General features: G+C 41.9%; 1 pseudogene; it reads left to right on the top strand.

Annotated features, from left to right (window-relative positions):
* Positions 1 to 22,803: 22,803 nt before the first annotated feature.
* Positions 22,804 to 71,788, top strand: LOC143272240 (optic atrophy 3 protein homolog pseudogene; annotated as a pseudogene).
* Positions 71,789 to 72,089: the final 301 nt, after the last annotated feature.

Here is a 72,089-nt window from a genome sequence, read left to right as displayed (position 1 = left end):
GTGTGTGTGTGTGTGTGTGTGTGTGTGTGTGCATGTATGTATGTGCATCTTGAAGGAATCTGTTATCTCTTTCTACTACATGGAGTTCAGGAATCAAATGCATGTTACTGGGCTTGGCAGCAAGCTACCTGCTAAGCCATCTTGTAGGATGCGGAAATAAAAATTTGAATTCCATTGTTTTTAAAACTTGTGATGGAGAGCTTGAGTCACTCAGGTCATCACCCTGTTGTCATTTAGATCCTATATGACCAGAAGTAATGTGTGTAATACCTTGACTTTTCTCCACTACTATTACAACAATCTTTCTTTTTCCACAGTATTGTTATGATCTCATTCTCTACTTTTTCCATTCCTAGTTCTGTCTAAAACAGCCTCTAAATTATGAGAAGTTTTGAAACATCACCCATGTTATATCATTTCTTTGTTTCACACCCTTTTATGCATTCCAATGTAACTCAATAACTCAGATAAAACCCATGTTCCCCAACATACCACTCTATGCTCCAACCTATGCCCATCTCCCCTCCATGTCTCCTCCTTCTGGTCTCAGCAGCAGTCTGAGTAAAATTCAGCTTTTAACTGCTCAATAGTCCTCTCTTCTCGAAGACAGCTCTGTTCAGGCTGAAATTTTACTGATCTGTTTATACCAACTTTATTTTTCCTCCTGTAGTAGAGAAGTGGGATTGGAGCACTGATGAAATTGTTTCTCCCTTCTGGTTTGGCAGGGGCCCACCTAATAAGGCTGATGGGTAATCATAAGTACCCAGCGACTGCTAGAGATGTGGTTGAGTGGATGAAGTCCATGCAGAGGACCTCCCTCAAACAAACCTGTATCTTTCATTCTGTTATGAAATTCCTAAAAGTTTAGTTAGCCTCACAAAGTTAGTGTGTACGGTGGGTGTCAGGTGACAAAACACAGGCAGGGTGATACATGGATATACTAATGTTACCGGTTCAATACCCAGAAGCTGGTAGGTATATTCTATCCATACAAGGACTGTTTACCAAAGGTAAGCTCAAGGCAAAAAGGGGGGGCGGGCGGTGCAGTTAGGACCTGGTCAGCTTGACTTTCTAAATAAGAGCCTCTGGAGGCAGAAGTCACCCCAGGGCTGAAGATGAGTGACACAACACAGCCGGCCTAAGGATGACCACCAGGATTAGCTGGGTCAAGACATCAGGCAGCCCAAGCAGCCATGGCAGGCCCAGCAGATGTGGAGGCCTGATCGAGTGTCACCTCTCTTCATCTCCATCTGTTTGCTCGGCTGACCCCAGAGCTGGCCCCGGCTTTCTTTCAGGGCTCTCAGGCAGCTGGGGCCTGAGGAAAATGAGTGTCATGCGAGGGTGTTTGGCAACTGTGTGTCTGATGTGTGCTCATAAGTCATGGCAGTGGGGCGGCGAGGTGTCAGCTTACAGTTTCTGCATGCCTCCTCTCCACACAGTTCACCCTGCCAAACAGAGGGAGAGGAGGCGGTGGGTAACAGGAGTCTCCACACCAGCAATTTAGGGAATGAAGTCTGTCTGCCCTGAGCCTTCACATCATCTCTTATTCACCAGACTGAGAAATGGGAGAAAAGGGAGGGAGAGAGCCTCGATGTCCTCTAGACTATAAGTGCTAGCTTCAAACTGATGCTTGGATGTCTGGCTCCTTGAATCTGAATAGCAGCTTGGCCAGTACCCAACTATGTGACCTCGGGGAAGTTGCTCAACTCCTCTGAACCTCAATGTTCTCGTCTGGAAAATTATGCTGAAGACATGCAAAGGTTTAATGAGGCAATCTTATTGAAGGCCTGAGCACAGGGTCTACAGCATGACAACTCATCAATGGGACAGATGCTGCTATTATTCAAATGTGTATTCCCAGAGATACCCATAGACAAGTCAGAATTTTAACTCAGGATAGTGGGTTTGGTTTGACATAGAGCTTTTGCCAAAGTCCTGAAGAACAAACCACAAACAACCGAAGGGAAGGTCCTGAATCTCCAAGGATCCATTCAACACAGTGCTACAAAGAAGTCTATTGAAAAAAAAAAAAAGTTCCTGTGTTAAATGATCTTACAGCCTATGGAAGGAATGAGTAATAAGAAATCAAGAAAAGGTTGAGGAGTCTTTGACAAGAATGTAGCTTGATTTTTCCGGCCTCGCCCACAGTCAGGACAAACCTCTGTCACCCGCCAGTCCCACAGCCGCTCAGACCCAACCAAGTAAACACAGACACTTATATTGCTTTCAAACCGCATGGCCGTGGCAGGCTTCCTGCTAACTGTCCTTATCTTGCTAACTGTGCTTTTATCTTAAATTGATCCATTTCCATACATCTATACCTTGCCATGTGGCTGGTGGCTTACTGGCGTCTTCACATGCTGCTGGTCATGGCAGCGGCTGCAGTGTCTCTGGTCATGGCGGCGGCTGCAGCCTCTCTGGTCATGGCGGCGGCTGCAGCCTCTCTGGTCATGGCGGCAGCTGCAGCGTCTCTGGTCATTGCGGCGGCTGCAGCGTCTCCTTCTGCCTTTCTGTCCTTTTATCCTGCCTAGCCACGGCCGATCAGGTTTTATTTATTAACCAATCAGAGCAACTTGACATACAGACCATCCCCCAGCACAGCCAAGTGCAGACCATCTCAAACACCTGCACTCAGGCCCATGGTCCTAATCATCCTCTATACGGACCTGCTGGGTAACGCCACAAAGAACCTGAGAATGGGCTCCCACAGGACCTACAGAACATCCCACAGCACAAGAATGCATATTGGATATGGAAATCATCACTGAGATTCACAACTCATTTACGTGCAAAGGACAACTGACCATGGGATACCCAGCCCTAATTGCTATGTCTACAGCACAACCCTAGACCTAAGGCTCAGGGAAGACAATGAGGGGGTGGAATGTGTGTGTGTGTGTGTGTGTGTGTGTGTGTGTGTGTGTGTGTGTGTGTGTGAATGCATGCTTGTAAACATTTCATAGAGGCCAGATGTCAATGTCAAGTATCTTCATCAATCACTTTTTTACTTTATTTTTTAAGACAAGTTCTCTCACTGGACCTAGAGCTAGCCAATTTGGCTGGACTTCCTGACTAGCAAACCCCTGGGGTCCTCTTGTCTCTGCTTGCCAGCTCTGAAATTACGAGCATGCACCACCACCCCAGCTTACTTTCCTGGAGTGCCAGGGATCAAACCTAGGTCCTCACAGTTGTGCACCAAGCCCTTTACCAACTGAGATATCTCCTTAGCCTCCACTTCTCTTTAGCTGGAATGTTAACTCTGATCAACAATTAATGGCTGCCTAGAGTTGAAAAGAGCAGTATGATTGGCAACGTCTGTCACCATCATGGGTACATGCCCATCTCTGTCTTTCTGAAGCCACCTGTGGCTTCCATTGGAGCTCCTTTCTCTCTAGTTTTCTATAACACTGCTGTGTTACCTACTCCTTTTTAATGAAGCTCCCCCACTCTTTTACAGAAAAAGGCAGCACAGCCATCTGCCACCAAAGATGTATCTCCTTCCAGCCTCCCTCTGATTCACTGTCTTGAATCTGGGTCATCTCTCCCCACCCACCCGCCACCTCAGCTGAAGTGACTGTTCTCCACAGCACTTCAGCTTTTCATATCCTTGAGACCTGCTTTCTGTCTAGATCAAAATGCCTTTGGCGTTGGGCGTGGAGAAACCAAACCTTCTCTGCTTCAGTGATTTCTTCTTCTAATGCATTTTCTCTTCTATGTCAAAGTCTATTGGAAACACAGAGACCGGAGCCCATTGGGGCTTAGCCACATATCTGAATACATCCATCACTTCTTCCAACCCTAGTTGTTATCAAGATTAACTCCTCTACCGGGGCCCAAGAAACATATTTCACCATGTAACCAGCATAATCAATGGCACTGTACCCTTTCACAGGCCGCAGTAGGCATTCTTTTTCCACACTGTAAACCCTTCAGGATGTCTGCTTTGCAGCTGATGTGTTGGCAGCGCCTTCAGGCTCCATTCCTAACTGTGGCTCGATCAAGTCCAGTTCAAGGAAAACTTACTGAGTAAAAACAAAATCTGTGCACAGCATGCCGCTGGCCATAAGTTCTGCAGCAAAGGAAATTCCATTGCAGGAGAATGTCAGCCAGCCCCAGAAGAGCCAACTTTCTAGCCCTCTGTAAGCAGTCAGAAAGCTGAGCTGACACATGGATCTGAGCAAGCTCACTGCAGCAGGATATATTGGCAGTGTTTACTTCCCCAGCTCTTGCCTCAGTCTGGGGGAAAAAAATACCAGAACCCTTCAGTCTAAGGGCAAATTGTGAAAAGTGAAGGGGAGTGGGGGTATATTTTTAAAATGTTGGTTCTCAGGCAATCACCAAACTCCCAAGAGTATCTATCATTCATGTTTCTCAAGTGCTGTCTACCTTGTTTTGTTGTTGTTTTGTTTTGTTGTTGTTTTGTTTTGTTGACAGGGTCTCTCACTGGCCTAGAGCTCACCAATAGGCTAACCTGGCTGGCCAGAGATCCCTAGGGATACACTTGTCTCTGCCTGCCCAGTTCTGAAATTACAAACATGTGCCATCATGCCTCACTTTATAACACAGGTTCTGGTGATCAAACTCAGGATCACATACTTGTAAAATAAGCACTTTACTGCTGTGGAATATCGTTCTGTATGCCGTGAATGTGTGTTGCTCTGATTGGTTAAGTAAAATGCTGATTGGCCAGTAGCCAGGCAGGAAGTATAGGCAGGATAAGCAGACAAGGAGAATTCTGGGAAGAGGAAGACAGAGTCAGCAGTCACCAGCCAGACACAAAGGAAGCAAAATGACAAGGCAGAACTGAGAAAAGGTACCAAGCCATGTGGCTAAACATAAATAAGAATTATGGGTTAATTTAAGTGTAAGAGCTAGTCAGTAATAAGCCTGAGCTAATGGCCAAGCAGTTATAATTAGTATTAAGCCTTTGTGGTGATTATTTCATAAAAGGCTATGGGACTGGGGGTGAGAAATTTGTCTGGATCACGGGCCAGGTGGGACACAGAAAAACTTTCAACTACACTTTACCAATTTAACCACCTTTCTGGTTAACTGGAAATTTGATTTTCACATACAATGTCATAGTCATGCTGGGGTTCTCATGTGTGCAGAAGTATGGAAGACCAGTGAAGAAACATACTGCTTCACACTGAGCACAGGAAACGTTAAGGGCACTGATTTCCCAGGCACCAGAAATGTTTTCAGCTCTGACCCAACCCATGGCAGCTCTTTCACAGAGTTTCTGTAGCCTACATGCAGGCTGTATACCACCAGCTTTCTGTCTCCAGTGTCATGTTCTAAGATGGGCAAGGCTGGCAGCAACATCTGCTGATAAGAGACAATGGACAAAAAGGGCTTCACGGGAATGGGGGACAGTTGTTTGCGTCTGAGGAGGTATCAGGCTGTGTCTAGCCATTGCAGTTATTGCCAGCCTTGGTTTTACCTTGTGAGTAAATGAGCTCTACAAAAATATCAGAGAGAAGGGAGGAAGGAAAAGGAGGGGAGGAGAATAAAAAAGGAGAGGGGAAGGGGAAGTGCAGGGTTATAAATCAAGATCTTGGAAAATATTTGAAGTTTTGATCATCACCAATGACTGTACAGCATCCCTTCTTCTTCCTTCCTTACAGAGCCTCAGATCACTCAGGTGTCTATTCTTGCCCCAGAGAGCCAGTTAATCTTGAAGGAAGCTCATCTTGCTGGAGCACTGAGCATTAGACCCAAGGAGTCCAACCCATCCCATTGGCTGCCATTCTAGTGGCTTCAACATATAGCATCTTCTGGTAATATGTAGAGATGGAACTCAGAGATAAAAATAATCTACATATGGCACAAAACATTCCATAATTCCATAGTTATACAAAGGATAATTTACAGTTGCATCTAATAAGATTATGTGATTTTTTTAAGCAACAAAATGTCCAGGCACAGCTTTCCTCAAGTGGGTAATATATTTATGGAATATTTTTCTGTCTATGAATAGGAGCAGTGAGCATTTTGAGATGGAGAACTATAAATAGGTGCCCGTCCTAAACACTGTTCACACTGTGCTGTGGGATGTTGGGATGTTCTGTATGCTAAATGTGCTGCTCTGATTGGTTAATAAATAAAACACCAATTGGCCAGTAGCCAGGCAGGAAGTATAGGCGGGACAAGGAGAGAGGACAATTCTGGGAAGTAGAAGGCTGAGGCAAGGAGATACTGCCAGCCGCCGCCATGAAAAGCGAGATGTAAGGTACCGATAAGCCACGTGGCAACTTATAGATTAATAGAAGTGGGTTGATTTAAGATGTAAGAACTAGACAACAAAAAGCCTGCCACAGCCTTACAGTTTATAAGTAATATTAAGTCTCTGTGTGTTTACTTGGTGGGTCTGAGCAGCTGTGGGACTGGCAGGTGAGAGAGATTTGTCCTGACCGTGGGCCAGGCAGGACCAGGAAAACTCTAGCTACAAATGGTACCCAACAGGTTGGCAAGAGTTTCCACCTAAAACCTCTCTAGCCACAACACTGGGACTAGATGTGTGTCCAGGACTCTAGCTGCTGGATGCCAGTGGTAACCTTCCCCAGACACGAAACATTGGCTTGGAAGATGTGCAGATGACCACTGAGTAACTAAATTCTCCCTGGTCAAGAATATAGATATAGTCTGACATAGGTGTGTTTTGTTCATAACTCAGATAATGACTAATAGTATGCTTTGATTGTTTTTTGTTTTTTATTTTTTCTGAAATGGCAAACAACTCCTGGTAATGTTGCAAACAAGAATACAGTCCCCCCTTTGTTTGGCTGCATCCTTGGAAAGAGCAGTGAACAGCAGTGACTTGCAAACAATGCTCTGTGTGTTTATGAAAATCACGGTCATAGAATATAAACAGCTATATTTCCATCTGCAAACCCAGGAAGAGCGACAATTGTACAACTGCTCTGGACCACAGTCTAGCAGTCCCTCCCATATTTAAAGTTACCATCTGACCAGTCAGGAGTACTCCTGGATATGTGTGTTCAAGAGAGATGTAAATACATGTTTATGTAAGATGTGCACAGCACTATCAAAAACAATAATCAGGGTAGCTAAAAAGTGGAAGCAGCCCAGATGTTCATCACCTGAGGAATTAATTAAAAAATATAATCTACCTAGGAGCTGAGAGGATGGCTCAGTATCTAAAATGCTTGGCACACGTACATGAAGACCTAAATGTGAATCCTTGGCATCCATATAAAAAGCCAAGTGAAGTGATGTACACCAGAAGATGAGAGACAGAGACAGAAAGATCCAAGAGGAACGGGGTGCCTGAAGACGGGCCATTATAGTCTAATCAGTGACCCTGAGGTTCAGAGAGTGGCCCTAAGGCAAACAAAGAAGATAGAACACTATTGAGAAATACAGTGATATGGACCTCTGACCTCTGCCTTGTTCACACACATGCATATACTCCCACAACAACATGTGCCCACATACATGAATACATGAACATGAATAATGCGCGTGCGCGCGCACACACACACACACACACACACACACCAGTGAGTTTTTAAGGATTGTTTACATAAATGGTGAAGTATCATTTGGAATGAGAGCAATGGTTCTGCTGAACTCTAGAGCACAGGGAAGTTTGTAAATACCATTCTGAGTAATGGAAGCCAGTCACCCAAGGTCACACGGTGTTTCAGTCCACTTATATCAGATATCCAGAAAGAGCAAATCTAGGAGCAGAAAACAGGTAGACAGTTAAATAATTCAATGCCTCTTTGTTTCTTTGTTTGTTTTTAGGAGGGGATCAGAGAAAGGTCCATGAAAATGTCCTAAAGTTGTGGTAGTACTGATTACACAAACTGAAGATATATAGGATTGTGTCCCTTAAATACATCAGTTCTGTAGTTAATAAATTACATCTGGGTAAAACTGTTTTTTAAAAAAAAGAAGTCCTTCAGATCAAAGGACAGTTTCTTATTGTGTGAGGTGCTATTACAGAATTGTTTATGATTTTTAAGCTACATAGGGCCTCTTCCTCTTTTCCCAAATCATTGGAACAATTATAAACTTATCGAGGGCTGATTTCACAGAGAACGAGGAACCACTGGTATAGGTTATTTACATAAATCAGTTCTTCCACACCAGTAATTGGTTCAGAAATTCAGCTGCAAGGCAATCAGCAAGTCCTTTTAGACCACGGTGGTCACGTGACTAGTGTTCGGTCTTTAGGCGGCGGTTGTCATTTGTTTTTGTTGTTGTTGTTGGTTGTTTGTTTGTTTGTTTTGAGACAGGGTTTCTCTGTGTAGCACTGGCTGTCCTGGAGCTCGCTTTGTAGAACAAGCTGACCTCAACTTTACAGAGATCCGCCTGCCTCTGCCTCCTGAGTACTGGGATTAAAGACATGCACCACCACACTGGACAGGGTTTCTCACTTGTAATGCTCAGCTAAGTATCCCTGAGGGCCAGCATAGCTTGGGGGGCTCTTATCATGTGGAATTATAAATCTGCTCATTGTTTAAGCAAATCTGAGGCCAGTTTTCTATGAATTAAGACTCAAAATGGACAGAGGACTGGGAGTGAAATCTGTTACTATCCTTAGACAAGCCAGGTCTCAGGTTTCCAACTTTGCCAAGGAAACCCAGGAAGGGGCTGCATTGCCTGTGAAGGAAGAGAAGTCATAACAAGCCTGAGTTCTGGCCTCAACTGGAAGAATTAGGGTTTCAGTCAAGACTTAAACCTACAGCAGGAAACTGGGAGATGAGCTGCTTAGAGCCAAAGTGAAGGGACAGCCGAAGTACACAGTCCAGCTGCGTCGACACAGGGGGTCCACATCTGCCATTTTCTGTTGGCCATTGCTTGAAGCCACTTATTAAGTACCTACTCTCCTTACCAAGTGGATGTGCGTGGTGTTTGTCACTATAAGCTATTGTTCTTATGTTCAAATGGAAATGAAAATAGATTCAAGTTCTGGGCGAGGGAGGGGTGATCCTGTCTCTGCTTTCCTGCACATTATATAGTTGGATTGCACGTATGTGATTAATACCAACCAAGATTTGATTTGAAGGTGCAGTGACGTATTATGTCCAAAGCAGCAGACTAGCCCAAACCCTGCAAAACAGCCCAAGAAACACAGATGCTTCTGAGTTCATGAGTAAGTGCAAGATTATTTTGCAGGAAAAGAGAAAGTCTTACAGAAGCACGACTGGTAAATTATTGAGAGAATAAAATGAGACAAACAGCACCCCAAACACAATTTACTGAAGGGAGTGAGGCCCGTTGCCCTGCTTTAGTAAGCAGATTCTTACTGGGCACGGACCACGCTCTTAGTTGCTTGGCAGCTGCCAGAGCCAGTAATTAGGCCAACAGGCTATGTGTGTCTCTGAATTGTCATCACTTTAAGTAGGGCTTTCCCTGTCTCTGACCTGTGCAGAAGTTCATTCTAGACCAGATTTTGTTGGCTCTAAGCCCCATACAACAGGGAATATTGGTCTGTGACTCCCTAATGCTCAGAACAATGATGGTACATTTATTTATCAGTTGAGGCAGCTCCTATTTCTTGAGCTTACTCTGACCATACTCCTCTCTAGTCACTGAGAATATTGTGGTGAACAAAAGTCAGCCTGGTTCTCTTTACCTTTAGGCTCTTATGAGGTACATGGTCCATAAGGGAAAGTCATCAAACAATAAAAGCCAAGTATATAGTTACAATCCCTGATAAATATAATTAAGAAATAAACTCACGACATTGAGAAGCTGGCCTGTTCTAGGGGCACAAGAGAAACTCCAAGAGGAAATGCCATTTGAGTCCAGATCTGAAGGGTATGGTTTAATTAAGCAAAGAGGAGGGTAACATCCAGGCAAAAGAGACTATAGTTGCAAGGGCAAAGGGACTCTAACATGGAATAGTCAATGAACAAAAATTATTCAATGAATAACCGAGCTAAGCATCTAACATTTCTACGGTACATATAAGATTCCTGGCACTGGGATGAGGATTGTTCTAAGTATTTAATCTTTGAAAATTTATCTATTTGTTTTCAAATGCAAAATTTTTTTAATTTCAAATTTAACTTTAATCAACATATTTTATCATACTATCAACCCTATATAGTGGATAATATAATTAATTTACAAATGTGAAAACTAAATTTTTTAAGTGAGCTAATTGAAGCAGACAACCAGGAATTTTTTGAAGACCTATGAAATTCCTGAACAGATCTTAAGCAAAGCAAAGAAGATGGATTCAAACTATGAGTTTGCAGACCCAGAAGCAGAAGCCTTTAAAAGACATCAACTGCTGACAGAAACAGAGACCTAAGAAAAAAATTCAGTAAAACTAAACTGGTATTTATATTTTTAATTCACATGTGTGCATGTGGAAATGATCAGAGGATCACCATGGGTGTCATCCTCAGGAAAGCTCTCCACCTCCTTTGAGACAAGGTCATTGGCCTGGAAATCACCCACCCATTCCAGACTAGCTGGGCTCCTCAGGGATTCTTCTAACTGGTTACCATGATTATCAAAGGTCACTACCATGCCCGGAATGTTTACTTGGGTTCTGGGGCTCGGACTTGGGTCCTTGTACTTGCAAGGTAAGCAAGTACCCTCTATGCTATCCTTCACTACATTTTCAAAATTCATCTAAAAGGGCTGTTTTGAAGAAAATAACTGTTAGACTATAAATATGTAGTAAATATAATAGAGGGCATAGAACAAAAATATCTATAGCTAACTCAATGGGAAAATTTGACGTTAAAATACTAACCAAATTAATAATATTTCTTTTAAATATCTTTCTTTTATATATGTGGATTCTAAATACCACAGACATTCCTCCTTCAGGTTTCCTTCTTTGTCACAAATCAATGGGCTCCAGTTACCATTCTGTCCCCAAATGTAAGATCCCCTGAGCACTGGGAAAGCCCTGGAAATCCTTCACCTCCTCACAGGCAGGCCAGGCTAAGCAGCCCTGCTAGGAAATGCGCTCTGGTTGTCTGTGGATGCTTTAGTTCCTGTCTCATGCTCCTAGTTGCATGAACCCACAATACAACTGAAGTTGTGAGCTCAGAAGAGTAGGCAGGCAGGCAGCCAATGGCTCTGCCTGCTTTGGTTATCATCAAACAGCCCAGGCCTCTTTGTTCCCACCGGGAACTTTACCCTGGAGAGCAGAACTTCTTAGCAGGTCGAACAGTCCAAGGTATTTCAGGCTCCTTGTTAGCTTAAAACTCCTTCCCTCCAAGACAGGGGTCCATAAGTGACAAGACTCCTCCTCCTCTCCATCCCCTTCTCCCAGCCTCTTTCCCCTTCCCCCACCTCTGCCTGCTCCTCCTCCTCTCTCTCTCCATCCCCCCCCCCACACACACTGCTCTTCCTCCTCTCTTGCTCCCCAACCCCACCCTTTCCGTCCCCAACCTCTTTGCTCCTCTCAGCCACTCTGAAGAGCAAAAACTGTCAGGCAGTGAATCAAAGGGGACTATTTTTCCTCTCACTGTGAGAATGTTTACAACATACCTAAAACTCGGCCTGTGGTTTAATGTTGTGTATATTTCCAGAAAAATTGACTGGTTTCCAAACTTAGTGGATGGCTGTGAAAGCCACCAGAGGGCCTTAGGGGACTGCTTGGACCCTCCCAGCTCCCAGGGTGGCCAGCACACACCCCACCTGAACAGAAACAGGGCTGCTGGTCAGCCTTCTTTCCTGGAGATGCTGATTGGAGGACCAGTAGCTCACTGCTATGAAAGAAGAAATTCAAAACTTGCCACGTAAGGCAGGGAATTCTGTGAACATGCTATCTTCTTCCACCCAGCCAGGCTGCCCCCAACTGTTTTGGATCAATGTACCATTCTATTAGAATACAGTTAATCTTGAATATATTTTACCATGAAATATGAACACAGCAATTACAGAATTTTCCATTCGGTCTCCCCTATCATGTTCTGAACATATTGGATTCTCTGAATAGCATTTAACTGTTTTCACATGGGCTTCTGCCTACCCTGGAAGATTTGAAATAGCCAATAATTTCCCTGCAATAAATCCTGATTGAGCTCACTGCTCTCCTCCCTTCTCCCCTCCTCTCCTTTCCTCCCCCCTCTCCCTCCCCACTTCTCCTCTTTCTCTTCCCCTTTCCTTCTCTTTCCTACCCATCTCTTCTCCCCACTTCCATCCTCTCTCCTTTTTTTCCCTTTTAAAAACTTGCAATGACTCCAAGTCCTAAAATAAGATTAAGCTCTACCTAATTTTCTAAGAGCTTCCTGTTGATTTATCCGCTGATAGCGATTCCGTGGTATTCAGGACAATTAAATTCTCACATGGCCCTGCACGGTAGATAGATAGGAGGTGGGACTGTCCAGGAGGTCTTCTCTTATCGAAGCTGAAATCAAAGACCTGGGCAGGCCAACCAGTGTTTGACCTGGCAGTAGCAAACCAGCCCCCTGCTGTTGGCTAAAATCCTGCCTGACAGCAGTTCTTGTTAGCAGGCCAAGCTGCTTACACGTGGTCAGCACAGACAGAGCGGGGCCAAAATCTGCCTGGCCTGTTCTTGGAGCAGCGTTAACTTTCCACTGAGGTTTCGGGCCGGACGCTGTATTAAATCCTTGTAGTGTGAGTGGCTTCCATTGTCTAGGCCTCTGCTGGCTTTCGCCCGGCAACACAAGGCTTGTTGTTCCCATCTGTCTTGAGACTCCGTAGTAGTTTCAACAGCAGGCAGCTCGGGCCAGCCTCCAGGGAGTTACAGCCTTGTTCAACTGGATTTAGAAAACTGGTTAAGCCAGGATCCATCCGGCTCCCTTGGCCCTGGACCTGCTGTTTTGTTTTTGTTTTCTGTTTTCCCCTTCTGTTCAGACTATAACTTCACGATGGCCAAGGAAAATGGCATGCACATTTGTAACCCCAGAACTTGAGACATGGAAGCAGGAGGATAGTGAGTTCAAGGCCGACCTCAGCTATCTAGTCTATATAGCAAGTTTCAGGCCGGCCTAGGCTACATAAAACCCCATCTGAAAACAAACAAACAAGCAAATGAGAAAACAGTCATGACTAACATCAGAACATGGAAAAGGATACATGGGTTAGAGGGGATTTCTTTGCTCAAAAGGCTTACTTTTAGCAAGAATTCCCTAGCATTTGCTGATGTCATGGAGTTTCAGGGTACTGAAACTGCTTATCTCAAGTTTGACTGTCCCACTAGAATTATGAGGCTCAGACTCCCACGTGTATCACCTGCCAATAGGGCTTGTTCCAACACAGGCTGTTGTTCCCACCCTAATGGTAACTAACTTAGGTGGGGCCTGAGAGTTTATGCTTCTAAGCTCCCAGATGATGCTGCGCTACTGGCCCTGCCTGGGCAGGGGCACATTTCAATCATGACTACACAAAAACATGAGCTCCCTGGGAGCATCAATGGTCTCTTTCATCCCTGGATGCACTCCATCTGCCTATGTCTACTACAGATCCATATTTCAGCCATTGCTTAGAGCTCCATCATGTCATGAACTGGTCTAAATGGTAGACATTCCACAGTGAATAATGCAATGAGGGTCCATGTGCTAAAGGAGGATAGAAGGATGGAAAGGGCCCAGAAAACACATTAGATCAGATATTGGAGAACCTATATCTAAGAAAGAAACAATTTAGAAAGGTGAATGAAGTGAGTGGGCAGGTCATGTGAACAAGGACTAAAGAAAGACTTTAGGTGGTAAAACAGCGAGTGCAAAGGCCCTAGAGCAAGAGTGATGTGTCATTGTCAAGATGCACCATGGACCCAAAATGGAGTTGGTTTTTAATTCTGAGTGTGATAGGAAGATAATGACAGGTTTTGACTGAGAAGGAAATACTATGGGATAATTACATTTTAAAGCCCACATGGGAGAATTATTATGAGAAGGCCACATTGCCTCAATAATCAAGACGCACAGTGATGGTATTTTAGAGCAGTAATGCTGTAACTCCTTAATACAGTTCCTCATGTTGTGGTGACCCCCAAACATAAAATTATTTTTGTTGCTTCTTCATAACTCTAATTTTGCTACTGTTATGAATCATAGTGTATGCTTTAAATGTTCTTAGGTGACCCCTAAGGGTGAAAGGGTCATTCAGCCTCCAAGGGGTTGCAACCCACAGGTTGAGAACTACTGTTTTAGACTATGGTGCAGATGGTAAGATGCTAAGTGACAAGATCCATGTTATATTTTCAAGTTAGCTCAAACTGCTCTTTCTAATGGATGTGATATTTGCAAGGAAGAATCAAGAATGTCTCAATGCTATTTTTTTTAATTGAATAGATATGAAATGTACTGTGGGTGGTAAGGACTGAGCATGATTATTTGTTTAGGTCATGAGATAGAATTAAATATCACTTTTCAGGTGGAGTTGTTGAGCAGCTGTTTAAGACTAGAGTTTACGACAGAAGTCCATGGTGGAAATCATTTGGAAATCATTGAAAAGAGACGCTCCTGTCTCACAAGGTAAGATTTCTCAATGTATGCAGAGACCTTCAAAAAAATGTATCCAGGAGCTAAGTACAGGTGAACCAAGATTTCTTAGGAAGGAGGAACAAATGCCAGATGTTTGCAAAAGGAAAGAGGGGTCAACTTTGCTTGATGCTGCTCAGTGATGGAGTAAGACAAGGACTGAGCATAGAGTTTATACAAAATAAGCCTGCTGATGACTTTGAACAATCTATGTCAATGAAGTCTAGAGAATGTGAGAGTGACACTTAGGATTGGAAAGACTTAGGGGAAAAAGGACCATGAAAAGGAGATGAGTTAGCTATTCCAATGAACATTTTGTACAAATGGGCACAGAAAATCTGGATAGTGATAGAGTGGAAAACAAGACCTCAGGACAGTTTTCAAAGAGGAGAACTGTATTTCCTGTTTAGAAGCTGTTAAAGACTGGCTGGAAGAAGAGAGTGGATGGACAAAGGAATGGATAGGTTGATGAAGGAGCAGATAGATGGATGAAGGAGAGGATGGATGGATGAAGGAGAGGATGGATGGTTTTTATGGGAGGGAACAGGGTCAATGCTGGTAGTAAAGTACTTTACTGAGTAGATGAGAAAGGAAGGGATCCATCACAGAAATGGTGAGACTGGAAGACTGAGAGTGAAAATAAGAGTCCCCACATATGAGGAATGAGCAAGAAAATGGGAGCATTCTCTTCAGCCACAGAATAAGTTTGCAATAGGATTGGGATGTTGTTGAGTATTTTTTTAAACATACACAGAGCCATGGGTTCAATCCTCAGCACAAGAAGAGAAGATGAAAGGAAAAAAGGGAGGAGGAGAGAAAAGAAACAACTTTTATAAGCACAAGACAATTGGTTGCAGGGGTATGAAAGACACTTAAGGAAATAGAAGCATCACCAAGTTGTACTACATCTCCCTGGTCTTGGTAGTTTTAAATATAAGGGAAGAATCCATCAAACATTGTTACATGTTCCATGAATATGTTTTATGAACACAATTCCTTGCTAGTAATGAAGTATGGAGCAGAAAGAAAATTGAATTGGATATATTACAAGAGGTTAGGATGTCAGGTGAGGGGAAAGAAATCTAGGGTCTGTTTAAAGGAGGAATGTTTTCATTGATCAACTTTGGAAACCTGGGGTTCAGGGAAAATAAGATATGAGAAGTTTCTCAGAGGAAAACAAAGTGGAAGAATCAATGGTCAGAAGCCCTAAAGAATAGAGGGAATGATTAGAATGGATGGAGGAATTGTTGGTAGAGTATATTGTAGCTTGAATCTTAAAGTGTCTTATTTATTAAAAAAAAAAAAAAACAACTCAGGAGCCAGATGTTGGGGTGAACGCTGAAAGATCAGAGAAACAGAACAAGCCACAGCCAATCTCACCTCACCAATTCCTCATCCTGTTTCCTCAAACTGGAAGCCTCTGTGTCCTCATCCAAATGGATCTCAGCTGAACTGCTTCTCAAAAGCCTGAAAGCTTAACATCGCTCTAGATCCTGGTCCTCACACCTTATATACCTTTCTGCTTCCTGCCATCACTTCCTGGGATTAAAGGTGTGTGTCACCATGCCTGGTTGTTTCCAGTGTGGCTTTGAACTCACAGAGATCCAGACAAATCTCTGCCTCCAGAATGCTAGGATTAAAGGTATGTGCTACCACTGCCTAAACCTATGTTTAATATAGTGGCTGTTCTGACCCCCCCATAAGTTTATTGGGGTACACAATATATTGGGGGACATACTATCACCACAGTATAAAATATCAAAGTTAACAATGAGCTCTAAGATGGGGAATGATCAAGATAGAGAAGAACAGCTCCCTAAGAGTGATGAAGTCAGTGTCCAAGATGCCAGGAGTCTGACTGGATTAAAGGACCAAGAGACACACAAACTTGGAGCAGTAAGAAGTTACCATGCAGGGTACTACCAGTCATTACCCACAATTGAGTTATTTGCAAGACGGACACACAAATGAAGTTAATTTTTCAGCCTCTAAATATTTATAAACATCCACTGTATAAAAGACTTCATCATAGACAACATAGGCTGCTTTATAAATAATACTTCATTTGCACAGAACAAAACTGATTAAAAATTAGAGTGTTGTTTGGTGTTTTGTTTTTTACAGAAAGCCAAAATAGTTTCTCCAAGTATGTGTACAATTATAATGTCAGCTGAGCATGGTGACATGTGAATGTGTGTGTGTGTGTGTGTGTACCTGGAGTTTTCTCTCTGGGTCCCACTAAGCCCTGGCAGTCCCTTAACCCACTTATAAAATAAACATACAGACACTTATATTATTTAAACTGCTTGGCCATTAGCTCAGGCCTATTATTGTCTAGCTCTTACTCTCATATTCAGCCCATTTCTATTAATCTAGACTTTGCCATGTGGCTCATGGCTTACTGGTACCTTACATCTTCCTTGTCTTGGTGGCGGCCCCAGGCAGTCTCCTCCTTCCCTTCCTGTTCCCTTAATTCTCCTCTCTGTTAGTCCCGCCCATACTTCCTATCTGGCTATTGGCCAATCAGTGTTTTATTTATTAACATATTTGCCATATAGAACATCCCACAGCATATGTGTGTGTGTGCGTGCGCATGCACGCATGCACACAAGTGTGTGTATATATATATATATATTCTCTAAATGTATAAGCAGATATACAGATATATAGAGACATACTGTATGCAAATGTATATGTAAAAATACACATATTTACAAATGTGTTTATATGCATATAAACATATATATATGTGTGTGCATATATGTGTGTTTATATAAATGTACATGTATATACATTTAAGTGTGTATATGTATATGTATATGTATATATATATATGTACATACAAATAAATGTTTATAAATACCCAAGTGTTAGAAAGAAGATTAAGAGGCTGGAAAGACAGCTCAGAGATGCTCTTCCAGAGTGAAGTGCCCACATTCAATTCCCAGTACTCCCATGGGGGGGGGGCTCACATTTTTATGTAACTCCAAGTCCAGAAGATCCTGCAGCCTCTTCTGGCCTCTGAGGGTCCCAGGTGCATTTGTGGTACATAGACATATATAATGAAGGCAAAACACTGATATACATTTAAAAATAAAATGCATTAAATTCTAAAATTTAAGAGAACGAAAGTATAGACAACTTTTTGTGGCCACAGTGGGAGTAGTTTGTTATCATCACATACTTTTTTGAATTCTTTTGTTTACTCTTTCCCGTAAACAGATAAAGTTGCAGAAATAAGTGAACAATAAGTCAGTCCATCACCTCTGCAATTTCACAATCTCAAGTCTTTTATCTTACACACACTGTCACCCTTGCAACCAACTTTATTGTACTTTTGACCTTGGCTCATGAAGATCAGAGCTCAATGTGTGGTCTGCTACTAAAATCAAACAGGACTTCCTGGCAGATGTGAACTAGCTTTTTTTTTTTTTTTTTTTTTTTTTTTCCATCTCATTTTCAACTATTTGGATCTCAGAGTTGTAGAGTTGTGGATACCATGTTATGAACCTCTTTAATCCCATGTGGAAGAAGGCTGAGAAGAGATGATTAGTGTAAGACACCATACTATTGACATCTTAAAACTTGCTTTAATAAAAATCAAAACCAAAATGAGCAATGACAGCCTTTTGGCTGAAGTTGCTGGAAAAGCCAGAGCTGAAGCCCAGGTGTGCTGTCTTGGTGCTTAGGTAGTGTTTCCATAAACCCACTGCTCTCCATGGCTGTAATATGCTTGCTTCTGTGAAGACTTTAGTTCCTGTCTGGAATTTAACAAGTAGTACATGCATGTCAACTTTCCACTGATGCATGTGTTTGAGCATGTGGACCTCAGCAGGTGCTGCTGTTGGGGAAGTCTGTTGAACCTTGAAGAGCAATAGTGTCTTTGGAAGAAGTGGGTCACTTGGGCTGGGCTTTGAGATTTAATATCCACTTTCTGGTTGTTCTCTGCCTTTTGACAGCAGATGCGACATGGCTCAAATAAACTTAGCCTGCCTTAAGTTCCTCCTTGTGGATACTTGGTCCCAACAATCAGGAAAGTAACCAGTAAGCCTGATGAGGGAATGTTTCAAGCACTGTCTTTTTCACAGGGTGAAACAAGAACTATAGAGCATTTTAAATGAGATGCTCAAGTGATTTTTCAGTAACTTCCTGAGGACCTTCTGTGCACCAGGATCTGCCCTAGGTGCTTCAGATTCATTAGTGATTAAAACAGAGAGGAACCTCTGTTCTCCTACTGATGTGTTCATCATTCTTATTGCTATAACAAAATGTCAAAAGCTGGGTAATGATTATTTAGTTCACAGTTCCGGAAGCTAAAGAGCCTGATGGGCCCTTCAGCTCAGCTCACCTGTAGGGAGTGTCCCTTGGTGGATGGCCCTGTAGTGTGTGTGAGAGGGACTGAGAAACATTACATGACAGGATAGGAGGCTACAGTGAAGGAAGGCTTCAATTTTTGAACATCACCAAGAACCAAGCTCTTAACCCTTGAATATTTGAAATTATATCCCCAACCTGTATTCAAAGCACTGATATTTCAGATAGACAATAAACACTATAAGTGTAAAAAAATAAGTGTAGGGTTTATTAAAATATGGAAGACACTTTGGAAACACAAGATAGTGTAAGACAACAGAGACTGGAAATGTCACAACATCCAAAGGGAGCTCATTGAGAAGCTGTTATTTGAGGAAGCACTGAAGGAGAATGAGAGGGAAAGGGCAATGTCTGAAGGGAGAGCACTCTAGGCAGAGAACAGCCAGGAAAAAGCCCTGTGGCACATTGTGCCTACAACATTCTATCAGCAACAGTGAGGTCAGTGTAGCTGGAGGAGAGCAATGAATGAGATCAGAAAGTGGTCCGGTCAGGTGTGGTGGTGAAGTGGGAAGTGAGAAGATGCAGTCAGACCTTTCTAGCCTTTGTATTCATGTTGATGTAGAGTAGGATGAAAAAAAGGAGCCATTTCAGCATCTGGCAGAAGGTTGGTCTCTTTAGAGGAATAGCACCCGGCCACTGTGTAGAGGATGCTACGGGCAAGAATAGGAGAGAAGTAATCTGGGAATGGAGAGATGGCAGCTTACATGTGGACTTTAGTGATAGAAGTGGGATTGAGCCCAACCCTGGAGGTTTACTAAAGATAGAGCTAATGAAATTTCTGCTTCACAAAGGACAGGCCTTGAGGAAGTGATGAGAAAGAACATTCCAAACTAAATGAAATAGAAAGCCAGGGCAGAGAGAGGAAGCACAATGAGCAGATAGGCCGTTGAAAGGAGAAATTTGATTGAAGTGAGGAACTGATAAAAGGGAGAGATGGAAGGTCAGTTTGAGATCAGGTGTCGAATTCTTTCAGAGTGAGTTAAGAGTTTCAGACCTCATCCTGTCCTCAAGGGGAACTGCCGAAGTATTTTGAGGAGAATAGCATGATAGAATATTAGAGCTTGAGGAAACTGGTTAGCCAGGGAGGGGCTACAGGGACAGATCTGCAGGGGCACAGCTCTCTAGAAGGATTTCTGATGAAATAGGTGTTTGATGAAGTGTGACTCAGCACTTTGTAGGGATTAAGACACCAGGTTTCAGAATGATACATGCTTGGGTAGGGTTTTGTCTGCATTCCACTGATCATGAGCAACAGGTTATTTGGCCTCTCCAGATCTCTCTTTGCTAATTTGTAAAATGGGAATAATTGTACCTAATTCAAAGAGTTACCTAGGCCATGAAATGACCCAGAGACCACTCAGGTTCTTAGTGTAACCCCAGCACATAGTAAATGCTCAGGAAACTACTCACAATTCCTCTCATACTTTTAAATCCCTATGTTGTGGGAACAGTCACTAAGCATTACGGGACAAAGAAAGCAGATGGCCACCCCTAAACTGCCACCCACTACTATAAGAATTATGGTGATTGATATTGGCTGATAAGTGCTGAAATTAATGAGTGATAAGTTGAAGGAAAGTGTTATATGTATATAGTCTCAAAGATTTTTTTCCCAAAAGTTATTAATTATGAAGGGAAAGTTACAGGGGTCAAGTTGTACTTCCCCTCTGTCACAAACTGGAGGAGACAAAGGAGTTATATGGTAATCAAATGCTTCACATAGTCCTATGACCGAAAAAGGGACATTATGAAGAGAATTGAAATGTGAATAAAGTCTGCACTTTAGCTAGAGGTGTCGGGCTGACATTGACCTTCACTTTTGTAATTGTGCAATGATGATAATATGTATTAGTATTAAAGAAAGCTGAATTATGTGTTATAGGAATCCTAGATGCTATTTCACTCTTCTACAAGACTAAAACTATCTTTTAAAGTGAAAAAAAAATAGATTTATTAGAAAAAAAAATTCTTGAGAGGGCTCCACCAAAAGAGATCCCATTGGTACCTTTTTTACAAATATTTTTATTTTATGATTAATTTAATTTTACTTATCAGCCACGGATTCCATTGGTATCTTAAAAGAAGTTGGCTTTAAGAAATGGAATGGATATGTCACAGTCACCTTGATGGTTGTTCTTTGGGATATTTTGGTGAAGCATCAAAAGTTAGAAAGCCATGAGGGTGGAGTTGCTTGTAAGGGTGTGGATGGAAGAAGGTGTGGGCCAACTCACTACTATAGTTTGAATATTGAATGTGCCCTTCTCTCAGATCATGGGCTGCAGATTTGGTCCCTGGAATGAACAGTGTTGGCGACTAGAAGAAGGCGCTGAGGTCAGTCGGGGCACCCCACTTGGGTAGGGGTTAAGGTGTTCTCATACAACTCGTTGATGGGGACATTAATACAAGTATGTGAGCACACCTGTATATGAGTATAAGATCATGTATATTAGTGACTTCCAACCTAACACTTATGCACAAGACTTCCAGGTGCTGTGTGTCATTGAGGTGTAAGGTGAAAACAGAAAAGATGTAGGGGGAGAAATCAAGTTAGGAGTAACCTGCAGAGAGAAAAATGGAGATAAAATACATAGATTAAATCCTAAAAGGAAAAGTATTACATAGGCATTTTCAGTAGACAAAATACATTGAAGGCTTTCTTTACCAAGATGGAAGAAAAGCCAAGGAATAGTAGAAATAAAGTCAAGGGAGGAAAGAGGCAATGTCTAACATAGCTAGAAGTAGAAGAAAAATGGCCCCAAGGTCAAATCAACCTTAACTATCAAGCCAGCCAGAAAAAGGATGACAAGAAGGTCATAGGAATTGGTGATCATTTTGTGAAGCCAATATAGAGACCAAGTATGAAAGAGTAAGAAAAATGGTGAAGTGGAAGCCACAGTCATGGTCCTAGTTAGATCCTCACATCTCAGACATAACTAGGGAATCCCCTATCTTTTTACTCACTATTATGGTTTGCATGTTGGATGTTCCCCTTTGCCCAGATCATTGCTGCAGATTTGGTGCCTAGGGTGACAGTCAGTGTTGGGAGGTGGGAAATAGGAGAAGGTGCTGAGGTTAATCAGAGACACCACTCCCAGGTAGGGGTTAAGGTGTTCTCATACAACTCCTTGGTAGTTCTGGTGGAAGGATTACTATTAAAGCCTTAGTCCAGTCCCACCTAGCTCTCTCTAGCTTCCTGTATTAAGATGTGATTGTGTGATCCTTAAGATGCTTCTGCTCTTCCTCCATGGCCATGAGAACTTGGCATGATTCAGTTCAGAACACTGTTCAGAACTGAGCTGCCACGAGTGTCATCCTTTGGATGCTACAAAACAGTGAGACACATATACCTCTTTTTCTTCTTAAGTAGCATGATTCAGACATATCATCACAGCAACAAAGAGCGAACCAATGCATTTGCTTGCATACATGACATAAGTAGTCAAGTGATCACTGGTGTAGCAGATATACAATGACTGTTGGCTAGGGAAGGTGGAATGTTCTACACTCTGCCATAGGCATGTTAACAGGACAAGATTTAGATCTCCTTTCAGGAAAAGAATGAGAAAGAGCTAGATGACTCAGCAGGAATATATCTTGTTAGCTCAGCACTAGGAATGTGGTCAGGATGACAGAGATCCAGGCTTTGAGCATTTGATCCAGAGTTAAGTCTCCTAGGTAAGACTTGCTTTATTCATGGGTTTGAGAAAACATCCCTTTTTGTCCCCATATACCTCAAAGCCTATGGCATTATGCTTAGTCTGGCTGGACTTCCAGATTTCCCATCAGTCACTATATGAGTAATACACTTTGTTTGAAAACCTCACTCATCCATTGCTGAGCTTAATTGTATCGATAAGAAAGAAGCGGGTGAGGAAGAGGTCAGAGCTTTTCACAGTATGGAATCCACAAACATTTAGTTTGTATGAAACTAATATATCAGGTTTGAGAGAACAATTATAATGTCTTGTTCTGAGATGACAAAATGGGTGTCCAAGGGAAAGGAACACAGATGCATGAGGTGACCATGATTGATGATCCAAACACAGGCTTTGACAAAAGACGTCTCACCCATGATAGGCTCTCAATGGATGTCCAGGTAAACAAGTAAGACTGGAGCAAAACTAAAGATGTTTGTAAGATGAATTTTAAAGGGTCTTACAAATAAAAAAAATCCAGAGCCAGATTTTGGGTAATTTCTGAAAGATCAGAGAAGCAGAAAGCCACAGCCAACTTCACCTCACCAACTCCTCATCTGATTCTATAGACTGAAAGCTTCTGAGTCCTCACCTGAATGGATCTCAGCTGAACTGCTGCTAAAAGCCTAAAAGCTTAAAAACTTCTAGTTCCTGGTCCTCATGCCTTATACACCTTTCTGCTTCCTGTCATCACTTCCTGGGATTAAAGGCATGTGTACTTCCCAAGCAAAGACATGATATCTCAAGTGCTAGGATTAAAGGCGTGTATGCCACCACTGTCTGGCCTCTATGTCTAATCTAGTGGCTATGCTGTTCTCTGACCCCAGAGAAGTTTTATTAGGGTACACAATATATTGGGGTACATAATATATCACCACAGATATTTAATTCCAAATGTTTTATTATGCTTCTTTACACATGTAGGAATTCCAGCAAGGCTCTACTTAAGAAAACAACTCCAAGACAAGGATTCCAGATACAATTAATATTTTTTGTTTGTTTGTTTTTCGAGACAGGCTTTCTCTGTGTAGCTTTGTGCCTTTCCTGGAACTCTTTGTTGGAACCAGGGTGGCCTCAAAGAGATCCACCTGCCTCTGCCTCCCAAGTGCCATTTAAGTACATAAGCAAGATCAGCTATATTCAACTTGAAAGATTAAAATAAAAATGTTCAGAGACAATTTATATCAACAGAATCCAAACTAGAACTTTTCACAAATTACTTAGCATACCAGAAAATTCTGAGGAAGTGCTGCTTTATTGTATCTGTAGGCCTTAGTAATGACACTGGAGTTCCCCTTAGGACTCCATGTTGGTCTGCAGGAATTCTCCCTCAGAAGAGTAATACAATAGAAACTCAAAGAGGTTACTGCACAAAGCAATCTTGTCTCCTGTAACTCCCCAAGATAAGTCAGCAGCTCCTGAAAACACTGACTCAGTTACTAATTATGTCACCTCCACCGAGTTACTGAACATCAAAGAGCCCCGGATGCTTTATCTGTAAACACTTCTTATTTCAGATGCTCCTGGGAAGGTTTAATGAAATCCTCTCCAACACAGTACCAATACACTGTAAATGGCCTGAAAGGGATCATTGCCTTTCTTATTTCCCCTGGCATAGCTTTGGCAGAGCTGCTTCTTGGGCATCCTTTGTTCCTTTGTGTCTGAACCATGACCCATGTGCTCAGCTGATAAATCAATATTTCCTTCCTTCTTTACAGGGAGGAATGGTGGTGAGACATATGAAGAAATTGGAGACAGGAGCATGTGGGAGAGCTCCTGGCCCTTCTCTTGGTCTTCTTACTGTTCATTGAGGTGAGAGCTGTAACTCCAGCATTTCACTCATGACCTAAGAGTAGAAGTTTTGCTTTGGGGATGGTAGGGTACCACGTATGGAAGCGTCATCTACAGTAATTGGCTGGAGCCTCCATACAGCCCTGAACCACAGTCACCACCATTCTTTTAAATAAGAAAGAGGGCTGGGCGGTGGTGGTGCATACCTTTAATCCCAGCACTTGGGAGGCAGAGGCAGGCGGGTCTCTGTGAGTTCGAGGCCAGCCTAGGGTACAGAGTGAGCTCCAAGAAAGGCACAGAGAACCCCTATCTCAAAAAACCAAAATAGATACATAGATAGATAGATAGATAGATAGATAGATAGATAGATAGATAGATAGATAGATAAATAGATAGATAAATAGATAGATAAATAGATAGATAAATAGATAGATAAATAGATAGATAAATAGATAGATAAGAAAGAGGAAATTGCTAATTACTTTGAGCCCCTCTAACTAATTCTTTATTATTAAGAACAACAGGAAAATTCATGACTGGGAAATAAAGTTGAAGGTCTAGTTTTCTTTCATGTTCATGCAGTCTATCTTAGGGTTTCTGTTGCTGCAATAAAATAGCATGACCACAGGCAAACTGTGGAGGAAAGGGTTTGTTTTAGCTTATAGTTCCACATTCCAGTCCATCATTGAAGGAGGTTATGTCAGGAACTGAAGGCTGAGATAGGAACTGGAGATGGTTCCTGGAGATAGGAACTGAAGCAGAAGCCATGAAGAAATGCTGCTTATCCGCTTGCTCCCCAAGGCTTGCTCAGCCTGCTTTCTTATACAATGCAGAGCCACCTACCAAGGGTTGGCACCACCCACAATGGCCTGGGCCCTCCTATATTATTAACCAAGAAAATGTCATACAGGCTTACCTACAGTCCAGTCGTGTTGTTGTTGTTGTTGTTTGTTTGTTTGTTTGTTTGTTTTTCAAGACAGGATTTCTCTGTGTCATTTTGGTGCCTGTCCTGGATCTTTCTCTGTAGACCAGGCTGGCCTTGAACTCACAGAGATCCACCTGGCTCTGCCTCCCGAGTTCTGAGATTAAAGTCATGCATCACTGCCACCTGGCTACTATAGCCCAATCTTAATGGAGGCATTTTCTTAATTGTGATTTCCTCTTCCCAAATAAATCTGGCTTCTGTCACATTAAAACAAAAACAAAAACAAAACCAGCAAGCACACTGACTTCCAACACATTCTTCTTGTACAGTCTCCATCATTCATCTACTCCTTATCTCTTGGGCATGGACTGGTACTTGTTTGAGCCTAAGCTTACTGTGCCTTTGAAGAGATGAACATCCCTCCCTTACCTACCTTCCACCCTTCAGCTGATCATGCACACATGCAAAACAGCTCTGGTTCAAACAACTTAGGGTATCATAAAGATGGATCTGGGCAGAGATTTGAGAAGTTCTAACAGTGGGACTAAAGGCTTGGCTAAGTTGATCTCTAGACTAAAACAGAATAATAGGAGTATATGTAGAAAACAAGTATATTTTTATAGGACCAGGCATTCTATAGTGGCCTCTGACTGCCATATTGAAGTAGAAAGTTTCACTGTGTGTGTGTGTGTGTGTGTGTGTGTGTGTGTGTGTGTGTGTGTGTGTGCAGTATGGATGTGTGTACATGTGTGTGTGGTGTAGATGTGCATGTGCAGGACAACCAATGATTAACATAGCTATCCTGCAGGCAGCCATACAAGCCAGCCATGCCATTAGGATAGAAGCCCCTCCATAAACCAGGCATAGTGTTGAGTGTTCAAGGCCATCCATGGCTAAATAGCTAGTTTGAGGCAACCTGGGCTATGTGAGACCTTACCTCAAAATAAAAATTCCCTCAAGCTTAGTCATCCTTCTGATGATAGCTGTTCCTGCTGATCTAAGAGATTTTGGATAATGATCACCCAGAAAAAGCACCCCCAAGACCTGAACCACAGAAACCGCTAAATGATAAATTCTTGTGGTTTGAATCCACTGAGCCTAGGGTGGGCTTCATTGCAGTAATAGGAAACTTATGTGGTAGAAAAAATAGAGGTGTTTGGCATAAACAGCCAGTCCAGAATGTAACAAAGGAAGAAAGAATGAGACAAACGGGTATGTCAAAGTGGAGGAGCAGAGGCAATAATGACAAAGGGCACAGGACTTTCAGACAAACTTCAAGTGACGCTGAAGGAGATCTGGCACCTACCAGTTCCAAAAAGCCTCTCAGCTTCAGGTTCCTCCTTTATTTATGCTCTTAAAAAAATGGAGCTAGGAATGTCAGATGAGAGAGAGAGCATGCATCGCCCATGTTAACACTATCTCTTGCTCAAGAACCTGGGCTGGATCCCTTTTGCCATGACAATTCTAATACACCGTAGAAACATGTCCGAGGAGCCCCCTATAGACACCTAAAGCTGAGGACCATAGCAAACCTTACATGCAGATTCTACATGTATTCCCACACACACGTCACTGAGAATAAAGACTAACTCTTACATTAGGAAAAATGATTAGCAACAATAAATAATGCTGAAATAAAATACAATTATATATGTAACAAAGTCTGTGTGGCTATGATCTATATCTTAGTGTATTTTAGTGCATTGTTTCCATTCTTCCTATAAGCAATTTAAGGTAGCACAATACCTAGGTGAGCAGTGAACTGAGGGGAATGACCTTGGCTCTGTATTGTAGCATCAAGCTGCCGTATTTGGGATTATTAGAACATAAGCAATACTATGGCATAGCCTCTCCACCCATCCACTTTTACATCCATTCCACGTTGGTACCCATGCTGACAGACCATATTTATCATTTACTTGGATTATATGACATGCTATTCATATTATTCCTCTCCAAAAAAAAAAAAAAAAAAAAACACCAGAACAATAAATGAATAAAAATAGAGACTAGAAAGATGCCTCAGCAGGTAAAGGGGCTTGCCACCAAAGCCTGACAACTTAGTTCGACTCCTGGGACCCACATAGTAGAAGGGCAGAGCCAACTCCCTTAAGTTTTCCACTGACTTCCACACAAACACCGTAACATGCATAACCCCTACCCCCACCACTACATAAAATAAATCAATAAAAATGTACTTTAAAAATCTGCCAATTCAGGACTAGAGAGAGGACTCAGAAATTAAGAGCATGTACTTACTGCTTTTGCAGAGGACCCAATCTGAGTTCCCAGCACCCACATTAGGCAGCTCACAACTGCCCTTAACTCCAGCAGCTCCAGGACATCTGATGCCTCTGGCCTCCATGGGCACTAGCATACACATATACATTCATACACACAGACCCCTACCTGTAAACATAATTAAAAATAATAATTAAAAATTCAGCAATTAAATTGCAAATAATTTTATTGAAGCATGCTGTTCTGTTCTATTTAATTATGATTTATCATTATTAATCACTGCGGAGCTTAATTTACAAGTTAAATCTTCTCATAGGTAGATATGAATAGGAAAATAGTACAGGGAGGGACCAGGGCTCTCTTGGATTTTAGTTGTGCACTGGGTCTTCAAACATATCCTCATGAATAGTGAGGATTACTATAATTTGTTGTGGCAACAATAAATAAATGAATCAGGTGGCTTATAAAAAATTAGCCTTTTCATGAAATATGCTTTTGTAAACTTACGTTGTTCAACTTCCTGCTAGAGCCTTCAGTTTAAACTGCCACGAGAACCATCCCGTTGAGTATCTTGTCTACCTTCCTGAAATATACTACTTCCGAAGCATTTTCCTTAGGGTCACAAGCTAAGTATGTGATGACTGAAATTATAAAGCCTTCACTGGACTCCAGATACTGTTTAGGTTTAAATATTACTAACTCCTATTGCCTCAAAAATAGTTATTACTCTTTTCACTTTATACAGTAGCAACCTGAACTTCAGAAACATTACATCATTTGGTTCATGACCACATAAACAGTTAAGAAAGCTCATATTTAAAACCACCTGAATTCCAAAGCCAGACACTCTCTGTTACTGAAAAACAAAGTAGATCCTGGCTACTCTACAGCTAATGTAAAAACTTCATGTTCAATACCTTCACAAATGCACCTCTGAAACATCCCATGTTAAGGCTATGGCTGATCAGGTCAAATGCAGAAGGGAAATCATTGTTCCCACTGCCAGTTACAGTGTAAGCAAGGGGAGTCTGCATTTCCATTCAAGATCAGCTTATAGGTCCTGTTAGTCATCTTTTTATCATGACAAAATACTGGAGACATTAACTTACAGGGAGGAAAGGGTTGTTTCGACTCATGGTTTTTGTCTCCCATCTCTTAGTCCCATTCTTACATTGTTGTTGGGTCTGTGGCAAGACAGTACATTACAGTGGGGAGCATGTGGTATTTCAACAAAGAAAGAGATGGAGGGAGGGAGAGAGGGAGAGAGAGAATCCTTCAATGGCATGACCTCATGAAAACTTCCATTCACTAGATCCCGTTCTCCTAATTGTCCCACCACTTTCCATTAGTGCCAGGGGTTGGATATCACTACTGTGGCCTTTAGGGTACTTTCAAGATCCAAGATCCAAACTATAGCAGGGAGATGAAGTATGTGAGGTCAAGTTTAAGATACAGATCAATGATAGAGACCTTGCCTAGCCTGTGTGGGCCCCTGGATATGAACCCCAGCATCGTAGGGAACACGAAAGAGATGAGGGAAGGAAGGAAGAAGGAAATAAAGGTGGGAAGGAGGAAGAAACTAAGGAAGTAAAGAAGGGATAAGGGAGGGAGGGAGCGAGAGAGAGACAGAGAGAGACGATATGCCCACAAAGAAAACAGTCCAGTAGAGAAACAGGATAAGAAATCTGGGGCTAATCAACAATTCTCTTTTAGAGAGCTGTAATTTGCCTGCAAAAAAATAAATTACTGGCTAATTTTAGCAGAAAGAATCTTGGACTGCTAGGTGTGAAATGTTTTCACAAGCAGCCTAGTGCTGCTTAATGTTAGAGAGTGTGCAGGAGAAAAGTTTCCTGCAGAAGTTTGAAGAATCTTGTTTTTCAAGTGCATACTTATTACTGAAAAACAGTATGGTATTTCTTGTGTTTGAATGTGTATTTGAGTAAGCAAACTTGTGGCTCAATGCTTGAATATTCTATTTATACTTGGTATGATCTTTAATATCTAAAAGTTGATGCTTTCCTTCTAAATAATTCTGTCTCTCTGTGTGAAATGTTTCAGGTTGTTTTGAAATAAATAGACAGTCATAAGCATTCATCCAATTTTAACTTGCAGATTTTAATAGACTTTTAAAAATATATGTTTATACTGAAACAAAACCATCCCAAAAGGTAATCATTTCATATGCTAGTTTCTTTCTTTCTCTCTTCCTTTCTTTCTCTCTTTCTTTCTTTCTTTCTTCCTTCCTTCCTTCCTTCCTTCCTTTCTTCCTTCCTTTCTTTCTCTATCTCTCTTTCTTTCTCTCTCTCTTTCTTCTCCCTCCTCTTCTTCTTCCTCTATTGCTTTAAAGAATTTCTTTCTCGTTTATAATTCTTCATCCTGAAAATAAATAACACTAAATGCAATATTTATTTCTAGAATGAAAAGAGTCCATTGTGGTAACAGTGGGAAAATCCAAATGGAATCGCAAGTTTAATGATAAGTTTTGGTTATTTACTATTAGATTTGACCGATGTGCCATGATAGCTACAAGATGTCAACCTCAGTGAAAACTAACCACAGGTTTTCAAATCTATCATCTTTGCAACTTTTATGGTCAATCTAAAGTTATTCTAACCTAAAAATGTTCGTTTTAAAAATTGAATCGGCCACATCTAGTTATATGGGCATCTGTGATTTGGGGGAGTGCCTCCCAGAGGCCTGTGAACTGGACCTACAGCCCATGGTGCTGTTCAGTGGTGATAGAGCCAACAGGAAGTAGGCCTGGTTGGAACTCTTTCTGTCATATGGGGGAGTGCTTGAAAAAGATTCCCACTTCCTACTCTCTGTTTTGACTTCCTGGCCACAATTCAATGAGTAGCTTCCTCTGTGACATGCTACCATCATGATAGCATGCTTCACTAAAGATGCAAGAGCAGTGGGACCAACAGCTATGGACTAAAACTCCCCAAACTGGGAAACAGAGTAAACCTTTCTTCTATATAAGTTTCTCTGTCAACGCGATTTGTCATAAGCAAGTTTGTAGCACTGTCATTTGTGTTGACTGAGTAGAGGGATGCTATTCTCTCATCTTCTACTATCCTCACTTCTATTACACCTAATACCACTCCTGGAGCAGGAGTCTGGCTAAGGAAAACAAGGCCAACTACAATGACAGTGGTGTGTGCTATGGTTGATCCTTCTTAGACTAATGACTTACTTGGTCAGACTCTCTTGCCTTGATCATCATCTTGGGTGCAGGGATAGCTTCCTGTGAATAACATCTCTTTATACAATGTACAGTTCAAAAGAAACACACAAGCACACAACACAGCATCAAAGGCTACTTTATGGTCGCTGTGTGTCAGGTCACTTGGACATTTGCTTTCACTATCAAGATTACACACCATTCCAAGTGAGAAGCCACATCTGTTTTCTACCCTGGTGGACCTCTTGTTCCTCGCCTAATCCTGTAGATGCTCAAAGACAACTTAATGATAGATAGATTGATGAATAAATTATCTGGAATTCATATGAAAGGATCTAACGGGATATAAAGTGTAAGACGAATTGCTAAACTATCTTATTAATTAAAAAAAAAACACCCAGAGTCAGATATTGGGGTGAAAACTGAGACATCAGAGAAACAGGACAAAGCCAGCCATGTTCTTACCACTAGGAAATCCTCAGCTAAAAAAAGCTACTTCCTGTATACTCACTCCTATATCTTTCTGTGCCCTGCCTTCTTACTCCTCTCTCCGCCCAGCTCCATCACATCCTCTTTCTGCCCAGCTCTATCACTTCCTGCGTGTCTGTACAGACCTCCAGACCTCTGTGGTTAACTAGTGCTGGGAATTAAAGGCGTGTGCCACCACCCCCGGCTCTGTTCCCAATGTGTCCTTGAACTCACAGAGGTCAGGATGAATTTCTGCCTCCTGAATGCTAGGATTAGAGGTATGTGCTACCATCACCTGACTTCTGTGTTTAATATAGTGGCTGGCTTTTTCCTCTGATCTCCAGATAAGCTTTATTGGGATGCACAAATAAAATATAAGCACAATAAAGTGTTATGTTTCTCTGAATTCATGGGGAAACACCTCTAACACTTGCATGTAGAGTTTTCAGTCAGCCAGAGAATAAAGTTGCTAGTGGCCTGAGTGATGGTTGTGGATTCAGACCGATGAGTCTATGAAGCAGGGACTACATAAAGGACAATTGACTCCTTGGAAAAACAAAGAGGTAATGGGAAGTTGGATCAATCCACAACATAGTGCTGCAAAGAATGTGACTGCCACTTTAAATCACATCTCCACACTGTTAATGTGGGAAGACTCCAATTCAGTCATTTGCTTATTGAGCAAATATTGTTTGAGCTCCACAAGTTCCAAATTAGTGAACAAGTCAAACAGGAACCCCACCCCAGGTAGCCCCCAGCGCACTAGAGAAGACAAAGAACAATCAGAGAAATTGTAAGTGACAGGATCACAAGTGCAATGCTCTCTACAGGACCAGGTCCAGGGTTATCTGGGAAGACTGGGAGCATTGTGATGACAATCACCATCAGGGCTTCTTTGAGTTCATCATCTATTACCTAGTTTATCATGTAATTATTTGCTAATAGTCTGGATCAGTGTTTCTCAATTTGTGGGTTGTAACCCCTTTGGGGTCACATATCAGATATCCTACACATCAGATATTTACATTGCAATTTGTAACAGCAGCAAAATTACAGTTATGAGGTAGCAATGAAATAATTTTATGGTTGGCTGTCACCACAACATGAGGAACTGTATTAAAGGGTCGCAGCATTAGGAAGGTTGAGAACCACTGTCTAGATTACGTTTCACTTATCATCTAGCTATCAACTATCAATCTACCTGTTCACTAAGAGCACACTTATGAGCTAGGTGCTGTACTGATACTCAGTTTGTGAGAAAGAAACTGAGTCTAAGAAGGAGCTGCCTAAGATCGCATGGATAGTAAATGTCAGAACAGGATGTTGATCCAAGTAGTCAGAGTTCTGAGGTCTTGACTTTGACCCTAAACCCTTCTAATGTGTATACTTTAATTGTTTCTAGTCAGAAATTGAGATAAAACAGCAGAGGAATTATTGGTTGACCCTACTTTCCATGTTTCCCAGATTGAAAAGCCTTAGAAAACTCTACAAGCCCCTCCTTATCTCTTCCTGTACCTCATATCTGACTCCCTCAGTCCTCCAACATATATATGGCTAATTCCAGTCAGCCAATTGCTAACTCTGCCCTCTGATTCAAGGTTTAACTTTATTGGAAGTCCTGGAGTGTCAATGTGAACAAATATCCCACAATACCCTTCTTCTTCAATTCCTTCATCTGTTGGTCAACAGAAATTAGAAGTGTTCACTTTAAATTCTAAAGTCTTCCATCTCAATTGGTAGCTTCGGTCACAGTGACATTGACTCTCTAGTAATCCCAAAGATAAGACTTAGCTTTTGAAATGAATAAAGATGAATTAGCTTGTCAGTTAGTTTCCTCTTTCTGCTCAGTGTCAGTAATTATTATCTGTAGAAATTGGCAATTTCCCAGAAGCTTATAGGTCCACTAGCTTATCATCTTACTTGAAAATTATCATTGTTACTTTTAACATGTGAATGATTTCTTACAACCTAGCAGCTTGCAGAGTTTCTTCTTAAGTTTCTTTGCCAATGATGGCACAGAATATTTTATCTTTATAAGTCTTTCCTACATTCTATCAGTAATAAGATACTTGTTTTTAAAATTTGTTATTTATAAATAAATTAGCAAATAAATGCCCAATTTATTTTTTATCTCTGCCCCTTGATTTGAATGCTGTAAGTTTGGTCATAGAAATGGGAAGAAGTTATAAGTCATAAATATTTATTTCTATCATACATTGAAAATCAGTATGATGAGATAGTTCAGATTGGATGCTAATCTTCTATGTAGCTCTTGGCTGATTATTATCCTGCCACAGAAAACTGTGAATAAATATGAATTTATAAGAGTGCACAGGACTAGTGCATAAGCAAAGGTGTTAATAAATAATGACACTGGTAGCCAATATCCTCATCATCGCTGTCACAATCAACCTCTTTATTAATTGCCCAGCAATACTCAACATTCCTTGCAGATCAACTCTATAAAAAGAGAAAACAAAAATGACATTAAATTTGCCATTTTAGCATTTTTTTCGATTGATTTTAGTTTTAATTGTGTTTGTATGTGTATGTATATCTATGTCTGTGAATGTCCACATGAATATAGGTGTCTATGGAGACCAGAAGAGGTAGTCAGATGCCCTGCAGCTGGAGTTACAGTGGATTGTAAGTTGCCAGATGTGGATGCTGGGAACCAAACTTGGATTCTCAGCAAGAGCAGTGTACATTCTTAACTGCTGAGCCATTTCTTCAGCCCCTATCTTAACCATTTTTAATTGTCCACTTCAGTGGCATTCAGTACATTCATGTTGTGATGGCATCATTCCCATGTTCTACCTTTAAGAGATTTCCTCATGCAAAACTAAAGCCATGCACCAATCACAGAACTCTCTGGTCCTCCACCCCTTAGCCCTTAGCAACCACCATTCTACTCTCTTTGTTTATAAATACAACTCCTCTAGATACATCATATGAGAGTGAGAATACATTTGTCCTTTGGTGATGGAATTGCTTCACTTGCATGATGTCAATCAAGAGTTAAATATAAAATTAGCACCCAGATTCATCTACCTTGTCTTTGTTGGGCCATGTATCAAAATTCCTTGCTTTTTTGTTTACATATGTGGCTTAGCTATCCATCTGTCAGTGGACACTCAGGTTGTTTACACCTGTTGGCTTCTGTGAAGAAAGCTACAATGTACACATTTTAAAATATCTTCAGTCTTGAACTTCAGTTTTATCATGTATATAGCCAGAGGTAGAGTTGCTGGTTTATACATATGTGCCATTGGCAGGGGGCATTAGATGCACTTTCCCATTGACCCACATGCAAAGGTCACAGCAGGACCTTTGGTATCTTCTTTCACTCTCCCTCATGTTGCCTTGAGACAGAGTCTCTCACTAAGCCAATGCTCACTGTTTTGGCTAGCCTGGCTAACCAACAAGTTCAGGTGACCTAAACTGTCTCGGACCCCCAGTACTGGAGTGGCATGCACACACAGCCATGCCTAACTTTTTATGTGGATCCAAAGGATTTCAACTTAGATCCTTATGTTTACACACATGTTCTTATCTGCTGAGCCAGCTTCCCAACTATGTGTCATTTTTTGAGGCACCAGCATAGTGTTCTCCATAAAAGCTAGACCATTGCACACATCCAATAACTGTAAACCAGAGTTCCAGTTTCTCCCCATCCTTGCTAACACTGGTCACTATCTGTTTTGTTTAGTTTTGTTTATGTCGTTGTTTGCTTGTTTGTTTGTTTTAGTGGTAGCCTTCCTAATAGGTATGAGGAATGAGGAATTACTTTTAACTCAATTTAGTAAGTAAAGAATCTGGGACACAGAGAGTTAAAATAAGCTGTCCAAGCTCATACTGTCACCAATGGCCAATAGATTTTTATTCCTCATACTGTTTTCCAATGAGAGCAGATATTATGTATTGAATGTACTATGTTCCAAACACTGCACTAAGCATTCTATATGAAGAATTTCATATAATAGTCATGAGCAATCTGTAAGATAGGTTTTATGGTTTCTACTCTTCTAATGAAGATAATAGAAAGAAATTGTGTCCACTGCCCAGGGTCACTTACTTATAAATAGAGTCAGAATTCAAATCCAGTTTCCTGAACTCAAGGTTTAAGCAATCAAACCTCCTTCTTACATTCTATTTCAGTCAAACAATCTCCTCATTAAGTCCTTTATCCTTCTGTGTAGCCTCAGTACTGATGGCCTCCTTCTTTATAGCTAATCAAAGCCCTTCTCTTGTATTTCTTGATTATTGGAATCTGCTCACCCACCCAGGAAGGCTTGTGCTGGCATATGAATGCAATTCCTCAAGGCTTTCCGATGAGCTCAGGCAGTTGGAACATGTACACCTCTGGAACATTTTTTCCCAGGTAGAGTATGTTGGCAGGACTCGACATTGCCCAAAAGGTCTGAGACTTTCAAAGGAGCCTCTCATTTACCTCTGAGTCCTTCCCAGCTACCTGGTGCTTGTTCTTATCATACCAGCACCAGACGATGACTGTCCCGTTTGTGCATCTGACAAGCATCATCACTCTGGTGTGACCCAAAAGCTGATCTCTTAGTGTGCCTTTCGAACTCTGCTAAATCTTGCCAGCAAAGAACCAGTCAGTTTTATGAATCTGAATGTGCCAAATATGTAGGAAGTGCCATTTAGAATAATGTCACATGATTCTGGTGACACAGCTCAGTAGTGAAACACTTGCCTCCTGTACACAAGGCTGTGGGTTCCATATCTAGCAAAATAAAAAAAAAAAAACTTAAAATAATGAATGGTGCATAAGCACTAGTGAGTCATAATGAGTGTGGACTGTGCAGCTCGCCCAGACTAGCTTTAGAACTCCAGTCAGCCATTTCATAGATGCTTTACTTTGAGTAAGAGGGTTTAGCCCTGAACCTTGGTTTCCTCGCCAGGTGAAGATAAAAATAATTTCCTTCACACCTGTGTAAAGTATGCTTCAAAATATCTGTATCATAAAATTATAAAAGGATCAAATGAGATCCTACTCATCAAAATAATAGCATGGCATTTGGCACATAGTAAATCTTCATAAATGTTAGCTGGCCTATTAAATCAGGCTGGCTCCATGATCACATTCCAAGAAGAGAGATTAACCCCTGCTGTTATATCTAGCACAGACACTTATGCACAGTAGGTCAGATCAAGAAATCTTCTGTAAGGTTATTATTCATTATTTTGATGGGATGGCCAAGATGGTTTCAACCTTATGACCCCCAACACCTCAAAACTTTCAATCCCAGGACCAAAAAGGGTCAGAGTAAGCATGAAGCCAGAGAAAGCAGACACAGAGACAGGCACACACAGGAATTCCAGAGGTCCTCATCCTCTGGGAGCCAGTCTTGAAGATGCCTTATACTTGAGGCCAAAAGAAGTTGGCTAGGGCCTATGTGTGAAGAGAGAGATGTTGAGCAATGATCTGCAGGTCTAAACAGTTCCGGCATCTTGCCCACCTGAGGAGTTGTCCTGACACTTCTCTCCAGTGATTATCCTGCTTTTCCACATCCACATGTTAAGAAATGTCTCCTCTGTCTCCTAATCCAAGCCATCCGATTTGTGTCTTTGAACACAACCAGGCCTGGAAGATATTGTTTGTAATTGGAATGCCATAGTTTTATGCTAGAAAAGGGGCCCAATTTGGTCCTTGCTTACATCACTGCTAGCATTTGAGCTCTGTTATGATACAAAGTGATAGGAAAGCCTCCTGAATGGCTCTGGTGTTAAAGACTTGGTCCTCAATGCAATGTTCACAGGGAGAGGTGCTTTTGCGAAATGACTACATCACAAGTATGCTGACCTAATCAATAGTTTAACTGACTAATGGATTCATAATTGGAGGGACTGTTTGTTGGATGATAATAGCAACTTTGTAAGAAGAAGCCTGGTTGGAGGAAGTGGGTTACTTAGATGCTTTTGAATTCTATATCACAGCCATAGCCTCCCCTCCCCCACCCTACTTCCTGGCTGTCATGAGTTGAATGACTTTTTTTTACTACGTCCTTCCAAAATGTTTCAAGTTCACGTTAGTCCATAACAATGGAACCAACAGGCTGTGGATTTAAGCCTCAGAAACCATAAGCCAAATCAGCTCTTCTCCCTTAAGCTCTTTGCTCGGGTATCTTGGCAACAGCAGCAAAAAGTGTTTAAAAAACTCTGTCCTTGTATCCAAGGACTGACTTGTCTAACAGAATAATACCTGTACCTGCTAAAACTTAGACTGATCAAAATTTTAAAAAATAAATTATATCCACCTTTTTAGCCTCAGTAGTAGATAGATAGAGAACATTTACATCATCACAACAAGTTCTATTGGCCAGAGATGCTCTACAAAATACATCAAATCTCAAATCATTCACATAACGAATGGTATGATAGCTGGATGAAAAGGGGAAACAGTCCTCTGCACAGTGTGGTGGTGGTATTAAAATGTCACACATTCTTCAACGTGTCTCCCATGAAAACAGCTAATCCAATCCCCATTCTTGAACATGGCCTAGACTCAGTGGCTAGCTTCTAGTAAACAGAATAAGACAGAAGTTATGGGTTTTGTCAAAAAAGTCAGGAGAGCTTCAGCTCGGCTCCTACCAGCCTCCTCTCCCCTCTCCCCACTTCTCACTCAGTCACAACTCTTTTTCACTCCCCACTTTCTCTGGTAATTCTAACATTTTAGACCTGGTTGTAAGGAAGCCCCAACCACTTGAAGAGGCCATATGCAGGTGTTTTCTCCAGCAGTGTTTCCTCAAAGCCCAGCTGACAGTCAGGAGTAAAATCTGCACATGTGGGATGGTTATCTAGACCAGCCTTGAACCTTCCCTGCTGAAGGTCGATGGAAGACATATGAGTATTCCTGCTATAGCCTGTCCTCCTTGTGTTTGAAGTGCCTATGTTTGAGATGACTCACTATACATCAATAAATAGTTGGTACTGGAACACATTATTTGAAAATGACACATTTTTTTCATGATGCAGCTTTAGTGAAATATCTTTAATGGGTCCTGAACAAAGTTCAGACCATGATGAAAAGATGCTAACGGAAGCACAGAGTTAGAAACAGTAAAAACTTTATGAAGTTATTTTTAAAGCAGCAACGTTTTCAGCATCCATCTGTGCATGGTCTCCCTCTGGCCTGAGTTTTTCTCCCAGCCTCACTTGCAATAGCTAAAATATGGACAACCTTTTGTGCTTGCTCTCCCAAATGTCAGAATTTTGGAGTTGCAGTTCTACGATTATCCACAGAAATTATAATCTGGTTAGAAAATGACTTGGATATACTATTTCAAAAAGAAAATGTTAATTGCCCGTATGCCATGGATACTGTCACATAACTGACTTCAATGTCTGGCAAAATCAACTCAGCATAAGAAAGACTGACTTGGGATTACAATTTCAGAGGGTTTCTGTCCCTTATGGTTGGAGAAGACATACAAGAGTTCATGGCAACAGGAATGTGTGACATAGGTTGCTCACATTACATTGGACTAGGAAGCAATGTACAGAGTTAGAACTATAGGCCAGGTTGTTGCCTTCAAATGTTTGCCCTTGATCTACTCCTGTCAACCAGACCTTACCTCCCAAAGTCTCTGAGCATCCCAGAATAGTACCACCATCCAGGACACAACTGTTCTAACTTAAGCCTTGATGGGAATTTCAGATTCAAATCCTAACAACACATAAATGGTTTTCTAAATTTGCTTCAATATTGATTAGTATAAGATTTCTCTGAAAGTAGAACTTGTTTTTTAAGTCTTAGTTTAAATTTTCTTATTGGGGTGAGTTGTGTAGAGAGATAAATACAGAAAATGGGTGAGGTCAAGAACAAGGATGTGTTGTTGAGTTAGTAGCTGCTAGAAGGGTTCAATAGGACTGTTGGCAAAGCTCAATCCAGGCCAGGGGAGTAAAAGAGGAAGCCTTTGTCTGTGACTCCTGTTCCTCATGAGTCAGCCACTGCCCTGTGGAATCTACCAGCTTGCGAGTCAAATGCTCCCAAGAGCATGTCATAGCATGGTGTGAAAAATATCATTAGAACAGAAAACAGAAAGGGGCTGTAAATAATAAAACATTGTAGTTTCACCAACCAAATTGCTATGATGGTTACTTTTAGGTGTTATCCTGAGTGAATTAAAGGACACCAAGAGACCTGATTAGGCATTGTTTCTGGATATGTCTGAGAGAATGTTTCTAGGAGAGTTTAATGCTTGAATCACTAGACTGAGAGTCCACTCTCACCCAATCAATGAAAGGACCCTGCATTGGTTACTTTTCTGGTCACTGTGACAAAATACCCGAGAAAAGCATCTTAAATAAAGAAGGGTTAATTTTGGCTCACATTTTCAGGTTTCAGTCTATCATGGTGGGGAAGGCATGGTTGCAAGATCATGATGCTGTTGGTGATAGTACATCATCAATCAGGAAACAGAGAGATGATCTACTCTTGCTCAATTCACTTTCTCCTTTTATTCAGTCCAGGACCCCAGCCCATGGAATGGTGCCATCCACAGTTAGGATGAGTCTTCTTCCTGCCTCAGTTAGCATACAGAAACTCCCTTACAGGTATGCAAAGAACTTTATTTCTGGATGATTGTGGACTCTGTCAAGGTGATGATAATAACCCTTGCAGAGGCTATAGAAGAAAAAGACAGCTGGGTGGTGGTGGTGCACGCCTTAATCCCAGCACTGGGGAGGCAGAAGCAGGAGGATTTCTGTGAGGTTGAGGCCAGCCTGGTCAACAAAGTGAGTTCCAGGACAGTCAGAACTGGTACATAGAGAAACCCTATCACAAAAAAAAGGAAGGAAGGGGAAGGTAAGGGAAGGGAGAAGAAGAAGAAGGAGGAGGAGGAGGAGGAGGAGGAAGAAGAGGAGGAGGAGGAGGGGAGGGGGATGAAAAAGAAAGAGAGAGGGAGTAAGAAAGGAAAGGGAAGGGAAGGGATAGGAGAAGAAGAAGAGGAGGAGAAGGAGGAGTGGGAGGGGGAGGGTGAGAGGGAGGAGGATGAAGAAGAAAGAGAGAGAGGAAGGAAAGAAGGAAGGAAGGAAGGAAGGAAGGAAGGAAGGAAGGAAGGAAGGAAGGAAGGAAGGAAGGAAGGAAGGAAGGAAGGGGAGAGAGAGAAAGGAAGAAAGAAAGAAAGAAAGAAAGAAAGAAAGAAAGAAAGAAAGAAAGAAAGAAAGAAAGAAAGAAAGAAAGAAAGAAAGAAAGAGAAAGAAAAGCCAGGTGGAAAGTAAATTCATTGTCTCCCAGAGCTAGGACATCTTTCATCTCTTGTCACTGAAAACCAGGTTCTCTGACACTTTGTGCCAAATCATCCCATCCCAAACTCTCAGATCACTAACCTCAGATGGAGAGTCATACCATCAGTTTCTGCTCCTGAGGCTTTTTAGGATTTCAACTCCTCTGACTTCCTAGGTTCTTCAGCTTGTGAACAACTTAACATATAACTTTTCAACCTCCACAGTTTCTTAAGTTGGTCACGCTGACCAATCAATCTTCACTCCCCTCTCCCTCTCTCTGATCTATTATTTTTCCCCAGCTAGTATGTATGCTTGGACTTTGGCTCACAGACCAACTGCAATGCTTGCTTGGCAGAAATAATCTACACCTTCAGAGTATCTGATTCCTTACTTTCCTAGTCATTGGAGGAAAATGGCATTATTAGCAAACCTGAAAAGATGGAGTAACAGCCCTATGACTGCTCTGGTTTGCAGATGTTATGCTCCATGCTCTCACCATAATAGCAGCACCCTTAGTTACTCAAAGTGTTGTCAGTTGCATGCATTGCTACAGTAATCATTTTCTTTGCTCACTGTCATGAGAATTTGCAAAGCAACCCACCTATTCCTAAATCCCATCAAACAACTACCATTTCTCCTCACTTACCCTGCAGTAAAGGGTATAATTTAAGAGACAGAATCAGCCTCAAACTGTATGCCACTCTACTGTGGAGGTTTGAAGTATTTTGTCTAGGAACACCCATCTTGAGTGTAATTGAACAGCTGAAGGAATTGCTTTGAAGCTACATGTCATAGGAACCACAATGGTTTTACTTAGTGCTTTTTTGGAGAGGCTTTTGAGTGTGGTGAAGAGGCATACACAGCACATCTCTTGGTGTGATCCAGGTGTACTCCTCAAGCAGGAAATTACAGATCGGCATGTTTCTAAACAACCTTCCCTCAGTGAGGCCTGCAAGAGTATCCTATCGTAACAAACGACATTCTGGGCTTTGTTCCATCAGCCAGGCCTGTTTCCTCTTCTAGGCACAGCTGTAGAGGACATCTCTATCCACCCTATTCAGACAGGCAGTGCTGTCCTCATGTCTGTATCCCACGCTGCAGTCACATCGCTGGCACTTCTCTAGTCTACGGAACCCACAGCAAGCCCGGATGTACGGAGGAGTTAACATGCCCAGGGCAGCTCTCTCCCAAAGAGATGCTGAACTGGATAAACTCTCCAGTCCCCACCTTCGCAGTGTATGATTTAGAAGCATGACATGCATGTCACAGATGGCCGCCATTTTCCAGAGTGACAACCTCACACATTAACATTGGAATTGTTTCTTCCCACTTCCACATACTTCACTCTCTCAGATGTTGGGCTCACTATTCACATGAAGTAAGCCAAAGAAGACTACAGAAAATAAAAATTACAGATTCCCTAGGTTATTACTGCTGTGATGAAACACCATGACCAAAAGCAACTCAGGGAGGAAAGGGCTTGTTTGGCTTACACTTTCATGTAACTGTTTACCACTGAAGGGCATCAGGGCAAGAACTCAAACAGGAACAGGGCAGGAACCTGGAGGCAGGAACTAATGCAGAGGCCATGGAGAGATGCTGCTGACTGGCTTGCTCATCATGGTTGCTCAGCCTACTTTCTTAAAGAACCCAGGACCACCAGCCCAGGGATGGCATCACCCACAATGGGCTAGGCCCTCCCCCATCAATCACCAATTAAGGTTGCCCACCGCCCAATTTTATAGAGGCATTTTCTCAATAGAGGTTCCCTCCTCTCAAATGACTTTAGTTTGTATCAAATTGACATAAATCTGCCCAGCATACCTGAGAACCCACCAGTGACTCCATCCAAAGAAGCAGGTCATGTAGGACAAATTGCTAAACAGTCTTATTAGTAAAAACCCAGAGCCAGATATTGGGGTAAAAAGCTGAGAGATCAGAAAAGCAGAAAGAAGCCAGCACGTTCTTAGTTCTTACCACTTGGAGATCCTCCACCTAAGAGATCGACTTCCTGTATTCCCACTCTATGTGCCTTTCTATTCTGTCATCTCATTTCCTCTCTCCACCTAGCTACATCACTTCCTCTTCCTGCCCAGGTCTGCCACTTCCTGTCCGTCTATACAGACCTCCAGACCTTTATGGTTAGTGTTGGGATTAAAGGTATGTATCACCACATCTGGCTCTGTTCTCAGTGTGGCTTTGAACTCATAGAGATCCAGACAGATTTCTGCCTTCCAAGTGATAGGATTAAAGGCATGTGCCACCATTGCCTGACCTTCATGTATACTATAGTGGCTGTCTTTTTCCTCTGATCCTCAGACAAACTTTATTGGGGTAAACAGATAAAATATCACCACAAAGTAAGCTAACTGCAGATCTTCAACTCTCCTCCAAATCCAGTACCCTAGTCTCACTCCCAGCTCTGTAGCAGACCACCTGCTATGCCTTCCCCTCCTCCCCTGACCCCATCTTTAGTGGTTCACACAGATCTTACCCTCCAAACTTCCTTCCCCCTACTCATCCTTTTATCCCAGCCCCCAACTCCATCATGACTTCCCTGGGAACCCATAAGCCACTCTGGCCAGGGAAGCAGATAAGCTAACTACAGATTTTCACCTCTCTTTCCTCTCCTCCAAATTCAATACCCCAGTCTCATCCTCAGCTCTGTAGCAGACTACCCATTGTTGCCTCTCCTCACACTCTGCCCCCACTCCCATAGGACTAAGCAGATCCTGGCGGAATACCTTGTTTTCCTCCCTCCTTTGGACCCCCTCAGTACCCACTCTCCTAGCCCACCCCCATTCCTAAGTTTCAGCTCCCAAAACCTAGAAAAGTCCACCAAGAAGAGATTTCAATTCTGAACATCTATGCTCCACACACAAGGGCAGCCAAGTTTGTAAAAGAAACAGTACTATAGCTTAAATCACATACTAACTCTCACACGCTGATAGTGAGAGACATCAATACCTCACTCTTGTCAATAGACAGATCATTAAGAAAAAACTAAGCAGCAATGCTGGAGCCAACTGATATTATAAACCAAATGGATCTAACAAATATTTACATAACATTTTGCCCAAACACAAAAGAATATACTTTCTTCTCAACACCTCATGGAACTTTCTCAGAAATTGACAACATACACACACACAAAGCAAGTCTTAACAGATACAGGAAATTTTAAATAACACCCTGCATCCTTACCACTACAGATTAAAACTGGATATCAACAGTAATAGAAAGCTTATGAACTCATGGAAACTGAACACCTCACTACTAAAAGAAAAATGGGTCAAGACAGAAATTAAGAAAGAAATGAGAGACTTTCTAGAATTAATGAAAATGAACATACAACATATCTTAATTCATGGGACAAAATGAAGACAGTTCTAAGAGGCAAGTTCATAGCACTAAGTAGCCACTTAAAAGTTGGAGAAATTTCATACTAGCAACTTAACAGCACACCTGAAAGCTCTAGAATCAAAAGAAGAGATTGCACTCAAAAGGGGTAGAAGGCAAGAAATAATCAGAATCAGGACTGAAATCAATAAACTAGAAACAACAACAACAACAACAAAAACAAAGTATCAGTAAAACCAAGTATTCATTATTTAAGAAAATCAATAAGATTGACAAATCTTTATTCAAATTAACTATAAGGAGGAGAAAGAATGCACAAATGAACAAAATTAGAAATGAAAAATGAGCACATAACAATAGACATCACGGAAATCCAGAAGATCATTAAGGACACACTTAAAGTACTACCTTAAAACAAACAAACAAAAAGGCTTGTATTCTACCTAATTGGAAAATCTAAAAGAAATGGATAATTTCCTCAATAGAATACCACTTACCAAAGTTAAATCGAGATCAAAAAAGCAATTTAAACAGACATGTAAGTCCTAATTGAAATAGAATCAATAATTAAAGGTCGCCCGCTCCCCAAACAAAAAAGCCTGGGAAAAATGGCTTTAGCACAGAATTCTACCAACTTTCAAAGAAGAGTTAATCCCAATGGTGTTCAAATTATTCAAAGAAATAAACAGAAGGAACATTGCCCAATTTATTTTATGAGGCCATAATTACCCTGATACCCAAACCACATGAAGACCCAACAAAGAAAATCGCAAACCAATTTGTCTTCTGACCATACATGCAAAAATTCTCAATGAAATACTTGTAAAAGAAGTTCAAGAACACATAAAAATGATCATCCACCATGATCAAACAGAAATGCTGATTAATGGAATAGAATTGAAGATCCAGCCATAAATCCATATACTCATGGACACCTGATTTTTGATAAACCAGAAACATACCCTTGAAAAATATAAGACAGTGTTCAAGAAATTATCTTGGTCAAACTAGATGTCTGCACGTAGAGGAATTCAAATAGATTCATTCTTATCATCCTGTACAAAACTCAACTCCAAAAGAATCAAAGACCTCAATATAAGTCCACACACACTGAAGCTGATAGAAGTTAAAGTGGGGACTAGCCTTGAACTCACTGACACAGGAAAGGCTTTTTGAACAGAACACCAATAGTGCAGACATTAAGATCAACAATTAATAAATGGGACCTCATAAAACTGAAAAGCTTCTACATGGCAAAGAATATCATCATTCTGACAAAGTGGCAGCCTACATAATAGGATAAACTACACATCTGATAGAGAACTAGTATTCAAAATATATAAAGAACTCAAAAAACTAGATATCAAGAAAACAAATAACCCAATTTAAAAATGAGGTTTATATCTAAACAGAGATTTCTCAAAAGAGGAAACTCAGATGGCTGGAGAACACTTAAAGAAATGTTCAACATCCTTAGTCATCAGGGACATGCAAATAAAAATTATTTTGATATTTCATCTTACACTCATCAGAATAGCTAAGATCAATAAAACAAATGACAGCTGAGGTTGGCAAGGTGTGAAGTAAGGAGAACACTCATCCATTGTTGTTGGGACTGCAAACTTTTACAGCCACTATGTAAATCAGTGTGGTGTTCCTCAGGAAGATGGACATTTATCTACTTCAAGATCCATCTATAGCATTCTTGGGTATGTACTCAACCATGTTCATTGCTGCTGTATTTTATAATAGCCAGAAATTGGACACAGTCTAGATATCTGCCAACAGATGAATAAATAAAGAAAATATGGTACTTTTACAGAAATGGAATATTATTAAGCCATTAAAATATGCAATCATGAAATTTCCAGGTAAATGGATAGAACTAGAGTTTAAAAAATCATCCTGAGTGAGGCAACTCAGATCCAGAAAGACAAATATGGTGTATATTCATTTATATGTGAATATTAGCTCTTAAGTCAAAGATAACCAAGTTACAATCCATAGAACTACATAAGTTAGGTATAGAGTAAAAGACTGTGGGGGCACAGATAGATCCCCTAAGAGAAACGGAATAGATACTTATGGATGAGGAGAAGGCACTGGGACAGGAGGATCTATTGAGCTGGAAGTAGAGGACAAGGAAGGGAATATGGGAAGAGACAGCTAAATTAAGGGCCATTTGGAAGTCAGTATGGAAACCTAATAAAGTAGAAGCCTCCTAAAATATATAAATATATTAAGGAGATCTAAACAAAATTGCCAAAAAAAATGGGGAGACAAAGCACCAGCTGGACATCTTGTTATCAAATGTACCTTCCACTACTGGGAACGGATTACATCTAATTGACTTGTTGGCCAAGGTAGCTACATGGGAACCTCCAAACAACCCAGCCTCTTGCCAACTCTACAAGTTGCTGCCCACACACTGATGGCAAGGCCCTATTGCTGAGGACAACACCTACAAGGCTCATCAAACCTAGAGAAGTCAAGAGAGTGCCTCCATAAACAGTCTTCATCAAATAAACCGGTGCCTTTGGTACAGGGAGGTACTCTGCACACTACCAAAGGAAAACATAAACACCAACTGAGCTACAAACGTTTTTATCTACAATGATGTCTTGCCTGCAAGATGTGCCAGGGTACTGGTGACACAAAGCTTGTGGGAGTAGTCAACCAATATCTAATTTGACTTAAGGCCCACCCCACAGGAAGGAACCCATAGCTGATATTACCTGGGTAACCAACAATGGGAGACTAGATAGCCCAGGGACCTAGGGTAAAACCAAATACTGTTCTACTAAAATAATGTAGCAATAAAATGACTTCTCATAACATTCTGCTATACTCATAGATCAGTGCCTTGCTCAGCCATCATCAGAGAAGCTTCCTCCTGCAGCAGGTGGGAACAAATACAGAAACCCACAGCCAAACTATTTGCAGAGAGTGAGAGAACTTAGAACACTTAGCCCTAAACAAGATGTCTCTATCTCTCCATTCAGGGCTCAGGAAACCCCACAGAAGAACCAGCAGCATGTAAGAGTCAGTGGGGATGTAGGACTCCAGGGAAACAAGATCCTCTAAATTAACATGATCATCACATATTTGAACTCACAGAGACAGAGGCAGCATGCCCAGGGCCTGTATGGGTCTGCACCAGATGGTCTCCTGAAAGGAGAAGTGGACACACACACACACACACACACACACACACACACACACTCCTAACCCACAAGTGATCTCCAATTGATAACCACTTGCAAATGAAAATTCAGTGTTCTCCAAGAGTGTCACTGGGAAAAGAAGCTACTCTTAAGGGTAGGGCCCCATGCTCAGGAGTAGCGGTCAACAGAAAACAAACACAATGGCATCTTTAGAGGTTCCATGTCTCATAACGTCATATCAGGGCTTTCCTTACCTTACTTTTTTATTTTGTTTTCAATTTTATTTTACTTATATATATTTTCTCTCTCTTTTTACACCACAGGTCCTTTGTGTTTACGTTATTGCTTCCTGTTTAGTGTTTTTATGGAGTTCCTGAGTGTGTGAACTAGTAGGTCTCTGCCTCTACATCTGTTTCTCATACATTTTCCTCAGCTCTTTTCCTTCTGCTTGTTTATTTTGTTATATTCTGATGTGTTAATTTTTTTCTTTATCTTATTTTATTCTATTATTATCCCTTACAAATCTGTTTGTTTTCTAATAAGACACAGCAACTGAGTGTGGACCCAACTGGCACCATCAGTCAGCTTGGTCTAACTGGCAATTGCAAAACACTGCACTCTACAAGCATGTCTGTGACACACAGCAGAGGGCTCATCTAGCCTGTAACATCACACCTTGATAGGTTTTGAAAAATCTAAATCATGCAAAGAATGTTCTCAGACCACAGTGGAACTAAACTAGAAACCACTGGCAAAAAGATAGGTGGAAGTTTTCCAAATACTTGGAAAACTAAACAATAAACTTCTCAATATCATATAATCAAAGAAGTCTTACAATCAATTTTAAGAAATGCTTTGAGCCAAAGGATGGCAAACATGCCTTGAGGCTGGGAGATGGCTTGGTGAGTAAGGAACTCACTACAGCAATGTAAGGATCTGAGCTCCTATCTCCAGCACCTTATAAATGTTGGGCAGGCTTCATAGCCTACCTATCATCCCAGCTTTTGGAGGTGGAGCAGGGAATAGATAGACTAATGTTACTGATGATCCTGAGTTCAAGTAAGAGAGCCTGCCTCAATCAATTAAGGAAGACACCCACCATCAGCCTCCAGCCTCCACATTCACATGCTCATGTCTGTGTGCCACACACATATGAATACACATATAAACATAAACACACACTCCATGCCCATACCTACTGTTAAAATGACTTACCACAATTCAGGTAATGCCTTGATATCAGTATAAACACAGAAGTTTGTATGTTAAACGCTAGTTCAAAGTCAAATAATCTAAAATCGAATCATGTGAACTTTCATTTTAGTAAATTTGAGAAAAGAGAGCAATCTAATGCTAAATGAGGTATGAAAAAAAGAAAAACCATTCACCAAAAGCAGAAAAAAAAAAAAAACAAAGAAAATCAATAAAACTAAAACCCAGATCTTTGCTAAGATCGGTCAAACTGACAGCTGTGCAGACAAACTACCCAGGAAAAGCAAAACTATTCAAATTATTAATGATAGAAATGAGAGAGGAAGGCCGGGCGGTGGTGGCGCACGCCTTTAATCCCAGCACTCGGGAGGCAGAGGCAGGCGGATCTCTGTGAGTTCGAGGCCAGCCTGGGCTACCAAGTGAGTTCCAGGAAAGGCGCAAAGCTACACTGAGAAACCCTGTCTCGAAAAAAAAAAAAAAAAAAAAAAAAAAAAAAAAAAAAAAAAAGAAATGAGAGAGGAACTATTGCCACAGATCTCAGGAACAAGAAATGTATGAGGAGGGAATTCCATTTGGGACGTTTGCTTGTGTGATCTGTGAGCACAGCATTTGAGAGTTGATGTGAGCGTACTGATTCATTTCAAAATACAAACTAAGCTCATGTGTTGCATGATGACATCATCTGAGCAGGCCTTTGTTCATCTTGGTAACTTGATTAATAATTAATGACCTTCCAAAAAGAAAAATAAAACAAGCATGGCTGGTTTCCTCTTGCAATCCATTAAACACATAAAGGATAAATGATATCAATTCTACATACTTTTTTATGGAAAACAGAAGTGGAATACATACCCCTTAACTCATTTTATGAAGCAAATATTACACTACACACACGCGCGCACACTCACGCGCAAGAGAGAGAGACAGAGAGAGAGAGAGAGAGAGAGAGAGAGAGAGAGAGAGAGAGAGAGAGAGAGAGAGAAGACAACAAAGGAATATTATATACAAATATTCTCACTTTGGGGAACATTATAATTTCATAAAGGGTTATAAATACGTAAGATTAAAGCAAAAAAAAAAAAAAAAGACTCTACAGGAAAGTGTCCTCAAGTTTAAAAGACCTCCCAGCAGGTCTATAGCTTACTATTCTGATATGACTATATATGTGTGTATTAGAATTGAATAAGCAAGGGATGGAGGATGAAGGGAGCCAAGTTTCTCAGAACTGAGTGACTGTTTATAAATAAGCAAGAAGAGGCTGGCATGGCCCGTGTGATGATGGATTAGAGTTGAGGACTCTAATGGGAGCTCTTGTTACCTGATATAGACTCCGAAAATGTCACATAAAGATATTTATAGGTACTTGTACATGTAAGAGGTCATGAGCATGCATAGAATTCCTCATTCTACCAGCATGAAGGGCAGAGAAGCAGCCATATCACAGAAGCAATGAGAACACCTCGGGCCAGTCTCTCTAATAATAGATTCCAGAGTTCCTTGAAAAACTGACTGGTTCACAATACTGTCAAGAAATGTACAATAAGAGCTAAGAGAACCATGTAGTGCCAGAAAACGAGAACATGCTCAAAATTACTATGAGAGAATGCTTCCATGGATGGAAGTGTGTCAAGGTACATGTGAGCCAAATGAAATTGCCCCATTGGTCAAGGCTGAGAAAATCCAAACCACAAAATAAAAGATAAATAGTTTATTATAACCCAAGGGAATGGGCTGTGTATTCGTGAATCCATGTTGTCTAAGTAAATGATTAAACAGATAATGGGGTGTAAAAAGAAATCCCCTAAGGGAAAAGCGTCAAACATATAAAGAACTACAAAAATTAAACCCCAAAACCCCAAAAGTGAGGGAGGGGAGATGGCTCAGCTTGTAAGTCTACGCCACACAAATAGGAGAACCTGAGCTTGGACCCACGGCATTTATGTGAAAGTGGGGCATGGCCATGCACATCTATACCTCTGGCACCAGAGAGGAAGGGACACAGAGGAAGACAGGCAAACCCTTGGATCTCCCTGACCAACCAGTCTAGCCAATCATTGAGGCCTAATGAAGGATTATAACAAAACAAACAAACAAAAAAACCAATACATTTGAGAGTAAGAGACAAAGACGCCTGACATTGACTCTAGACTAAACACATACAAGCACATGTGCACACGTATATCCATATGCACAGGTGCACACACACATACACACACACACACACATCTACCCACACATATACCAAACATGCAAATGAATAAATAAATAATAACCAAAGCTCACAATTAATAAGTTGGTCAATGAATTGAACAGACGTTTCCCAAAGAAACAGAAATGAACAGCCTATTTATTTTTAAGTGTTCAATATCTTTAGCCATCAGGGGAACAAAAATTTAAACTACTCTGAGATTCTATCTCATCACAATCAAAACAGCTATCATCAAAAAAAAGTGCTAGCAAGGACTAGAAGGATATGGGGAAAGAGAAACCTCTATTCAATGTTGATGGGGTGGATACACGTGTGGAGGATCCTTGGGAAACCAAAGCTAGGACTTCTATGTGACTCAGCTATTCCATGGTTGAAAAATATACCAAAGAACTTTACATTCTTCCACAGAGATATTTGTACATCCATGATTTCTGATCGTCTAGTCACAACAAGAAAACAGAATTAGCCTGCATCAGTAGTTCTCGATCTGTGGGTCACGATCCCCCAAAAACATCAGAAAACCCAGATCTTTACATTAAGATTCATAACAGTAGCAAAATTACAGTTGTATAGTAGCAACAAAAATAATTTTATGGTCAGGGGTCACCACAACACGAGGAACTGTATTAAAGGGTCACAGCATTAGGAACCTTGAGAACCACTGACCTAGATGATCATCCACATAGAGGTAGATACTGAAAATGTGATTCTTACAACAGAATTTTGAGGAAAAATTAAATCAGTAAGAGAGTGGATGAAATTGAAAAATGTTAAATAAAGTAAAGTAACCAGTCTCACAAAAATAAGTACTGCATGTTTGATTTGCATTATGCATTTGTTTGTTTTGAGACAAAGTGTCACTATGTAGTAGTTCTGACTGACCTGGAACTCACTTTGTAGAGCAGGCTGGCTTTGAACTCATAAAGACCCACCTGCCTCTGCCACCTGAGTGCTAGAATTAAAGACATGCCACCACATTTGGAGGGTGTGTGTGTGTGTGTGTGTGTGTGTGTGTGTGTGTGTGTGTGTAAGTAGGTTTTGACAGAAACCAGGACACTAGAAAGGGGCCTATAAGAGGGAGAAAAGAGACTGAAAGGGAGGAAAGTAGAGAGAGTAAGGGAGCACACAGAACGTGAAAGCAGAAGGGGGAGTACTGGGCAGTGAGGATCACAGCTGGAGCAGGTTTAAGGAGATGTAGGAAAGAGGCTTCGGGGATCAACCGAAGCTGAATGTGAGTTAAAATGCTTTAGGAAAACTTTTTACCTTGCAAGCTAATCTTAAAAAAAAAAAAAAAAAAGTAATAATATGTAATCACTACCCTTACAAAGCAACGCACTGTCTCCTACAGGAATCCTTCTGATATTTTGACCAATGTTAAAGGCTAAAGCACTATAGAAGTCCAGCATGCCTCTGTTAGACACTTAAATTTATATTTGTTACATTGTGGTAAAATTACACAGTCTATGTCCTCAGAAGGTAAGCTCCCAAAAGGAACCTGCCACCTCCTAGTGACTTCATTTCCAGAGTCCACCTCAATGTTTGGCATCTAATATTGACATTCACTGCTGTATAAGAATGTCACCAAAGTAAGGTGATTTTCAATTCAAGACAGTTCCACATGCTTCACCCAGATACTCCACCCTCATATTCTCTACTCAAGCATAGATTGCACACAGATTTCCACCCTTCCAAAGAGTACAGGATGGAAAGTAATAGGCTGAGAAACTTTGCAAACAGGACCTCAGTCATCTTATCAAGGTCAACACTAGCATTTATACTTCCTGTTGACAGTAGGCACCTCCAGACAGTGTATGTTCTCCCAACCCAAACCTATAACTCGAGCCTGATCTTGAGGGAAACAGCGCTACATCCATGCTGATGGACACTCCATGACGTACCTAGGGTTCCTTAAAGATCATTAAAACCAAAGGAAGTTGAAGTAGAAAGTGACAAAGCCAAGAGGAGCCTACAGAGACAGAATGATTCCATGGGATCTTGTATCCTAGATGAGACTTTGCAGTATAAAGAACCTTAAAGAAAATGATGCTAGTGGCATCTAAATAGAGTAAGAAAAATATGAACTGTAGTAAAATAATACCATATTATTATCGTGTCTTCATTTACAAATGCACTCTACAAAGGTAAGACTTCAGTAAAAGGAAAACATTGTGAAACAGAGAACTCTCTGTACTACCTGTATGTTTTCCTAAAGCAACAACTGCCTTAAAAGAAAATTGTTTCAAACACGCATCTCTAATAACAAAAATTGAGGCTGACCTATGGGCAGGAAACTGGCAGGTGGTTTTGAGATCCTGCTCTGTGTGGAGCTTTTTCACAAATTGAATAATAACTCAACTTCTTGAAATCTGTTTTTCTTACTACAAAAATGCTAGTTAAGATTTTGGGGAACTTCTTGAGTTCTGGAATTCTCTCTTGTATATCTCTGTATCCCCAGTGCCAAGAGCGTGATAAATCTTCATAACCATATATTGGATGGATAAGTGATGGAAAGAAAGCCGGAAGGACTTTCAGTCTGTCAGTAAATGTGCCCTGTGCTTCTCACTCATTGTTTTGGGTACCACACTGAACGATCCTTAGTACTATAATCCAACACATGATGTATGGACTACTGTTGCAGGGAACATGTGTATGTAGATGTCAGAAGGCACCCTTTTGTATCGTTGCTCAAATGCCATTCACCTTGGGTCTCTTTTGTTAGATATAGTTTCTCTCAATGGGCTGGGCTTCAACAACTAGGCTAAGCTGTCTGACCAGCAAGCCCTGGGGATCATTCTGTCTCCATCTTCCCAGCTCTGGGATTTCAAGAACAAGTCACCACATTCAGCTTATTTATTTATTTATTTGGTTTGTGGAGGATTGAACAGCATTCCCCATACTCGCAAGGCAAGCACTTTATTGGCTAAGTTATTCCCAAGCCCCTGGACTATTGGTCTTGGCCATTTAACATGTCAGGCACTGTAGCGTAGAGAAATTCTAGTTCTTTCCCATATCTAACTAACAAGCAAGCAACCACCAGAAAGACTCAAACCAAACAGCCTGACCCCAGACCCCTCATGCTTGACCTGTGTTCCCGTGGCCCTAAACCTCCTATGGTAACAACAGAATGACACGAATTTGCACTTTCCTAAATATCTCCTGCCTCGATTGCTGCCATGCCCTGGTGGAGTGCCAATAGATTGCTTCTAGAGACCTCTATGGTGCCAATTATAAAACCCAATGCAAGAGAACCCCCATCTGTCAAAATGTTTCTCTAGCACAGTTCTGTTTCTCTTCGCCCCCACCCCAAGTCATTTATCTCCATTCCAGCATGGCTTGGATAAAAGCAGGTCATCCATAATTTGTCTTGCTCTGGGTTCTGCAGAGGAGGCAAAGAGACAGAGATAAATGCATGACCCCCAGTTCATTTTTCTAATAACAGTATCTTGTCTTGACACAAGCAGGCCTGGGACTACTCACCAGGTTCAAGGGGGAAAAAGAGTAATATAGTGGGGGATGGATAGGGCGAGGCAGCAGAAGCGGGAACTTTCTCTGAAAACCCCTAAGACAATAAAAGCATTCACCTCAAATAGCACCGGAAGAGTACCACAGAGGGCCATGCAGGTTCCTGGGGTGGGGGTGGGGGTGGGGGTGGGGGGCGGGGAGTAGGGCTTGTTGTTGTTGTTGTTGTTGTTTTATCCCTAAGTTCAGACTTAATTGTGAGATAATAGCTCTAAAAGTAAGATTAAAGACACAGCAAGAAAGTTAGACTCTGGAGGAGAAAGCTTTTGTTCTAATTAAACAGCTTTGATGTGATGAAAAAAAAATATATACAGGGCAGATGTCACTTGCTATTTTACAGCAGCCATGTAATTGCTACATTTTTGAAGCGTAGAGGAATATTTTGGGGACATGAGAGTGGAAGCAAGTTCTTCTGAGAAAACATTCCCAACCATCTCTAAGCCATCGTCCGTGTTGGGAAACAAGCTGACATGTGAGGAGAAAAATAGACTTTCTGTGTGTTGCTCCACACCACAGCTCTCATACAGCTCTGTGAACTCAGTTCCACTTAACGTCTTGTTACATTTTTCTAGTTTTTAGAGTGATAGAGAGAAAGCTACACTTTCTCCTCCTAAGTAATAAAGCTGGGGAGGGGAATGCAAGGCATAATGTTCCATAAATGGGTCTAAGTTTATTGCTGCATTATAAACTATATTAGGCAATCCAAAGCCTGCTTGTTTCTTCGGAGTCTATAAATTAGGCAGTCATGCCCCGTAAACAGCAAATGAGCAGCCGCAGAATCACTCTGGGACAAGATGCACACACAGACTCTGCAGAACACTCTGCATCTCCTCACTTGCAGGCATTTTTAAATAAATCACCAGTAGAATGAAGTCCAGGCCCCCTTCTTTAAAAGGCACCCAGCAGGCAAATGGACTCTTATGTCACATTCCAACCAGCTAACAAGGATGACTAAGGGGGCCCATATGGTAGAGCAAGTTTATCATGTAACAAACATCATCCTCAAGATGTGACTGAGATTCCATCAGAGATCTCTGTGCGCAGGACATGAGGCAGCCTTGCAGAACAATAACAACAACAATATAAAGTGTGCTTCCTTTGGTCATTATTATTGTACAAGGACCAGCCATGATGTTAAGCCCAATGCCTCAATTATTTGTTTGTCTGATAGCCCTAAAGCTTGCTAAATAGGGAAACTGAGGCTTGGAGTTGAAATCTGAAATTATCTCCTCCCCAGTAAAACAGCTAAGTCTCTCTGTTCCCTAAGCCAAGGCATTACTTAGTCTATAATCTGTTATTTCTAGACAAGTTGTGACCCTGTCATGCCTAAGCAGGTGATAAGATGCCCTGGGTCAGATTCTGTGCATTTTATCACTCATTATAAATTTACCTTAGCCAAAGCAAGAGCAATGATATCATAACAGGAAGGAGAAGAGGGAAGAACTCCCAGCTTCATTGAGTAAATTCTGTGTGCCAGGCACTGGGGTAGGTAGTATGAGAGGGGGCTTTGTCTGATCTCTATCAAGCTGCCCAGGCTAGACCCCTCTAGCCCCTAGATTTTGTTGTTTATTTTTTAACTAGTGTGGTGGTAATCTAATTGTACTGAAATATTATTTTGATTGTATGTTAATAAATAAAGTTGTCCGGGGGTCAGAGCTATTAGAGCCATAGCAAGAGCCGGGCAGTGGTGGCACACGCCTTTAATCCCATAGATATCTGTGTGTTCAGGGTCAGAGCTATTAGAGCCATAGCAAGAGTGTGGCGGTGGTGGCACACGCCTTTAATCCCATAAGATCTCTGTGTGTTCAGGGATATAGTCAGCATTGGAGACATATGCCTTTAAGACCTAGGGGGCTGTACATTCAGACAGTGACGAGGCAGTCATGTGTTTGGGTTTACAACCAATGAGAAGGCAGAACAACATACTTTAAAAAAACGAACCGACAGGAAGTAGGTCTCTTTTCGCGAAGCTGGGACAGCAGGAAGAAGGGTGAGATTTTAGCTCTGAGCTCTGACTTCTCGGCTTTCTCTTTTACATTGTTTCTGTGTTTCTTATTTAATAAGACGGTTGGTTACATCTACAAACTAGCATAGAAAATATTTCATTATGATATTTTCATAAAAACTCTGTTTTAGTTGGGTCCCCCCCAGCTCCCTCCCCCCCTTCCCTTCTCCCTCACCTCCTTGTGTCCTCCACCCCCCAACCCCTAACCGCCCCCAGTAGTCCCATTTCTGATTGCATGTCATATGGAGTCTACCACCCTCTTTTTAGAATTAATTTTCTGTCCCTTCCTGAAGACTTGTTTTTCGGAGGCTGGGAAGCTAACCCACTGGGTTAACTGGCCACTGCACAAGCATGAGGCCCCAAGTTCGGATCCCCAGCACCCAAGTGAAAGCCTGGGTATAGAGGCCACCACTGTATCTCCAGGGCTTGAGGGACAGAGATGGGAAGTCTGTGGGGTTTATCGGCAAGCCAGTTTAGCTGTGTTCCCCCAAATATTGTGCACCCTAATAAACTTATCTGGGGTCAGAGAACAGAAAAGCCACTAGATAGATAGACATAGAGGTCAGAAAATGGTGGCACACACACCTTTAATCCTATCACTTGGGAGGTAGAGATCTATCTGGATCTCTGTGAGTTCAAGGCCACACTGGAAAAGCCAGGCATGGTAACAAGAGCCTTTAATACCAGGAAGTGATGGCAGGAAGCAGAAAGGTATATAAGGTGAGAGGACAAGGAACTAGAGGCTGGTTAAGCTTTTGGGCTTTTGAGCAGCACAGTTCAGCTGAGAGGCATCCAGTCTGCGGAAACAGGATCAGCTGAGGAATTGGCAAGGTGAGGTGGCTGTGGCTTGTTCTGCTTCTCTGATCTTCCAGTGTTCACCCCAATATCTAGCTCCTGGGTTTGTTTTTATTAATAAGACCATTTAAGATTCATGCTAGAGCAGGCTCAGCAGACACAGTGTCTTAAAAAGCAAGATAGAGAGGGTCTCTACACACATGTATGTGAGCCACGCAAGTGCGCGCGCACACACACGCACACACAAACACACCACCTGGGTGTGATGGAATGTACTTGTGCACTTTGTGCACTTATAATCCCAGTGCTGGGGAGGTAGAGGCAGGAAGACATCTGGGGTTCACTGGGCTACCAACCTAGCCTCCTTGGCGAGCTACAGGACAGTGAAAGAACCTGTCTCAAAAAAAATAAAACAAAAGGTACCCACCAAGGAAGGCAATTTCTGAGGAACAACACCCACACATACGTGTGGGTATACACACACACACATATATATACACACATGTGTGCAAGAGGGAGAGATGGATGGGGAGACTCATGGCCTTCTTTCAAGTTTCATGCATAATAACAAACAAGTGAACAAATTAACCCTTGCTGTGGATAAGAAATCTGGCAGTGAGAGTGGATGATTTGGGGGATTGCATAGCCTAGCAGTGGACAGAATCGTGGTTTGAAACCTCACCAGGATGCCTATGAGACACACTCCCTTTCTACTACAGCCGACTGTAGACACCACAGTCACAAACGGGACGAGATGAGACACCTAACCATACATTCTGCATATTCCCAAATCAAAGCTCTCCTATACCTCATGTGGTTCTATGGAACGGGGGAGTCCTGGTTGTTTGGACAGACCTTTGCCATGCTGATCAGCCATTTCCACTCCTCTCCAGCTGTAAGTAGAATTTTCTTTTCTCCATTGCCTGGTTGTTGCCATCTTTGTTGTTTTGTTTTAAATAATAAGGCAAGGGTGGAAATGGTCCCTTTCCCTTCCCTTCTTGTCCTGCTCTGAGAAATATCCATCTCCTCTACCTCCCCTTCACCCCTTACCCCAAAACAGGTAACATTTGTGGAATAACTCTGACCTACAATTGAATACGTTCTCAAAAACCTCAAGTGGGCCCTGTGGATTGTTAAAAGGGAGCACATGAAATTGGGTGAATAATGTTGAGAAGAAGGGGAGGAATTTAATTAAAAAAATATATGCATGTATGAAATTCTCGGAAAAAAAAAATTAAAAAAAGAAAACCTAAAGAAATACCTTCACAATTTCATTTCGGTCTTGGATCAGCCCCACATGAAGTGACTCTTTTCCCTTTGTGCTGTGGGAGACAAGAAATGCCCCTTCTTGCTTATGCCAATTTGATCTGGGACTTGTTGCCTATAAACAACATGATCCCAAGCTTTTTTAGGGCACAATTTCAGCTGAGAGGTTGAAATTATTCCTTATCTCAACCCCTCCCATCTCCCAATGTCCTATTTAGCATTTCCAAGCAGTTGGCACAAGAGTGTACATCTTTCATAAGAGGCGATCTTATTTGTTGTATTTGGCAGACTCTGAAACACTGTAGACCCATCCACAGTGAGTCCCATCAAGACCAGATCACCAACACTGCTTTTCTTCTTCCTGTCACTGGTAACCAGATCCCTTGCACCTGTCTGCACCCTTGAACCCTGCTATTGTCCCAGGGATTAAGGACTGCCCGTGGAGTGTGCTCAACATTAATAGCTGTGGTTATTATGAGTGCCATGTTCAAATGTTGAAAAGAACAGAATAGTCAGCATATGTGGGTGCCTCTATTATGAAAAACAAAGACTAATGGATAAAAACCAGGTGAGATTTTCTAACAAATATAGCAGTTATACTTTGAAGAAATCTTCCTAGGTGATGAAGTTGAGAAATTTCACAGTAATGGTCAAACCCCATAATAGTATGACAGAGGGAAGGTAGTGGACTCATGGACAAGCAGCTTGAGTTAGTCACTGTTAACAATATCATGAAATCTGCAACACTGCCTTCATGCAAATTTATCCAAGTGAATATCAGCAGGGCAAAAATCTTCAGGATACTCCAAACTCATATGTCCAATTGCCTGCCTAATATCATTTGAATAAACATCTCACAAGAATTCTTGACTGCACTATTCATACTCACATGTTTCCCAATTCATGAGCACCAGTACTCACCTGTGTTCAAAACCAACATTAAAGCCACAGCTCTTTAGCCCTTCCCTTTTCCTTATCCACTCCAAGAGCAAGCTCTTCCACCATACCTTCAAAGTTTATACATCACCTGACCACTGCCCACACACTTTCTGGAAGCTTCTCTAATGCAGAATGCCAACCTTGCTTATGGACAAGAGCCCCCAATTTTTTTTTTGTCCCAGTATCCTTCCCTGTGCTTGAAAATCTGTCCTACACACAAAAGACAACATAATCTTTGTAAATTTCCAATCACGTGATTCCCCTTTGACTGCTAATTTTTCATTTGCTTCCCATCAAAGTCCTGAATTCTCTGTGTAGACATGTGTGACATGTGCCCTACCTGCTTCTACTGCCTCTGCGGTTCCTTCACCCAGCATCCCTCCTCTGAGAGTCTACCTCAGGCAGTTCACTTCTATCCCACAACTCTGTACTCACTCTTCCCTCTTCCTGGAAATCGTCTCCTCAAGTTTTCACATGGCTGGTATTCAGCTCCAGAGCTCTGTTCACATGTCACCCCATCAGAGAGTAATACTCCATCTGTACTCTTAAAACAGACCCAAGTGTCCACCACATGCTGTGAATATATGTAATTATTCTCGGTCCCTACTGAATTTCATTTATTGTTTTTCATGGACCATATTAAGTTATACCTTTCTTTTCAAGATCTATTTATCTGTCCCCCTCATGAAACACAAGCTCTGTGAGATCAGGGTAGTTGTTTTGTACAATACTGGATCTCCCAGGTCCCATAAAATCTGTACAAAGCAGGAATCAATAAACATTTGTTGAAATAGTCAATAAATAAACAAGTACCAACTTCAGCTCCAGTGCCCTCCAAGACCCCATTTTTACCCTCTTCTCCCAATGCCTTTGGAAAAATACATCATTGACCCAACATCCCTTAAAGGATAGGCATGTTCACCTGAGTTTCCTAGGTAACACATTGGAGTTCGCATGCTGAGCATTGTTGTAGCAGCTGCTACAGCAGGCCGTTCTGCAAAATCTCATGGACTCACAGAACAATCTATGAGGAAAGCCAACGCAATTCTCTCATCTTGGTGAGGAGAAAGCTAAGATATAAAAAGAGACGCTGCATCTAAGGCTTAGGATGTGAAGTCACAGTGAACCCTAGCATAAAGAATTCCTTTTTTTATTTCCCCTTCATCTCTAACACGTTAAGCAAGTTTCTCTGAGTCATAAAAAATGAACAGCAAAACAAGATAGTCTCCATTTTTTAAAGTTATCAGTGTGCTTTGTTGGCTTTTCCACAAAGTGACAAAAGAGAGTGGAAAAGTGTGGAATCTTTAAAGTGTGTTCGGAAATCTCCCCTTTACCATGTAACTCAGAGAAACCACAGTGCACTATAAATGCACTGTTTACAAGGTGCTAATAGGATTATTAAAAGAAGGTGGCAATTTCAGTAATCTACATGCAGGGACGTGCAGTTATGGGACCATGTGGATGGCCTCATTAGTAATCATAATTTGATACATCAGGCTGGTGGAAGGCTCATGCTAAACAGCCCTTCCTCCTGCATGCCAGGTTTCAGTAGACCTGACAGTGATGGAGACACCTTAACTAAGAAGCCAAATGGACCAGAGGCAGGCGCAAAGGCAACAGTCAGAACTAGTGATTGAGTTCCACATCCCCATCACTGGTCTTTCTCCCCTATTAAAGCTGCACTGTCCCAACAGGGGGACACATAGACGGGAACAAAAGGCTTCATTCTTTGAGTTCTTACTTGTCCAACCACATAGCCAAGCCTCTGTGGCCACAGCTCATTCAGACTTCAGCCACACCCAATCGTGTTCCACACAGGGAAATGCTAAGAGAAGAAAATTTTAAGGTTTCCCTTCACTGTGACTCATGCATTCCATAATTTTCTTTGTCTGCCCTTTCTCAATTATTTTCAGTTAAGTCAGGAGTTCAACGAGAATGGATGGCTATGAGAGTTTCACATGGCACACTCTGAGCATCATTCATGACTCCTACAGTGGGTGTCTGTAGTTCTGGGTGTGGTGTTTTGTTGCCCTTTAAGCTCTGGAGCCTCCCTGTTTCATTTGAATATGGAGATGAAACCAGCTTTATGCATTTCCTGTAGTTGTTTGGAGTGTAGTGGAGTAACACGGGAAAGCATGCCTTATAAATTAGGAAGTGACTTAGAGAACGTATGCAAGGAGATTGATCAGCTACTTTTGAATAAGCAGAGCTTTCCTGGCATATGTGTTTTAACCTCTTGTTCCCCTATGATAGAGGTCCTGAAACTCCCCCTCTTCCCACACCAAGGGCATGCTTACCCAGACTTAGAATCAATCTAAAGAAGTGACATTTGCATACCACCCACCCCCCAAAAAAATGTATGCTAGACAAGATTAAATAGTGTAGGCCTGCCTCAATCAATGATTGACGCTAAACCAAATGCTCAAACGGCATACTCAGAACTCTGGGAGATCTTGGAGCGGGCAGGTCCATGTCCCACAAAATGATCCTAACATGCTAATCAAGGAAATGTCTCTTTCAGTGCGATTTTTTTTAACAGTAAAATAAATGTTTTCAGAATGCATTTGATGAAACGGATATACTAATCAGAAGAAAAGTGAAATAGCCAAGCAAATCAGACATTCCATCTTAGCCCAGGCAAAACCTGCCCAGAAGCAATGATAGAGTTCTGCCAGCAGACCTGATGTTATCACTAGGGAAATAAAAATTTCTTGAGCCCATGTTTTGACTCTCCCCATGGAAGAAAGAGCAGTGTGTTGTACCCAGGAAATGATTCAATGCCAGGCTTTGGCCATCTGTGTGAGTTTTAAAAACAAAAGTGCTCTAAAATTACATGAACACAGTCACATTTTGAGCTGCCATGCCTTAGTATTTTCAATTAGTGAAAGAGTGGATGATTTCAGCTGCTCGGAGTTCTCTGCTCAATAAAGGCAATTCACAGCTACATTATTTTTTTAATTGATCTTCATTCATTAGTGCCAAATGAGAGAAATAATTGGGCTCTAATTACCCTGGCATCTGAGTAAGTAGTAGTATGATTTTCCATTTGGCTCCAAAGTGTTCTCCATAATTAAGTCATGTCTCTCCTGCTATCTAAGATAGGAAGTGGAGCGCAATCAAAAAGAGGTGAAGGAGTGAAAAAAAAGGACAAAAACTTAATCACCGCTCTTATCGATACGCAACTTCTTCCCTCTCTGCAGCTTCCTCTTGGTTTTAATCAGTAGTGAGGCACAAGGCCAAGTTCAAGGAAGTTCAGGGAAGATAGCATACCACATACAATGAGAGGGTTCCTCAAGTGCTGATTGGAGATGGAAATTTAATGCTCATACTATCTAATGCTAAGATGGACAGAAAAACAGATACCATCCCACGGCATGCCTAGTTGTTTCTGTTTTGATTAACATCAATTTGATTGTAATCCAATCCCTTCAGAAACCTGGATGAAGATGTAACACAAACAATTACGATAGTTATTAACTTATATTTATATAACCCTGTATGGTTCTCAAATAACTTTAATGTGCATTATCTCATAGGGGCCAGAAGCATAAAGGAAGCATAACTCTATGCTTAGGATGCCAGCCTTGGGGTCAGAGGGCCCGTTGTCGAAATTAGAGTCTACTGTCTCCTAGTTAAGTGCAACCTTGAGCAAAGTAGTTCACCTCTCTGGTTTGTTGTATTCATCTAGGAAATGGAAGTGGTGCGAGGACCTCCTTCATACGGTGTCTGTGACTATCACAGTTGTCAGCATGCAAAAAAACAGTTCACCACATACTATAGGAAATGGTTGAGCCTTCCTGAAGATTTACAAACCTGAAATCAAATAATGTGGTATAGAACAAGGGCTGGCAAATTTTGGTCCAGGAACCAAATTGGTCTTCTTCCTGCTTTTGTACAGCTCATGAGCTAAGAATGGTTTTACATTCTTTTAATGGTTGGGAACAAAACACAAAAGAATAAGAGTAATTAGTGACACGTGAAAACAATAAAAAATTCAAATGTCTGGGTCTGTGAATAAGGGGGTACTAAAACACAGCTGTCTCCATCACGCATGTGCTATCCATGGCTTTTCAAGTCCATGTAGCAATGATGTTGTGACAGAGTTTTCTTGTCCTGAGAAACTTAAAGTATCTACTACCAGGCCCTTTGCAGAAAAATCTTAATGACTCCAATATGTATGTTACAGTTGATGCAAGAACAGAATCACCTAAATGCAATTACAAGCAGGAAAAAGAAACCTGGGTAATACTCTGTGGAGCCAGACAGACCTGGCTAGGATTCTAATTCCACCCATACACAATCTATGTAGCCTTGGACAAGTTCCCTAAACCTATTAGTGTCCAGCCTCCTCATCTGTAAATTACATAATTGTTATTATCCTAATAATAACACTCCTACCTCACAAGATGGTTTCAAGGATTATACTAGATAACATATGTAAAAGACACTGAATACTCAGTAACTCTTCGGCAACCTTTCATTGTGGTGGTCTTACCAAGCTAAGGACAGGTACATAGTTCAAGGTCAAGCATAAATGTAGGACAAGAAAATAGAAGTCGAGTTCAGGAATTTGGATCTGGGATCCAGAAAACCAGGTTACAGCTGAGAAGAGACAGAACTTGGGGTTAGGAAGTAGAGACAAGGTACAGGGAAGCTGATGTAAGCTGAACTAGACTCAGGACAGAGAGGCAGAATTTTCCTGGACGTTCTCACAATGTAGCCTCCACCTCACCCTGAAGCTATTTCCCTACTTAGGTGTGACATGTGTGAGTGGTTTCGGCTGTTTCTATTATCCATGTTTGTCTCCAAGGGTGTAGTCCAGACGAGGAGCCTGGAGAGAGGGACTGGCTAAATAGACGTGTTCTGCCTGGGATCTATTGGGCTATTGGTGCCAACCAGACTTTCAAGGATACTTGAGCAGCAGACAGATGGAAATAAAGGACTGAGACAGAACTGCAGACAGAATCTACTGAGGAAGTGGGGCTGAGGTACTGAAAGGTCCTATGAAACAGAAAGCATGCTTTGAGAAGACGCTTGAAGAAGCCAAGAAGAGAACAGGGACGGGCGGTTGCTGGCCACATAAAAGCCATTGCCAGCATCTGGTGGTCTACTGCTATAAAGTCTGGAAAGCTATGCTCAGCTAGCTTGGGTTCCAAGTTTTGGAGAATTCTGAACTCTCTGAACTCCCCAGACAAAAACTAACTTCCAGGTAATAGGAGTTAAAATAGGGAAGCCTGATAAACAGAAGTCCTTCCTACTCTGTACCAACTGAGAGAGAATTGGTAATTCAAAAACCAGTGATCAACATCTGTTCACATCATCCTCCAAGCCTAGCATGGAATCAAACACATAGGTGAAATTCAGAATCAGTTCATTGAATTTGAATGTTAAGTATAGAAATGAATAACATTTTTGTCATACTAGGAAAGAAGTGCTTTTTAATGTAAAAGAGTAAAAATTTGAAGGATCAACACCTAAGAACCAGTAGCAAGTAATGAGTACAATAAACTTCACTCCCCCTCACTCCATTGTACTTCTATAGTGTGCGTGCACACATGTGTGTTGAATTTTTAGCAACAGAATGACTAGTTGACTAGATCTCCATAAAGTTAGAAAGTTCATTAATATAGAAGTTGGGTCTGGCCAGGCAGTGGTGGCGCACGCCTTTAATCCCAGCACTCGGGAGGCAGAGGCAGGCGGATCTCTGTGAGTTCGAGGCCAGCCTGGGCTACCAAGTGAGTTCCAGGAAAGGCACAAAGCTACACAAGAGAAACCCTGTCTCGAAAAACCAAAAAAAAAAAAAAAAAAAAAAGAAGTTGGGTCTGTTTTGATCACCAGAAGAGTGTAAATATTTTCATCTTAGACTATCTCAACTACTTCCATAGCTACAGTAGGACAAATGAAAATGTAGAACATAGTAGAACATACTCAGTGAGTGACTGTGGCTGTGTTCCAAAAAGCTATATTAATAAAAACAGGAAGTGATGCATATATAGTCTGTGTGCAGACCCCTGAATTAGAAGCATCTGAGAACCTTGATAAGGAATATAGACAGAGGTGAATAAGACTTACTGAGTGAATATTCCATGTCAGCTTAGGAAGAACCACCCCGTGTCCCAACAGAAAACAGTGGAAATGGGGTCTTACTCCTTTATTCTCTACCTCAAACCACATCAGAACTTCTGGTTTCATTACTAAATCTTTAAATCTAAAGGTCATCTAAGAAGAGGACAGAGAAGAAGAAAATAAAAATTCATGTCAGGTTAGATGACCTACTTCTACACCTACCACTAAAGCAGAGCTTGAACCAAATGTGAGAGAATCATTTGGACCCTGAGGTTCTCTTCCTGCTACTTCCTAGCTGTGTGAACTAGTGGCTTCCCAGCTGAGCCATCCCTGGGTCTATACTATAGAAGTCTTGAGGCCTTCCTTGCAATAAGCTGTGAGGACCAGGCAATATCATAGGGGTTTAACTCCTCTGGATAGACTACCAAAATATGTTTGACAAGTGTCACCCCTGTTAGTGCTGTTGCTATGTTTTCTGTTCTGTTCTGAAACCCTTTGGGGAAAATAGATTTGTTCTTCTCCCCAAGATCTGTAAAATGCCATTTGGCCTCAACCAACTTTCATGAAAAATTCAAGACCTCTTCTCAATGTCCACGTCTCCTTTGCCATCTCTCCACAATGCAGAACATGTGTGTAGTTACAAAGGAACAAACAAAGCGTGGTGGCATAAATTATTGATATGTTTGGGAGCATATGCAAAACGAGACATGGGGGAGGGAAGTGAAGTGAATAAAGAGATGGATTTGAAAGAAACTCGATTTATAAGCACAATTAAATCCCTATGCAATGATCCGGGCCAAGTAAGAATAATTTAAACAGGCTGACTATAAATTAAAGGAAAGTAAGTTCACTGCACTTGTTTATTGGCAAGAGCAAGTGGGTCTGATTGCTCTAAAGCCATGTACCTCATGTTATCTTTAACATTTAAAAAAAAAAAGGCCTTATCTTTAGCATAAAATAGCACTGATGTAATTCAGCATGTCTTATTGGAGAAGGAAAGGGATATTTGCCTTTTGGGTTTTTGCAGGAGCAAGCCAAACTACAAATGGTAAGAAAATAAGGCATCCTTTGGCTAATCCCACCCATGCAGGCACGCAAACACACACGTTTTATTGTTGTAATTAACAAGCTATGCTGTTTCCCTGGAGCTCCTTTTGCTATAGAGTGTCTCAATTAACAGCAGCTCCCGGGAGGAACACGATAGGCAACTCTTACAAGAGTTAAGCCACCCTCCAGTGGGCTCGCTTCCCTGCCAATTGTACATTTCAGCGACCTTTAGCAACAAATTTCCAAGTGGAGCCACAGACAACGCTTCTCCCTAACGTAGACCTTTCTCCCCAGCTGGGAATAAGTGAATCACACCAAAACAAATGGATCTTCAAATAAGAACTGAATTACTAGTCCTACAGAATTTGGAATGCTGTTCATCTTAGTTTTGTTTTCATCATTTCCCGGTTTTCCTTTTGCTTGGAATCTGAATGACAACATAGGGAAGTGCTCCTGTAACTTCTTAGCCTGAAATGGGGAGAAAGAAGATCACACAGTGTGTGAGAAACTGATGGGAAGGGAATGTCCCTTTGTTTTCCCACGATTCTAAAACTGCTCAGACCTCATGCCCAGGGAGACTGACGCAGAATTACTGGGTTCTATGCCGCATTGACTCTTTATTATAATCAGCAGCATTCCTATATGCAATGAGTCCTAAGCCGCAGAATTTGCCATTTGCCTTCATGAGTATGGATGGGGCTGTTTTGCTCCCCAAAAGAGGACCTCACAGTCAAAGGCCTACTGGGCCAGCAGAATGTAATGTGATAGGACGTGAACACAAAGACATCCTCTTCACTTCTTTAAATAGATTCTCGTCCATCTTTCTTGAAAGATTTGGTTGTCTCTGTTTTATTTTGACAGTTGTGAGTCACGGATACAGAAAATATTTCTGTAGTCAGCACTGAAGATTTTCACAATCTGGGTGCAAATGGGGATTCGCGCTGGGCTGTGGGACTGGCAATGATGAGTGAAGGGCTCCTTGGAAAGCCCAAACAGAGCATGGCCTTACCCAAGGAAGGCAATAGCTGTTCATAAAGCAGGCTAACAGAGGAGACTGGAAGCCTTGGGCCTAAGATGGTGAGAGGTTCCCTAGTTAGAGCTGCAACTGGCATAAAGAAATCAATCAGAATTAGCTGTCATTATGGCTGTTGTTATTATAGTCACTGGTTCAGAATGGGTGGGGTAGTGATGAATCAGGGCTGAGTTTGGTCAGGGTCTGTGATTGATTTCCAATAAAGAAACTATTCACTGACTCCTTCCATTCATGTACAAGTTCTTTATCCTCAGATGCCGTGGCCTGATTTTCTCTCTTGAGAAGACTCTTCACCCCTCCTCCCCAGTGTCAAGAAACTAGATTCTGCATATGCATTTAAGACTAACTAAGGAACCCAGCGGCATCTTTTTGGCATATCCCATTATCAGTCGCAAATCTGTACTCTCATAGCCCATTATCCAGCCATATAATTGATGAAGCTTGTAGCAGCTTCAGAATAGCACTGCGAATCTTCTAATTTTTCTAAGCATATAGTTAAACATAACATGATTAAAAATCAAATTACATAAATGTAGAGTTTTTTGAATGATATTAAAGCCAAAGATGTTAATGTGATTCTTATTTATTTTGCTACTTTATTCCTGTGTTCCTGGAACTATTTAAAAAAACTATGTAGCTGCAATGTATATAACAGGCCACAGCATTGTTTCTCCTCAGCTCTGTGTTCAGTGATTTCAGATTCAAAGCTGGAAATTGGCCCTAATCAGAATATTTTCATCTTGAGAATTGGCCAGTGCTTCAAACTGGGGCTTCCTCTCACCATGCAGAAGAGAAGCAGGCAGTAGAGGCACACTGAACAGCACTGCTTGTTTGAAATACTTATCATTCATCTATCTGTGTTCACGTGCCTGCATGCACATGTTCAGGATGGCGCACCTGCGTGCACATATGCACATGGAGATCAGAAATCAATGTCAAGCATCTTCTTCAATTGTACTTCATTTTCTTTGTTGAGACAGGGTCTCTTACTGAAGCTGAAGCTTCCTGACTTGGCTAGCCTAGCTGGGCAGCAAGCCCTAAAGAGCCTCCGGTCTCTGCCACCCAACACTGGGACACTGCCACACCCAAATTTTTATCTGTGCGCTGTAATTGAACTCAGATCCCTCATGCTTGCCTGGCAAGCACCTTTCTGACTAAGCTATCTCCCTAGCACTAGATACTTTGTGTGTGTGTGTGTGTGTGTGTGTGTGTGTGTGTGTGTGTGTGTGTGTGTGTGTTTGGTCTTGGTTTTGTTTTCAGAGAAAAGCTAGACCTCCCTTAGGATGACATCTATTATAGATTATCAGTTACAAATTCATAAAAGTCCTTCTAAACTGAACTTTCTTTAAGGTCAAGATACATACCTTGCTCATGTTTTTATTTTCCAAAGCTTCTAGCACAGTATGTGTTCAGTGTTTACTTACTAGTGGAAATTATCCTAAGTTATAACCCAGTTCTAGGGAAGTAGAAAGTTGTACTCCAACGTTACATTTAAATGAAATGCAATTACATTGATGTCTGAGGATAGTTGGGTCCACCCCTCCTAGTTTACCAAAATTTTCAGATAACCAAGTGTCTTTTATAAAATAGTGGAAATTTACTTCTAATCTTTGCACACAACCTATTACTTTACAGCATCTCTCTATTTATCTCCATTTCTCAAAGTATCTGATACAGTATAAATGCTATGTATATACTATAGAATAATGAAAGGAAAAGGGCTTGAGCATGTTCAATGCAGATGAAAACTTTAAAACAATATTTTCCATCCATTAAAAGAGTATTTCTCATTATGGATGCTACCAACTCTGAGCTGGAGGTCTTAGGGTCTATAAGAAAGCAGGCTGAGCAAGCCATGAGGAACAAGCCAGGAAGCAGCACTCCTCCATGGCCTCTGTATCAGCTCCTGCCTCCAGGTTCCTGCCCTGTTTGAGTTCCTGTCCTGACTTCAGTGATGAACAAACAGTGCTGTATAAGACGAATAAGCCCTTTCCTCCCCAGGTTGCTTCTGGTCATAGTGTTTCGTCACAACAATAGAAACCCTAACTAAAAGAGTTGGTTAGCTCTGCAGATACAGAATGCATTAATTCAATGGACCAAGTACACAGTCCATTCCACATACACGGACTGAGTCCGCAAACAAAGAGCTGCCTACAAGAAGGCATGCAAGAAACCATCACAAAGGAAGGATCTGTGCAGAAAGGAACAGGAGAACAGTGCTATGTTCAGTGGTGCTTATTGATGGCAAATGACAGAAGGAGAGAATGAATTCAAACAATATTACCTTGAGGGCTCTGATAATAGAGAAATCTTTGCTTTCTGTTTCTCTTGTATTGAGACAAAAATTACCCTTCATAGGGGACTATGGGTATAGCTCCATCATAGGGTGCCCTGGGTTCCCTCCTCAGTAGCATTACACTCTCTGCAAAAAGTCACAAGTCTCTTTGCTTCTTCAGCAAATACTTGTGTCTTCCGCATGATTGTGCTAATGTATGAGAATAGCAGCTGTTAGGATTTTCTCTGCCAATTCTCTCTCTTCAGATGTAATCTGACTTCAACTTCATCCTCATGGGAGTTACCCCATGTGACTCACTACGGCACTCATGGTAGTGTTTCATGTCATGTGACTTCACTTCCACAGCTAGTTGGCTCAGGGATGGATATCTGGCCAGCACTGTGCCAGATCCGAAAGGGCCGAGGAACCAGTCGCACCGTTGCTTACAAGAATCTCACCTGGGATACATGGAGAGCTTGAGACAATTAAAATTGGTAGGAAGAGCCAAGTGTGCTGCAAAGATGCTGGAAGTTAGAAGTGGTGTCCATAGCAAAGAGAAGCCATCTGGTAAAACCACAGGATGTTTGCGGAAGCAGAAAAGGACATTTGATGACTGTTGAAGTTTACAACAAAGAAAAATCAAAATGGGGTGGCAGGGAGAAGGGGGGCAGGTCATGGAGCTCCTTGGCTCCTTTGTTTAGCAGTTATATTGCATAGTGTTAGACACAGAGAATGTGATTTACCCAAGGTCGAATTTAGTAAGCAGTTAGACTTCTCAAACCCAGATGGGTGATTTTCTAAAATAGATACATGATATATTTGTTTCTCTCCCACTCCATGCCCACAATAAACATGGCTGATTAAACCAGAGACACTCGTTACAAAACTTGAATTTACAAAACTTTTCTCATACTGAGCTCTTGGTATCCCTTCCCTCTGGTTCAGAGTTAGTGACCGAGTCTGCTGACTTAAGTGCATGTCTCCATGAAGACCTTTACAAAACATTGCTCAATACTATTTGTAATAAACTGTCTCTCAGAAGTCAAAAGGAAATCAGTGAAATTAGTCACCCAAGATCCAAACTGAATGTCCAGCAAAGAGATGTAAGATTGCTTTAACAAGACTGGTCTTGTCATTTTGGTTTATCATAAACCATTGAGTTGCATGTGTTAAAAAAGCAAAACTGGCGCGTGCCCAGGGCGGCCGCCAAGATGGTGGGCGAAGCTGCTCTACCTAGGCATCCGGCAGGTCAGCAAGCCGCTGGCCAACCGCATCAAGGAGGCCGCCCGCCGCAGCGAGTTCTTCAAGACCTACATCTGCCTGCCCCCAGCCCAGCTGTACCACTGGGTGGAGATGCGGACCAAGATGCGCATCATGGGCTTCCGGGGCTCTGCCATCAAGCCGCTGAATGAGGAGGCAGCGGCAGAGCTGGGCGCCGAGCTGCTGGGCGAGGCCACCATCTTCATTGTGGGCGGAGGCTGCCTGGTCCTGGAGTACTGGCGCCACCAGACTCAGCAGCGTAACAAGGAGGAGGAGCAGAGGGTGGCCTGGAACGCGCTGCAGGACGAGGTGGGCCGCCTGGCGCTGGCCCTGGAGACGCTACAGGCTCAAGCACAGGCTACGCCCTCTTTGAGCGCCCTGGAGGAGCTGCGTGCCGAGCTGCAGGAGATGCGTGCTCAGGTCTGCAACACGCACTCCGCCCCCAAGTGCCAATCAGCATCTTCCAAGAAATAGCCTGCTGCTGAGGCTTGGACTTGTATGTGGCCATGAGGCCCCCAAACAAGGCCTTCTCCCCACACCACCTGGCCTGGCCTGCCCTGGCCCAGCAGAAGCCACCAGGACCTTGATGCAACTGTGACGTGTGGTCACCCCATGCTGATAGAATCTGGGCGTTTCCCCTAGGGAGCACCGCAGCAAAAGTGTTCAGAGCCCCAGCTCCTGACTCGGAGCGCTCAGCCCCAACTAGGAACCACGTTGGACTTGCAAGGTCTTGCCCACCTGCCTCCCCACTGCTCTGGCAAAGGCACATTGGAAGCAGGGCTCAAGCCTACCCGGGACCTGCTCAGACAAGGTCAGCTGCCCGCACGCCTTCTTCCCTTGGTGGGTGCAGGCCTCAGCTCAGCGAGGCCTCCTGCAATCGATGCGTCCATGCCCCCCATCCTCAATCTTTCCTCTGAGGTCCCCCACCCCTCGGCCTGTGGTGTTATCCCCTAGTCCCTTCCTTGGTGCTGACTGATCCCGCCTGGCCCTCAGCTAACCTGTCTCAGCCGCAGCCCTGTCCTGGGGTCCTTGGACCTTGTTTCCATATTTCCTCCCGTCTCGCTTCAGTGGCATTTCTCAGGCCAGTGGGTTAGCTGTCACCCACGCATCTGTCCACGCCCTCCCCACTCCTGGAGCCCTGGATCCCCCACCATTTATGTTGGCCCTGCCGTCTGCCCACTCCCCAGAGTGACATGTTACTAGGAATGTGGTGCAGGACAGAGTGACCTGTGCTCCAGTTCTGGAAGCCAACAGCAGAGATCAGGGTGTTTTTTTTGGGGGGGGTCTCACTCCTCCTGGCTTCAGGGGCTCCAAGTCTTCTGGACTCTGTCTTGTCTTGTGAGGCCTTCTCTTCCTCTTCTGTCTCTTGGACACCTGCCCTGAATACAAGGCCCACTCTCAATCTGGGGTGACCACATTGAAAGGTCCTTAATTCCATCTCTGAAGACCCTTTTCTGAATGGGGACACACTGACAGGGTTAGGACATTGGTTAATCTCTTGGAGGCCCCCGATTCAGCTTCTTCCCTCTGCCATCCTAAGAGCGGGCAAGGCCCGCTGTGCTGTT

This window comes from Peromyscus maniculatus, chromosome 3 (genome assembly GCF_049852395.1).
Source record: "Peromyscus maniculatus bairdii isolate BWxNUB_F1_BW_parent chromosome 3, HU_Pman_BW_mat_3.1, whole genome shotgun sequence".
Lineage (NCBI taxonomy): Eukaryota > Metazoa > Chordata > Mammalia > Rodentia > Cricetidae > Peromyscus > Peromyscus maniculatus.
This window is presented reverse-complemented; position numbering and strand designations above follow the sequence as displayed.